The 71,607-nt window shown below is 45.2% G+C and overlaps 1 protein-coding gene across 7 annotated transcripts; it reads left to right on the forward strand.

The window, feature by feature from the left end:
* Positions 1-1,180: 1,180 nt before the first annotated feature.
* Positions 1,181-52,876, forward strand: MKX (mohawk homeobox). 7 transcript variants are annotated; one of them, XM_064505876.1, is made up of 7 exons: positions 1,181-1,406; positions 2,837-3,094; positions 5,199-5,358; positions 12,021-12,174; positions 13,414-13,749; positions 47,803-47,836; positions 47,956-50,590. In XM_064505876.1, the coding sequence occupies exons 2-7, from the start codon at positions 2,913-2,915 to the stop codon at positions 48,140-48,142; spliced, it is 1,053 nt and encodes a 350-aa protein (XP_064361946.1). In that variant the 5' UTR covers positions 1,181-1,406; positions 2,837-2,912; the 3' UTR covers positions 48,143-50,590. The 7 variants fall into 7 exon arrangements, with proteins under 7 accessions (XP_064361946.1, XP_064361941.1, XP_064361943.1 ...); XM_064505871.1 differs by having other exon boundaries at positions 1,285-1,406; positions 2,832-3,094; XM_064505873.1 differs by lacking the exon at positions 1,181-1,406 and adding an exon at positions 1,768-1,948 and having other exon boundaries at positions 2,832-3,094.
* Positions 52,877-71,607: the final 18,731 nt, after the last annotated feature.

The raw sequence follows: 71,607 nt of genomic DNA on the forward strand, positions 1-71,607 counted from the left end.
GCTAGTGACTTACTTTTCCGTGTATGGCTGGGTAAGTAACCTTAATTAAAAACACGAAGCCCGCAGTTTGTATCACATTTGCGATGTTAAACAAGCTCTGGAAATAGAAGCCCTGTTTTCATTTAAGCTTTTCAACTGTGATCTAAGTAATAAAATATGGAGGGGGCGGGCGTGTGTGAGATTTACATGTGATGATTTGGGAGATCGCGCTGCTTTAAAGGCTCGTAAGGCGCCACGATGCCAACTGCTGCTGCCACCGCCTCGCCGCGCTTGGCAGCGCCCGCCCCGCACAGCCTTTCGTTTTTTTCCAGAGCCGCTTTCCAAATGCTGATTTCTGCCTGGGGCTATTGTTGCGGTGATTTATTCTGGGTGCGGGTGTCGGATCGGCCAGGCCCTCGGCAACCTGCTGCCCTGGCTCCTTGCGCCCTGCCTGCCACGGAGGTGGCCCGGAGCGTTTTTCACAGGACAGCCGTCCATCTCCCCGCCGAGGGTCCCCCCTTCCCGGCCACTCGCCAGCCACCATGCTCCAAACAAGCCTCAGGGCCCCGCCGGGGCGCAGCCGGGCCCTCGGGGCTGCGGTGGCCGCAGCCTGCGCCTGCCCCGCCGCCGGCTCATCCCTGCCGTGCGCGAGGGGCTGGGAAGCAGCACCGGGAAGACAACGGGGATGACTAGCGGTGTGGAAAGGGTTGCGATGCCTCCCCATTTGAGCGGCCTGAGCGGGAGCGTGGCTTTTAGCGAGCAAGCCTCCCACTTTCTCAGCGCCCTTTTGCTGTAATATAATTATAACGATATTTCCCAGGTCATAAACAGTTCAGCCGGGCACAGCAATAAGCGGAGCCGCGTGTTTTGCAGCAAGCCTCTAATAAGCACATTAGCATGGCCCGGGACGCACTCACCCCGCGGTGTCCCCGTCTGTCCCGCTGCCCCTGCCGTCCGCCGCCGTTTCTGAGCACCCGGGCCAGGGCAGGCGCCAGGGAGCCCAAACGGGGGCACCCCGAGGGGCCGGGCCGTGCGCTGAAGCGCTGCCCCCGTCGCTGACGCCCCCGCGTGTCCTTCGCTTTCTGGGACGGGGATGGAGGCGAGTCGGGGGCTGGGGGTCTCCCCACTGCGCTTGCAGCAGTGACTCTTCCCTGGCGGGCAGCCGGCTTCCCTGCCCCGAGTGCCTGTGTGACGTCACGGAGCACCGCCGTGACGTCACGGGCCCGTCGCAAGCCGGGCAGGGCGCAGAAAGCACCCCACGGAGGGGCAGGCGCGGCGCGGGGGGCGGCCGGGCCGCGGGAGCGCGGCGCGGAGCCGCGCAGCCCCCGCCGGGGCCGGAGAGCGGAGCGGCCGCGGCTGGCGCGGGGGGGCGGGAGCCCGCGCAGCCCGTCCCCCCTCGGCGGACGGAGCGGACGCGCCCGCAGCAGGTACCTGCCTCCCGCCGCCTGCCCGTCCCCCCTGCGGCCGCGGGGAGCCGCGGGGAGCCGCGTCCCCCGGCCGGACGGGACGGACGAGGCCAGGGGGACAGAGAGCAGAGAGCAAGGGAGGGAGCGGGCCGCGTCTCGGCTGTCCCGGGGGCACGTTTGCAGGGCGGGGGGCGCCCCCGGGGGGAGCGTGGCCGTGCGCGCACGGGCGGCCGGCGCCGCGCACGTCCCGCCGGGCCGGCGGGTGCAGCCGGCTGCTCCCCTTTCCCCCGCGGCGGTCAAACAACGTCTGGGCCACATCCCTGTAAATATTGACTGTGGCCATCTTCTTCGTTTCTGCGCGCAGCAGCCGACACGTGCAGGCCGCTGGGGCCGGGCCGGGTCGCAGGGCGGCGGGGCAGCGGCCGAGGCCGCGGGCGGACCTGGCCGCCGGGCTCGCAGCGCAGCGAGCATCGCCTCTCCGCGGGGGCGCCGCGGCCGCGCCGGGGATGCTGACCGGAGCGGGCTGCCTGCTGGCTGGGACTGCGGTCTAATTTATCAGCCCTGTAAGACAGGGGGGCAAAAGGAGGGGGAAGGAAAAGGGCGGGGGGGTGTTGAAGTGTCAAGAAATGTCCCGTCCCTGCGCCGGCTTCATTAAACGCCGGCGTTAATGAGCGGCGGAGGGCTGCGACTGCTCGCCCCGCCGCCGCCGCGCCGGCTGCGCTCCGCGTGCCCCGACGGGGGCCCCCCCTCCGCGTGCCCCTCCGCCGCCCCCCGCGGGAGACCCCCCTGCGGGCAGGCCGGGGCTGCGCAGCCGCGCAGTGCCGGCCCGCCGCTGCCCCTCGCCGCGCTCCCGCCGCGCCTCCGCGCGTCGCCCCCGACGCGGCGCTGCGCGGGCGGGGCCGGTGCCCTGGCGGGGTGCCGGGTCCCCGCGCCCGCGGTGGCCCCGGGGGGGCGGCGCCCCCGGCGCGGGCGGCTGCGGGGCGGCTGTGCCCGCGGGCGCCGGCGCTGCGCATTCGGTGGTCGTTAAAAACAATTTGTTTCCCTCCCCGTTTGGGGAGGGGGAAGGGGAAAATCATTCCGGGGGAGGGGAGGGGAAGGGAAAAAGAAGGGAAAAAAAAAAAAAAAAAGAAACACCAAACCCAACAGAAAACCCGCGCTCCGAACTATTGCGACACGGAGCGAGAAGCGCGGCGGAGACTGGCGGCGAGGTGCGGGCGGCCGCGGGCCGGGGCAGCGCAGGGCCGGGGGGCGGGAGAGCGGGCCGGGCCGGGGCAGCGGGCCGGGGGCCGGGGCAGCGGGCCGGGCCGGGGGCGGGCCGCGGCCGTGGGAGCGGGCAGCCCCGCGGCGGGCAGGCGGCGCCCGGTGCCCCCCGCGCTGCCGCCCCCGCCGGGCCGCTCCCCGCCTCCCGGCGCGGCTCCGCGGTGACCGGCTGCCGCTTCTCCGCAGCGCAGAGCGAGGCACCCGCACCTCGGAGCCGGCGGCCCCCGCGAGCGCGGCCAGCCCGACGGCGGCCCCCAGCCCCCCACCATGAACACCATCGTCTTCAGCAAGCTCAGCGGCCAGGTGCTTTTCGAGGAGGACGCCAAGGAGCGGGAGCGGAGCAGCCGGCCCTACGTGGGGGTGGTGGACAGCCCGCACCACGCCGAGGTGCTGCTCCCCGACAGCCCGTCCATCAAGGAGAGCCTCAGCCTGCGCCACCGGCGGACGGGGTATGCCGCGGGCTCCGCGCCGCCTCGCCGCGGCTGCACTCCCGCGCCCGGGGCCGCGTAGCCGGAGCACAGGCTTGGGGGCGAGACGGGTTTCTGCGCGGTGCCCCGGCCGTGCCCCCGGGGCTGCCGCTGCACAGCCCCGCAGGGCGCGGATCGCTGCGGCGGGCTGCGCGGAGCCCCCCGGCGCGGCCGCAGCGGGCGGAACAGAGCGCTGCTGCCTGGCGGGGCTGCACCTCGCTCTGCCTTGCCCGAGGCAAACAAACCGGGGCAACCGGAGCGCTTTATTAGTATTTTTTTAAATAAAGCGCCCCAAACAGACAGGCAGGGTGGAAATGCGCCTTGTTCAGCGGTGCTTTCGCTTCGGGCGCGCAACGCGCGGGCAGGGCGCGTGTGAACGGGCCGGTCCCGCGCGCGGGGCCGGCGGCGGCCGCACCGGCGGAGCCGCCGCGGCTGAGCGAGGCAGGCGGCGAGCGCTCGGCCAGCACTTGTGCCGTGACACCGGCGGATCCGGGGTTTACTGAGCGAGCGGAGGGAAAGGAGCTTGGCTGTCGCTGCTTCCCTTGTGGGGCATTTAAAACTAATGCCGCGATGAGCAGCGTCGCTGTCAGTCAGAGGCTGGGAACGGTAACACTAGGAACGGTTTTGCTAAAAACCCATCTGAGGATGAACCGTCCGCGGGTACTTTTTTGTGCTGGAACAGGTGAAATTGGAGGTGACGGAGGACTTGTCATCTCCAGGGTGCTGTCAGCCGTAGCGTGCTGGGTTAAACCGGCTAGCGTGAGCCTGACACTTCGGGTCAGATTTACAAATTAAAACACTAAGGAACACAGCGAGCAGGCACCGAAAGCGAAAAATTCCGCTGAGCTATTTTTACTGCTGAATTTCCACCTTAACGATTGCATCAGCTCATACTTTTAACGGCGTTGCTGGTTGGTAGGACACAGATTATGTTTCCTCAAGATGTTATTACCAGCCGATTCAGGCAGAATTGGGTTTCAGAGGAAGCCCCGGCGGAGGCAGCGCCCGGCGCGGCCCCGCGGCGCGGCCCCGCGGCGCCCCCTGCCGGCGCCGCGCCCCCTCCGCGCCGCTGCGCGCAGCCCCGGCCGCCCCTGGGCGGCTGCCCGCTTTCCGTCCGGCTCCGCTGGGCGCGTTTACCGGCTTTTTGTTTTCGAGCGTTTTAAAAAGCACCTTTCTCTCATGTCTTGCGGGAGCCCTGTTTTCCCCGTCCGCACCTTTCCCCGGGCGCGCGTGGGGCTCCGTGGGCTCCGCCGCGGCCCCGCGGGGCTGGGGAAGGCGCGGGCAGTCCCGTCGCGGCCGGCACCGTGCGCGGCCGGCCCGGGGTGGCCGCGTGCCGCGCACCGATGCGCTGAGCGCAGCGGCCGCCGGGCTGAGGCAGGGCCGGGGCGAGGGGCTAAACCCCCCGGCCGGCGCCGCAGCCCCTCTGCCGCCGCAGGAGGGGCTCGGCCGGGCGGCGCGAGGCGGGCGCGGGTGCCGCGGTCCTTCTGGAAAGCCCCTCGGTAAAGAGGCCGAAAATACGCTTTGCAGATGCCGAGCACTGTAAACATCTTGACACTCCAGCCCCGCACCCGCGTAACCCCTGCGCCGAGCCGAAACCCCCGCGCTCCCGCCGCTCGGGGCGGCGCGCAGCCGGCCCCGGCCTTGCCGCCGCGGCCGCGTTTCTCCGGCTGCTCCGGCTGCCCCCCAGCCCCCCCCCCCCCCGCGACCCCCAACCCCTCGATGGGGAGGCCAGGGCAGCTGCAACCCTCACCTTCAGCTGGACCCTGCCCGGGCCGAGGGCCGCAGGCTCCGGGGGGAGCACCCCGCGGGGACGGAGCTCGGCACCCCCATCGGGCAGGGCGCACCCCGGGCAGGGGCACCCCCGTCGGGCAGGGCTCACCCCGGGATGGGTATACCCCCGAGGAGGGCACTCTCCGCCGGGCAAGGCACCCCCGTCGGGCAGCGCTCACCGCGGGCACGGCACCCCGGTCGGGCAGGGCGCCCCGTCGCGGGGCGGCGCAGGGAGCGCGGCGCTGCCCGGGCCCGCGGGGCTCCGCGGAGGCCCGGCGGGCCCCGGGCGGCTCTCACGGCGCCTTCTCCGCGGCAGGGCCCGGCAGAGCGGCGGCAAGGTGCGGCACAAGCGGCAGGCGCTGCAGGACATGGCGCGGCCGCTCAAGCAGTGGCTCTACAAGCACCGCGACAACCCCTACCCCACCAAGACCGAGAAGATCCTGCTGGCCCTCGGCTCCCAGATGACCCTGGTGCAGGTAAGGCCACCCGTGCCCGTCCCCCGCGGGGCTGGGCAGCTGCCCCGGGGCTTCTCGTGGACGGGAGGGACGGGGACAGCAGCACCCAAAGCCCCCTGCGAGCTGCGAATTTCCCGTATGGAAGTGAGATAGAATAGAAGAAGTTAACATTGTTTTGATAATAATCTATTACTAACACTAGTCATGCAGGTATTAGCGTTGCCATACACATGATGTGCAGTGGCGCTCAGCATATAGCGATTCTGCACTTTAGAGTCTTGCATCAGCTATTGCACAGAGTAGTTAGACGTGGGGATTACTCTGTTTTGCTCTCTCAGGTGAAACTGCACTTAAGAGATATGGAGTTGGCTGCCAGTGTTTATAAATCTTACTCCTTTGTTTTCTTTGCCATCTGACACTGCTGAATTATGTGGCTAAATGATACCAGTTGCTGAGTGATGCTATCTCAGGTCTGGGTGCTGCAAAGATTTGCACGTTGTGAATAATCTTATTTTCCTCACCGGGAGTTACTCCTAGGTGCATAAAATTACGTATGTTTGCAGGATTGGGACTGCAGGATTCCTCTGCATAATACATTATGTGCCACTTTACAGAGGACATTAAGGTATCAAAATAACATGAAGCGTTAGAAAAACAAAGTGTCAATCCACCATTATTATTTTGAGTAGTCCTTCAAAAAAGGCTGTGCTATGAACTTCTATTCTAGTAGTGCTGGCAAAATGTGAAACTTTTACACTTTAGTACCTCATTGTGAAACTATTGCACTAGCGAAAACACTATAGCTTTGACAAAAATAATACTAATGTCTCAGAAAATGCCAGTTATAACTGGAAGATACAGTTAAAACAACTTTGCTTGCTTTTTAAAAATATACATGAAAAGTTTGCTCAGACTTTTAAAAATATGATTATGTAAACACTGTCCATTCAATGCCACAATTCAATATGAGTAGCTTTTTGGGCTATGGCTTTTAGAATATTCCTGTATTTTTACATGAGATTTAAAATACATATCCAGAATACATGTTTGGAGACTTTAACATTAATGGCATATTGAGGAGTTCCTCCCTTCTTCTTTTACAAATGCCACAAAATGAACATATGAGGGAAACTGTCTCATGATTTTTTTCCAGTGTGTCTCTCATGGCAGCTTTGATAAATGCTGATTAGGATATGCTGTGCTAAACTTCTATAAAAACGTCAAGGGAGTCATGGCCACTGCTCCACAGAGTTTTATGATTTGAGTAAGGTGCGGAATAAAATTAGGAAGAATCATAAATGGCTGCATTTGTCCCTCATTAGGCTCCCTTGACTCTAGTGGATTTATGCTGAAGATGAATCTGGCCAGCCATATTTCTATGAAATGTAATATTTGAAAGCATTGTGCAAAGCAGCACATCTATCTTCGTTTACAGAAGCACACCATCAAAAAGAAACCCCAGATGTTTCTTCCATCATTTGGGCGCAATGCTCTTTTAATCCAAGAATACTATAGCATCTGTGCAAGAGGTAAATACATGTGTCTGGCAACAACGGTAATTCCTGAGCCTGGAAGGACGAAACAACACACACCCCACATCTATTTTTCAAGTGCCGAGAAGGAGCAAGACTGTAATCCAGATCAAAATTCTTGTTCTCTGCGGAGGAGAACGGTGGAGCCAGGCTGTGATCTCAGCCGCGCCGGGTACATCTGAAAAAACTTCCCTGAGGTCTCGGGTGTTTCTTTCAGCTGAGGCTGGTATAACCCTGAGCAGATTCAGGACTGGGCTTTCGTATCTGTTTGAATGCTTTGCTTCTCATTCCAGGAGGGGCACATTGCAAAAGCATCAAACAGTGTCTCTTACAATTGGTTTTCTAATCTACTAACACCAAAAGCCAGCAGACTTTGTTGAAAAAACAGGAACCAGTATGTGATGTTTTCCCTGGGTTACAAGCCTTCACATTTGAGGACCTGTCTCATATTTCCTAGTCTTCTGCCATCGCTCAGTGCTGTCCCGTGGCGTTTGCCCTTGGTAGGGACGTGAGCGTGCTCCCACAGCTTGCTGCTCTAGCCGAGGCTGTTGTCTGCTGAAAGCTGTTACCTCTGCACTTGCATCCCTGGTGAGCTGACGCCTTGTCACCGACAGCCCGACGAAGCCGAAAGATGCTGTTGAAAAATCCCTTTGAGTTTCTGCCACCAAAATCCCATGTAGGAAAGGAAAGGCTGGGGGGTTGTTTTTTCTCCTGACTGCCAACCTTGGTGCAATCATCTGAGTAGCCTCAAATGACAAGTAGCTCCCCCATCTCTCAAGGTTTTGGTAGCGAGGTCCGGACCTACTGTGTGATGTCTCTGGCTGCAGCTACACTCTCCGGCCTGCACCCACCTCCCTTCCCCACCAGGGAAATGCACAGCTTGGCATTTGTTTGCCTTCACATCTTCAGCAGCTGCCTGGAATATGGCACTGGTCACGGCAATATTGATAAAAAGGCTATAACCCTTCTCCATGCGCTTTTCTTCCTCCTAGTGAGCCTTGTTCCAGTATGTACTACCCATCCAAAGGAGATTTTGCAGGACCATGACATAGATATAATTGATCCTTCTATGAGAGGAGGGGTTGAACATCCAGCCCTGCTTTCTATTATTATTATTAGGACAGTATCTGCACATCAAATTTTCCACTATTTCATTTTCATTAGTTTTACTATCACTCAGTTTTCTGCTTCTTAAACTTTTCATTTACTCCACTTCACTGACACTTCTGTGCAATATTCTGCTCCTGGGCACAGTGGAACAGCAAGGGGGTTGTTTCATCTGCTTGTCTGTCAGGGCTTCGGAAGGGAACTCTAACTCTTTCAGAGAGGTAGGATTTCTCAGGAATCATAAATCATTTTGTTTCTTAATAACTAGTAGTAAAAACTGGGCAAATTCTGAGCTGACTTCTTCCTGAGCAGTCCAGCAATGTCTTTGGGAGTCCTCGAGGCAAATGTTATTGCAGCTTTCAATCCCACAGGCCAAAGTATTCTACTCCCCAAACTGCCAAAGCAGGAAACCAAAAAAGCAATATAGTTTGAAAAGCCATTTTATGTTTTACTCCAATTAGATTCCAATTGAGAATCCAATAATTTGTCCCATTAATATGCTATTAATATGCTACATTTTCATTTGCATTATTACCACAGCATTTGATTTATTTTATTTTAAATTTTGGTTTAGTCGTTCTTTTGAAATAAAAAAGAAAAATGGCCATATATTCCTTCCAGAAAGAAATATGAATGGCTGTATTGTTGAATAGAAGTTATTTGCCATACTAGGATTAATATACTGGTCATGTGCTGCTATGGATTTAATAGTATTCAGATTCATACAGGCATATCTGGTTTATTGGAGGAGGAGAACTGCTTGATTTCTGTTCCCCTTCTGAAACCTTGGCTGCTCTTAAGTAGTGAAGCAGAACAAATTAGAACAAATTTGAAGAATCTCTTCAGAAGCAAAGCCAGAGGGTCAGTATTTCTTGATGCCGATATAAATCCTTGTTGCTCTTTAGGGGAATGCCTGAGCTGCTGTAAAGTAAAGCTGGGAAGCCTACTTATTATTGCTCCTCTTGGTTTTTCTTTACAATTCCTGAAGAACTTTATTATTGTTGCTTTGCAAGAACAGTAAGTTTCATCACGCATTTGCTAAAGACACTTAGTTGTTGACGGTCTTTGAGACAAAGGTTTTCCCACTGTCTTGTGTGTAAATCATTGATTTTATGTTTTTCAAGATGTTTGGAGGTCACAGTAGTGTAACTTAGAACCATTTTAGTGAATGGCTGATTTTTGGCAGCTTAGGTTGTTTCTGTCTGTAATAGCCTGAGTAAGTGTGGTGAAAATGGGGCCCTGTACAGATTCAGACTTGGAACAGTAGACACAGAGCTTTTCAAAGACCCCCCATATGGATACAGGGGGTAACATTTGGGGCTGGTTGAAATTAGTGACAAAAACTCTCCTTGGCTTTAAAGGAGTCGGGAACCACCTGTGATGCAGTAGCCCATGTCTGGAGTTCAGGGTGCATGTGCTGTCTGGTGCAATTTGGGGGCTGGTAGCCTTTTCATAGTCCACACATCAGGATTTTACCCCAGGAGTCAAGGCTGGGAGAGGTGATGAACCTTGTGATCTCAGAGATCCGGATCTGGCAGGAACATGCTCCAGTGTCCCGGAGCGGCAAAGCACCCCCAGATGCTGCACCATAGATTTATGCTAAAAATCTGTTGTGTGAATCGGCCTAGCTTTCATTCTGCTTTAATGGGCCTTGTTTTAACTGCACTGAGGATAGGAGTTTCTGGAGTGAGAGTCTGCTGCTTTGTGCTTTAGAAGGAAATCTCGCTTGTAAATGCTGACTAAGGTTACTTCATAATGATCAAATACTACTATTTCCTCCTCTCTTCTCATAAGACTTAAAATATGGCTCATCTTTTCATATTAATATGCAGAAAGCTGAGAGCTGGCATGGGAAGAATGAGTCCAAAATAAACCAAGAGTACCATGCAAAAATCACTCTTGCTAAATTTAATTGCTTTTATGTATGAGTCACATTAATACTACCCTATCTTTCTTTTCTGTACATGGCATTTTAATGATGAAATATTTCAGTATGTAATGAAATACAGCACAATGAAATATTTCTCATGAGATGTTGGAAAGCTGTCAGTTTTGTTAGATGCTGCAGTAACCACTGTAACATTCAGTGGGACCCTGGATTGATACATCTTTATTGTTACGCATATGACTTGAGAGCTATACTAAATCATGCAGGAGTCAGGAGACCACTGTTTCAGCTGAAGAGTCTGGAGTGAGTTTGTTAAACTGCATTGGAAAGCGGATGGGTTCCAGTCCATCCTTTCTGGTTTACTATAATGATTGCTGTGTCAATACGATGAATATAAACAAGTAGCCTTGGAGGAGAATGAGAATTACTTAGTCTTCTCTGCCAGCTACAGTTCTGGTCTCCTAACCTGTCATAGTAAACTACATGTCATGTGTTTGGCATTTGAGTGCTGATCCAGGGCTCACTGTACTTTTGTGGAGCCCTGTTTCATGTACGCTGGATTTTAAGTAAAACCAAAGTGACAGGCTTAAAGCACCACTGCTAAGTTCTGGGTAGGAGTCTGAGCTGAAGTCTTGGTTTTCCTGAAGCAGATAGTGTTTATTTTTCTCGTAACCACCCTAAAAGAGATTATCCATCCAAAATAATTAGCCAAATGCTTCTGCGCTATTCATGCAGCCTTTGCTGCAACAGATGGATGACAAAACTAGGGCCAAAATCCAACTTTGAGGTCTACAGCTTGGCTTTCTAGTAGGTACGGTAGTATTGTATTGATAAAACATATGTTAACTGGCTTTGCAGGTTAAGATAAATTAAACCGTCTCATCATTCGCAGAGCAGGATGTGACTGCCCTGGCCTCCAGCCTCCGGTGCATGTCCGTGCTCAGCCCAGGAAGGCGAGTGGGGCTGCCCAGTACCCTGGCGTTGCCGCGTGCTGCCTTTCAAGGAATGCTACTCCACGTCCTTTTTGCAGAGGTCGTGTCACAGTACAGTTATTCCTCGAAGGAGTACATAGCATTTTGAAGCCTTGATTTATCGTAAAATAAATATTGTTAGAGTGTAGGTAGTTTGCCTCTGCTTTTACTCATAGGAGAGTTACAGTTAGGTCATTCTGTCAGTATCAGTAATTCCTATTTTATGTATTTTTAAGTGACAGTGAAATCAAGGCCAGCACTTTCTCTGGTACACTTTCCTACAAAGTCACTACAAATACTTGGCATCCTGTTTGACAGTTTGAGTAGCGTTGCTGACACACAAGACTATACTGTGCCATTTCGCTTCTTTGTTGCATAAAGATCTGTGAAATCTTGGTGCTAGAACCTGCCTTTGCAGGGACCATTAATGTCAGAAGGAGACTAACGTGGCTCCGTTTTGCAGTGTCAAACTCTAGGCAATGCTCTGCGCCTGAAAAGCACAACTAATGAAAGCCAGGCCCTTGTTTAGCAGTCACAGCGTGAGGAATCTGCATCTTCACTATTTTTAGGGGTTTCCATAACAAAAAAAGTTCATAAAAGCTGCTGCTCCGTAGAGCAAATGGCTGGTTTCTGCAGTGACTCAAAGTATGTTGTGTTCTGTGTAAGACTTTTCTGATACCCACTAGCTGTCAATCTTAGCGTACTGATAAAGCACGAGGAGGAATTTGGACTTTTATATAACCAAATTCAAAAGGGCTTTTTCTGTTCAACATGTTATCGTAGCCTACATAAATGTCAAAGGCAAATTATCTAACATTACTTATTAATTTTAATTTGCTGCTAATATATTGAAAAATCTTATTGAAAGTTCAGGACATCTTTAAGAGAAAAAAAAGAAGGGTGACTATAAAATGAGTATTTTGGGAGATCTGAATTAAAACTCGCTATTATTAATAACGAGGGTTCGCTAACATTTGTGAAGGACCAGAAGGCCTGAATCCCTAGTCCCGGCTGGTTCCTGTGCTGATTAATGATAGCCCACCAGGCTCCTGGTGCCCCACACAGGAGGGACACATTTCCCTCATTTGCTGTTTTTTTAGGGTGTACACAAACTCATGAACATTATATGGGTTAGATTTGCTTGCTTGGTTTTCGAGGGAACCTAATACATTCATTTTTATGCAGGTATCAAACTGGTTTGCCAATGCAAGACGTCGCCTCAAGAATACGGTCCGGCAGCCAGATCTTAGCTGGGCTTTACGAATAAAACTGTACAACAAATATGTTCAAGGAAATGCGGAAAGACTTAGCGTAAGCAGTGATGATTCATGCTCTGAAGGTTTGTTGACATTCTTTTTTATCAATTTTCAATTGATTAAAATAAGTTTAGAAAGAGCCAGATTCCCAAAGAGAGCTCTGATTTCTCACCCGATGCTCTCGGTGGAGCTGCCTTTCCTTTTTGTGAATTAAATGCCACTTTCGTTTCCCAGCTACTTTGCAGCCTTGCAAAATAGGACTCTGTAAATTAATCAAGGCTGACAGGCTGGTTGTGTGTTATTTGCCTGTTCTGTATAGTGTTGTTATTAGAAAGATATTTCTTAGTTCATTAGATACTACAAGCTTATTCCTTTAATCTGCAGTAAAGGAAAAAATTAATCATATTTGTCAGTTGAGGGAAATGAGAAGTCTCTTAACCCAGCTTCCCTGGGTTACTTGATGGAAGGGCTAAATCAATATCATTTCATTAACAAGAGAATCAGATTGACTGCAGTGGGACTTTTTATATGGTAAACTGAATGTGATTGGGTTCATGGTGATTTTATGTTTTACCAGCAACAGTTTTCCGTAAAAGATGCAATGAAATTCTCTGTCTTATCAAAACTAACAAATATAGGAAATTTGTAAGTAGCACCCTATTTTTTTAATAGAACGCAGGTATTAATATGTCTGTGAGTGCTTTTTTCAGTCAGTTGTGACAGGGAGGTCTGTTGAGAGGTGAACAAATGCTACAAAACATTGCCAGAAATACGTATGAGATTTTTTTAAAGAATCCAATGTTCTAATTTGTACTCAGCTTCAATTTTATTTGTTCCAATTTCAGTTTGTACATTTCTTTTGTATTCACTTTCCTTTAAAATATTGGCTACAGGACAGTTAAAAGAGTACAGTTTAAGAAAATATGCTTAAATATACCTTAGTATTCAGAAGAAGCAAATTTTGAGTTCATATTTTCTGAGAAAATATGATAGTAAGAATTAAGCTTATTCTCCCAGATTTTGAAATGTTTATCGTTGGGGTATGGCACTGCTCAGTTTTCTTTTATCAACTTGTGTTGCTCATGAACAAGTTAGACCCAAAGACTGCTTTATATAGTGATTTAATTTGGAATAGCTGAGAACCCTGGGAAGTGCTGTGAGCAAGGTGTAAACAGAAAAAAGTGAAAATCATGGTTTAAGGCTGAATTCTCAAATGATTTGTCAAGTTTCAGTTATGTTTATAGCAATTTAAGACAAGTAGAGAAAGACTCTCATTAAGTATTAGGCATTCGATGTATTCCTGTATCTTCTTTTATTTTCAGATGGAGAAAATCCTCCAAGAAACCATATGAATGAAGGGGGATATAACAAACCAGTTCATCACACTGTGATTAAAACTGAAAGCTCAGTGATAAAAACAGGAGTGAGACCAGAAACAAGTGCCAATGAGGATTACGTGTCACCCCCCAAATACAAAAGCAGTTTGTTGAATCGTTACCTAAATGACTCCTTGAGACATGTCATGGCTACTAATGCAGCTATGATGGAAAAAACAAGGCAAAGGAATCACTCTGGTTCATTTAGTTCTAATGAATTCGAGGAGGAGTTGGTGTCTCCATCGTCATCAGAGACAGAGGGCAATTTTGTCTACCGGACAGGTAAGGGATTCCTCCTGCGTCGTGGTTAACGCCGCTGGCTGTGTCGGTGGCTGTCACCTGAAATGAGGATCACCTGCCCCTATCTTTTATGAGAGCGGATAACTCCTGTCGCTCGTCGCAGCCTCTGAGTAAGTTCTGTTTGCAGTATGGAAGCTGGAGGCTGTTGCTGACTGCTACATTAAGCTGCTTTGCTTTTTAGAACAGAGCTGGGGGCAGATTTTTAAAATGACATTTACAGGCTCATTTGCTAGTGCTAAGGCAAATGGAAAGCGGGAGAAAACTCTTGGGCATTCTGGTACAGTACGGGAGAAGGTGGATAAAGGGCATCCATGCAGCCGACTGGCTCTGGAAGCTCTGCGTGAAGCACCTGCAGGGCTGGAAGTGCTTAGCGTCTCCCGCTCCTCCGCCTGGAGTGCTGTCGGAGCACCGCAGTACTCCCTGGCCCCAGCAGGAAAGAGGGGGAGGGTGTGGCTTTTCTGAGTGGCTGTTGGTGACACTTAGAGGAGCCATGTGCCCCTCGTCAGGCGGTGGAGCCCACCTGAGGGCCTGTCCTCCGCTGCGTGCAGGTCGTGTTTGCTCTCCTCAGGGCAGCCGCCTCCGGTGCGCAGAGCCTGTGAGTCTCTTGCCAACACTCGAATGGGTTTAGACCAGTTTCTGCATCACGGTCCAGGCACAAGGCACTGAGCTAAGGGCGCTGTGGCCCTTAAATATCTTGGCTTAATGTTTTTTTGAGGGGTTACGTATAATTTATTATTTTAATCTTATCGATAAAAGCCAAAAAGCGTGATTTGTATTACCCACTGCGTTGTCAGTCGGGGGAAGGCACACAGGGCTACCTGGTTCATGCCAGCGAACTGCTGAAAGTCAGGGCAAGATGCAGGTGCGCTTGGGCTCAGCTGTGGCTCTTGCAAGCAAAGGAAGGTCCCTGGGGGCCAGGGAGCGCTGGAAGGCTCCTCTGATAAAACTTGCTCCACATTTCTTTGGGCACAAGAGGCAAAGCCTCCTCTTTGGAAAAGCTGAAGTTTTGCATTGCAAATTCTGTAGGTCTCCACCGGCCGTCTCAGGCTTCCCACCGCCAGCAGCAGCCGTTCGCGTCGTCCCTGGGCCTTTCCCTGGGGTAACTCTTCCGAGGACCCCACGGACAGCATCACCCTCGGGGTGGACAGGCATTTCTCCAAAGCGCGGCAGGGCTTTGCGCTGGAGTCCGTGCAGGTGGAGGCACTGCATTCGGCCCCCCGCGGCTCCCCGGTGCCCCTAGCAGCCTCTCGTGTTTGCAGCTTTTGCTGTCTCTTCCCTGCCACGTTTTGTGCGACTTTTGTCCTTTCGGAAAGGCCACCAGGGCTGGAGAAGGCCAGGCGCAGGGTGGTGGTGGGAGGATGCTGGGCCGTGCGGGTCGTCGGGGGACGACTGCGGCTGGAGTGGAGGCTCCGCGGACGAATGGGGTCTCGTGGGGAACAAAAATAGCAGACATGTGATGAAAACGTTTCAAAATTAACTCTCTCTGTTCATTTAACATTATTTTTCAACATACCAAATGCATTTGGTCCGCATTATGGGCATTTTGTCTGCCAAGTTTTACTTTTAAATGAAAAGTTACTCAAGAACAGATGCAGCAGCTCAGATATGTAAACTTCTGTTTTTCTATACTTTTATACCATAACTTAAAAATGGACACAATGACTTTTTAAAAATTGTAATAAATTTGCTACTGGATTAAGCTTTTCTTGCCAAGTTTCAAGCTACACTGAAAAATATGGTCTTTAATGAGAAGGCTGATAGAGGCAGGCTGTAGCTGCAGTGAGTTCCCAAGCTGGGCTGGAATGACGGAGTAACACTATACTTGTCCTTAAAGCTCCTAACTCACCTTCCTGGGACTCCTCTTGAGATTGTCTTTAAGTCACTTTTTAAATACCTTTGTTAACTTTTTGAAGTGCTACAGCCTTTGAAGAGAACACACCAGCAGCTCTTGGGATGTAGTTTTATTCTTCTTACACTCCCAAAGCAGGCAAGCAGTAACTTACCAATAGAAAGAAAAGGGTCATGCATGCACTATATTATTTGATATATCCTTTCCATATGTGTATGTACATTCAGGAAATAATAGGTACAAATAGGCTTTTTTCAGCTACAAGATTACAGTCCCATTAACGATGCTATAACATGCAAGAATTGACACCTTCATGAAAAAACAGGTATTTTCAAGTTACCATCATTCATATCAAGTTATCATCATTCATGAAACTGATTTAGAAATAATGGTATTTATCCAGATGATTGTTAGATAGGAAGAGATAAAATAAGGACATTTTATTTTTGAAGTCTTTTCTCTGTAATTTTAATAACTGGAATGATATTTCTCAGTGCAATAATGTAGCAGACTTGTAGCTGTCTTCTCAAAAATAGCTACAGTCCATTTTGGTTAAGCAAAATAACAAAGTGTGTTTGACTGTGCCACTTACACCTTGCTGGAAGCAGCAAGTGTAATTTTTTAGGTGAGACATCGCCACTTACAAGCAGGACCCCGCTGCAGTTTTTGCTAGCAAATGAAACAGATAAGTTTTAACACAAAGGGGTTGAAGCAGAATTTTGGAGTCCTTACTAGATATGTTAGTTTATGAAGACACTTTGCATAGTGTTTTTAAAAAAACACAGGATGAAAGCTGATTGACATCTTATTTTTGAGAAACATTTGGCAAAATCGTTCTGCTCCTGAGGGCAGGAAGTCATTTGTTTTGAAGCAAATTCTTTATTGTGCTTCTTTGGAAAAGCAGCTTGGCGTAGCAGACGACGAACAGCGAGTTTACTCCCCGGGTCTGGTTCACGTTACGGGCCGGCCGCTGATTCCAGCTGCAGCCGTGTGTCCTGGCGGCTCCGCTGCTGCCGCCCGCGCTGCCCCGGCGCCGGGCGCGGCCATCTGCGTCTCGGCCGAATTAGCAGGATGTGAGCACAGTGTCCAGTGACAAAAACAAGAAATTGCCATTTAAAGTTTATAAGGAGAATGGGTTGTACTGTTTCCCATTTCAGTCATTAACAAGATTATAAACACTGGACCATGTGCTACGCTAGGAAATCCTATGTAAAGATCAAGGACAGGCTATGCAACCTCCTGTCAGGAGAGTGGCCTTGTCTCCTGCCTTTGCAGGGTTGCTGCGAGTAGCTGTGTTTCACACCTCTGCGCAGCGAGTGGTGCGCGCTGCCGCCAGGCTGCAACTGCTGCCGCGTCCTGGCTCCGCGCCGGCGTCTCCCGCGGCCCCTCCGGCCGCCGAGGGCAGGCGAAGACGGAGAGCGGGCCGAGGCGATGCGCGGCACTGCCCCTGCAGAAACAGAGCAGAGATTAAAAAAGGGAAGAGCGAGAACATACTCACATATACCACATATGTAAGCATTTCTGTTGTAAGCTGATATGCTTTTATATGTAATGTGACATACATAAATGTGGTCACTTAAGGCAGAGAATTTTCAGTTCACATTAATCCTAGCGCAGGTATAATATATAAGTATGTGTAATTGGTCAAATGTGTGTCTTAAACTGGCCACTGAGAGGTTTGTTCAGTATTTTTATTTAGTTAAAAATACATGTCAGAGAGCAAGTTTTCATTAACCCCTGGGCATGCTGTCGTTCGGGACAGGTTCGCTGCATGATGAGTAACGACAACCAGGCTCTTGCTATTGCCTAGACGTGTGTAGAAGCAGCAGCCTGATTGTGCCCAGCACTGCAGAAGTATGTAAAGAAGAGATCTAGCAATGTTTGCAGTGAGGCCGAGTGTAAATCTAAAACACCAGGGTCTGTCTCTGGCTCATGATTACTGAAACGTTACCGTGTTTTGTGATTACGCTGCAGTGCCCTGCAAGTGCTCTCACCTGCAGAAGCAGAAAGTCGTGTGTTGCTGCAGTGCAGGGAGACGAACCCCGACTGGCCGGGCTGTGGCTGTCTGGCGAGCTGCACTTGGTGCACGCAAGCGAGAATTAAAATGCGAGCGAGAGGGAGAGGGATGAAATGGCACAACCGGGAGCTTTCTACCTTTCTTATATAGGCAGATTTTTATTGATTTCACTTTCGATGTTGCTTAGCCCAGGAGAAAAGCCAGAACAAAGCAAAACAGTGAGGAAACTGGGGACTTGCAGACCGGGAAAGGAGGGTGGCTTTAAAAAAATCTTGAATGACTGGTTGATTTCTGAAGGTGTTTGATCTCTATTTTTAGACATTTATACTAAGAGTGTGTTTGGTTTCTGATGTTTTCATTATTGCTGCCTTTTTCTTTCCTCCTTCCTTTTTCTCTTTCATTTGGATCCTGCAAAGTTTGTGATTTATAAAGCATGATCCTGGGCAGTTTACTGCAGCAAACTGAGGACCTCAGGGGAGGCACTCAGCACGCTACAGGATCAGGCCCATATTTGTACAGAGCACTTAAATGTAAGGCTATACTCACGCGCATATGTACCAGGCACACACACATGCATGCAAACCAAGAGCAGTGCTGGGATTTTGTGTGGTCCTTGCCAAGTTTTCCTCTCAATTCAACATTTTTAGAAATTAACATGTAATTTTAAAATGAGCTATAAAATTTAAAAGCCTAATACGAACACAATGGAACCTGTTTTCAGAAATAGCTCAAGGGACCAGCAAAACCTACTAGTATTAGTGACTTTTGCGAGTTTGATCTACATGGTGCTGGAAACCTTGGGGATACTTTAAAATAAATGGGAGCCTGGGGCAGCTGAAGGAGGCCGCTTGTTGCCGATCCTAATGTCATCCAGAAGGGAAATTGAAACGTGGACTGGCAAGGGCAGGAGGAAATGCACAAAGCAGCCTAACTGCAGTTTGAAGGTTACACAGTTAAGATCATATTTCTACAGGAATTCTATTATTATACGACCTGATTCATCACCATTGAAATAATAAAGAGCTGAGACTTGAGGAGAGGGCTGTATTTAATTTGCTGTTTTGCTGTTTGTTTGTTTTTTTAAGAAAGATTAAAAGGAAACTGCTTTACTGCAGGTGGAGTGTCACATTTAATATACCATTTATCATAGCCAAAGCTGGGAATTTTTAAATCCTGCTTGCTCTCCTCTAGTTAAGCTGGTTGTTCTCTTTTCACCGTTCTTTCAGTTTGGACTCTGAAAATCAAATAAGCTGTTTTTCTTGCTAGTTTCCTTCAGTTCCTTGGTTTGTCAGTGGCTGAGTTGCAAGCGTGGTGGGTCGGGATTATCTCCACATGGCTTTGGAAAGTGGTGCTTCATCAGAACCAAATCCTCTTGTGGAAACATAGCGATTTCAGCAGAAGAGTCTCTGGTGGGGGAAATGAGAGTGCAGCGGGCACAGGTGGGCCGGCAGCAGCGCGGGCCGGGCCGCTCTCCCAAAGTCCCTGCTTTACGTTCTTTTTTCAGATGCAAACAGTCAAGAGTGTTTTGGGCTTTGTTTTTTTCTTTTTTAAAATATATTAAAGTTTCTGGAGACTGGGCCACGTGTGGGTCAACTGTACTTCTAGTATCGCAGGTGCACAGATCCCGTTAGGGTGTAAGGGCTTTGGAGACCCCAAGGAGTAGAAGAGGGTAGGGGCGTGTGGACCTCTGCTGCTGGCTTTGCTTCTGTTCTGTCATGGCAGATTTTCTGTGCACTTCAGTAAAGACTAGCTCAAGGCAGTTATTTGGCTGCAGGGAATTTTCTTCGCGACGGCTTGCCTCAGGGCAGCCAGACACACGTTTCAGGACTTCTGACGGCTTTATCATAGTGGAGAATGAGATGTTTTTGCATGAATGATTTGAAATGGAAAAGGTGACAACATAGGACAAAAAAATCAGTGAGACCTAAAAATCAGGGATTCAGCCGTGTTTCCATGGCCACAGGTTTCTCCTGCCCTTGCTGTTATAGCAGTTTGTGGGTACTTCCCTGAGACCATTAAAATTTCCCCAATGCAAATATTCACAGCACCAGCCAAAAAAGCAGCAGACCCCTGTGCTTGCCCAAAGACCTCTCTCAGACGCAGCAGGAAAAATGTACGGTTCTGTCACCAGCTGCTAACGACCATATATTTTAACACTCCTCTTAGAGTTAGCAAATGCTCCAGCCGTAGCAAGGGCTGTTCCCTGGCAAGCGTCAGACCCCGCTCATTTACCTAAGGTGCATGTTCAAGAAGAAAGAAATATTTATCCCCATTTTCCCATTGTTTCAAAAATCTTCATAATCATGCCCGGTCTTAAAACCTGGGGCCAGCCCAAGTGCGAACGTTTCAGGAAATTGTGTGTGTGGAAAAACACATGATTATCAGTCAGACTGTTTTGAAGTTTTAGCTGTAGACTACATGACTAATAATGAATAGAGTAAGGAAATCGGTAAGAAAATTAGCAGTTAACTTAAGGAATATTTAAAGAATGTGGGAAACTGCGGCTTGGGAAAACCGGTTTAGTGAAATGCCTGTGATTCCTTCTCCCCTTGCGCTGCCCTGGGCGGGCTTTTCCCAGGTAGGCAGCTTCTGTGCTGGTCTGGTACAGCAGAAACACCCAGCCCCTTTGCAACACCTCTGCCAGGGTAGGTTTTGGACCTCGTTCAGGGGATCCTCGTCCTTGCGGGCAGAGGGAATTTCCAGGCTGAGACAGACAGGGGAAAGGGAGAAATCCGTGGGCTCGGGTTGACGGCAGAAAGGGGCCTTGGCGCGGGAGCTGGGGAAGGGCCGGCGTGGCGGCAGGCAGGAGCACGGCTCTGCAGCCCCGCGGGGAACCCCGCAGCGAGATGGGGCTCGGGCTCTTCATGCCAAAGAGGGCGGTGAGGCTGACGAACGTGAAGGATACGACATGATCTAAAACAACAAAGAGAGAGAAAAGGTCGCGAGGCAGGATGAAGGCTGTAGTTTTCACATTCTGTGGCAGTATATTTAAAGGAATGGTGAGCCCATAAAATTTTCATTTCTTTCTGGAAAAATGTCTGAATTGAGACTTCATACCTGTGCATCTGTCCGCTGCTCAGGATGGATGAAACCGCGCTGGTAGGTTCTGCTTGTAGCGTGGACGGTCCCGCGTGTGGGTTGTAGCACTGCTGTTCGTGTTGCTGTCATTTGGGTTGTATCTGTGTTTCCATTAAAACCCTTTTAATCCGCAAATTTATGACCCAGCTGTAAAAATTCAGTCCAGACTGAAGCTTGGCATGGGCAGCCTTCGCTCTCCCATTTGTGGAAGGGATTTAAGCAGGTATATCCTGGCAATGACCATCTGAGTTAGGCTTGTAAATTTGGAGCATGATGACTGGTAAACAAAGCGGCAAGCTCCTTAGTAGTCCAGGAGCTTGAAATGCTATATGCCCGTGGTGAGACTGGTGCAAAACAGCTTGTTTGGTCTCAGCCAGTAAATAAAAAAAGTGTTTTGAGTTTTCTTGCATTTGCTTACATGTATGAGCCCTTGCATTTTCCTTATGTGACAATATTTTGATGTGGGTGGCAAACGTGTGAACTTCTTCAGGCTGTGCCTCCAAAGCATTCTTTGACCTTTGCCAGGCAGTGGAAGAATTTGTCTTTGCACAGGTGCAAATGGTAGAATTTACTATTCCTTGTAATAGAAAAACAATCATGAGAAATAAAAAAAATAAGACTGTTTTGATTGGGATTTTTGATTGGACTTTTCTTAAAATGTCTTCAAAATTGATTCAGTATTGAACTGTAAAATTAGTTTTATTCACCACCACTTCCACCTCTTTTCATTTGTTTCTAAAATGCTACATACTGAGTGTTGCCTGACCAGATAGAGTAGTAATCTTATCTGATCCAGCAAATCCTATTTCCCTTTATAGGTTTGTGGTTTTTGAAAGTCATTCTGTAACTTAAAAAACTCCTTTATGTGTTTAACTGAAATTTTTTAGGTCATTTGTCCATAATGTGAATACCAGAAACATAATGATGAAAGCAGTTTAGCGAGACCAGACTTCTGATCTTCCATGCGTGTTCGCACAGAAGCTTTCAGGAGGGTTTTGGCACACTCTGACAAGCGGATTGAAGGCAGAGCCTGGAATCTATACGTGGACTAATATTAGGCTGCAGATGAGTTTATGGGCTGCTGCTCAGAAAACTCCTGGGTTATATTTTGAAAAAAAAGTGAGAAATCTCTGGGGATTGTTTATAGATGAGATTTTTGCCATCTCTGTGGAGGACAAGGAGCTGTCATTAACCCCTTGTTCCAGAGAAATGCCCTCCACCTTTGGCAGTGAAGTTCAGTATCTAGTTTACAATTATTCAAAACCAGAAAAGCAGTGCAGTATTCTGTTTTATCAAAGCCACCTTGCTCCAAATTTAAAAATATTGGTATGAGATACAAGGAGTAGACTTGGAAATTATCAGTGAGTACTAATGACTAGCTGAGGTTTTTAATGCTTTATGACATTAAAATGGCATCAGATAGCCATTTTAGATCTGTTAAAGGAGAAATACATAATAATACTCAAAGGACACAAAAAGCTTATATAATATAAGTGAGTTTTATGTGAGTTTAAAAAAGAAAAGGAGCAGGAGTTTAAAGCAGGAAAGTAAGTTTGGAGAAGTAAACTGCATTGTAGAAAATCTGGAAAAAGTAAAAACAATTCAAACAGAAAGAGATCAGATAAACAGCTAGAGTTGGAACAGCTGAAAAGAAACACACACGAATAGGTAAAGCAAAATTCCAATGAGCCATGAAATGTGTTTTCCTTAATTTTTACAGTGGCCTTGAAAGTTAATGTTGGAGACCTCTACCTCTGTTCTTTCACTGATGGCCAGGAGCTGAGGTTATGATGACCAGAGCGTTTGGTATGGCACTGACATTTCAAGTTAGAAGGGATTGCCAAGACTCTCAGTTATGACACTAAAATATACTGTTATTTCTAAGGCCAATTTTGAGCCCCTCCCTCATGCCTCTGCATTGATTTAGGCAACAGATGCATGAAAAGCAAAGCAGCATTCAAAATAATCCCTTAGCTGAAGCTGGGGGAAGGCTGGGTAGTGGGCTGTAGCCAAAATTCCTTAAATGTTACAATGTTTTACATTTCTAAATGTAAAAACTTTCTTTCCAATGCGAGGTACCAGCCAAGTGTCTCAGTTGTGGTATCTCAGAGTAAAAACTGGCATACGGCCCTTGTGGTCATTTGTGGGTATTGACAGATTTACACCATTAAGATCAAGTTAAATGTTGTTGGTTTCTCCTTCTCCCCTTTACTTTGTTAGGCTTTTTTCTCTCAGTTACTATTTGTCGACTTAAATCCCATTCGCTGGAAAAATGAAGGCTCTTCACGACCTGGCTCTTCAGGAGTGAATTGCCTCAAATTCTTCTTGCTAGCCAAGGTATTCTGTAATGCATTACAAAACAGCAGCAGCATTGCTCTCCTTGCACTAGCTGTACTTTGTGGGCTAGACGCTGCGGGCAGATAGAAAAAGACCTTGGTCTGCTGGAGAGTTTGTCTCCGCCACTGCCTTGAGGGGAGCTTTCATCCCAAATCCCTGCCCTTCTCGTTGATGTTCAGGTCCCAGGGCGCAGGGCCAGCTGCCTGGGGAAGCTCCCGAGGCCGCCGCCGCAGGCTGAGGCCGCCGCCGCCGAAGGCAGGGCTCCCCCGCGGCCGCTCTGGGAGCGGGTCCTGGGCTGGCCGGGCAGCAGGGCAGCGGGACCCCCCAGCTGTTTTCCGTCGCTCCCAGTAGCTCCCCTTCGGCAGCAGCCCCACGCTGACACTGCCATTCCCGCTCCGCCAAACCGAGTTTCCCACTCTTCTGGTATGAAAATTATACGGTCTGCTCCAGAGCATTTACAACAGCTTCGCACAGGCGGATCGGCCCAAAGGCAGGGCTGGGAGATTGCACATGACACAGATACACGAAATTCATTGTTCTGTTTTTCTCCCTTTTATGTTGGTTAGCTGGTGTAACTATTGGTTACTGCATAGCTAATTAATTTCCCCCAGATTGTCTTCAAATAGGCTCTTCCTTTCCCTCAGCGGCTGTACTAACATTTGTGACTGTGGTGGAAGTAGAGTAAGTAAGAACTTGGTTCAGCTTTGGGGCACGATGCGAGTCAGGGGGCATGGGTGCTGGGTGACGCTTGCAGCCTTGCCCTCCAGCAGTGCCAGGGCGCACAGCGGCCCGGCATGCCATCTTGGTGATTCCCAGGCGTCCTGGCTGTTCAGAGATGCTCCTTGAAGTGGGGAGGATACAGAACAGCTATCACGCTCTGGCCAGCTCCAGAGACTGTAGTGATGTGTGTATAACCCTCTACTTTACATATACATATATATGCATATGTATGCACATGTGTGTACATCTATATACACATATAGATATCCTTAGCTCTCTATTAGGATGATATCATCTGTGGAATTAAAGTCTGCTGCTTTGTTGTCTGGCTGTGCTGTGGACTCCTTCAGCTCTGAGCTCTGAGACTGTTCAGCGTGGCTATGAAGTTTCTAAAGACAGACGAAATGAGGCTCCCAATCGCATCCCCCACAAATTGTGAGATCTCTCCTGTTCAAATTCAGTCCCTCACTGGACTGCTTATTTCTGGCCTGGCAAAGCCCCGAATCCTATTCATGAAGGTCAGCAAAGAGCAGGAGACTGACCTGTAGATAGTGATCCCAGTGAAGCCGTTTTATGCAAAGGCCTGTTTTGCTGATCCAAACTTTGGCTAAACCAAAGTAAAGAAAAACTTGTTTCAACATTTTACATGAATAAAAATGGCAGGTGCCTTCATCAGCCTCTTTTGCTTTTACTACTGCCTCCCAGCATTTCTGCTGCTGTTTTTAGTCCTCGCCCTGATGAGACTATGAATGATAATGTTCTTCTGGCTATAACTGCACCTAATCATTCATTTGTGCTTTCGGCATTTATTGTGGATCTCTACAGAGAGGAGATAGATAGTAATATTTCTCAGTCTTCTATACCTCATTCAACTCACCTATTAATTCCTATCCTTGATTCTCTGCTCTGTAACTTCAAAAGGAGCTGATAATGACTTCAGGTGTCCAATTCAAAATGACTTTATCAGTGGACAGGCACTCAGCTGGTTTAAAGCAAAGCCTTAGGAAGTGCTTTATGTTGGGCAAAGCAAAAACTGTAAAGTGCCAAGATCTGGTCTGCCTTTGAGTGTTTTGGCCCCAAAGCACTCTACATGGTTTGACACACAATGTTCATGTGTTCATAAAGCTTTCCAAACTTCATTTGGTGAACTCCAGCTGCTTTCAGTGGGATCTTTGTTTGCAGATCAAAGACCGTGACCCTCAGAGAATGCATGCACTCATATTTGGGTACTGCTCTTCCTTCATTCCTTGCACAAAATAGGAAAAAAACCCTTTATTCAGCACCACAATTCTGCTGCACTTGATGAGGTTTGGGGGCCACTGTCATCTCGCTGCAGTGTTGCAGCTTCTCAGAGTCCCCCTTCCTCCCTACAGACACTGCAAGTCCCAGCCTGGTGAGAGCCCATAAACCATCGCATTCCTCCTGAAGTCTCCGCACGCAGCCCAGTGCCACCCCGGGCCGAGCAAGGGCCTCCATCCATCCCTGCTGGGCAGTCGCAGCAGAGGAGCCATGTGGCACTAGGCTTTATCGGCCAGCTAAGAGTTTTGAGACAACTGGAGCCAGGAAAGATGCAGGAAGCTCCTACGACCCCAAGATTTCTCATGGTCCATTGGCATTTGGGTGGGGGGAAGACAGACGGTTCCTCCTCCAGGAGATTTCCCATGTAAACCCTGCACAATTGCCCTCCTTGGCCCAGCTGGCAAGCCGAGGTGGAAGAGGGCAGTGCTCTGCCGGGAGGCTACTGTTAAGGCAAAGAAGAAATATATGGAGATATATGGAGTGACGAAGGATAATATTAATGGGTGTATGGGGCACGGTCCCACTGGGGAGGGCCAAGCAAGACCCACCTCACCCTTGCTGTCCTCAGCCAGGTCACCATCACCCAGTGCCACCGAGGAACGTTCCTGCCTGTGAAAAGCCAGCTCTCAGCCCTGGGTGGGATCTGGAGGTTGTGAAACATAGTGAGGTCTCTGCTGGGCTGAGCTCAGGGACGCAGGTGGGTTATAACAAGGTGTCTGAAACAGGGAGTAGAGCGGAGAGCTCACTTTACATTGCCCATTGGGGTGCGAGGCTCATCTGTGCCACAGGTTATTCTGTAATAGCGTTCACCTTTGTCCTTGGCTAGCTCTGCTCCATTCGAGGATTTTGCTCCCCTGGCCCCTGCATATCTTTACAGCTGGATTATGGGTTTATGAAAGCGAAATGCCCCACGATCACAGATATAGAGTAACTGTTTATAGAGCAGGGGAGGAGGGTGAAAATCAACAGATTCTTGTGATATATTGGATGTCATCTGTACGTGACACTCCAATACCTTCAAACCTTCAAATGCTTAAACTAAAGACCTAAATATAATTTAGTTAGTAAAAATATACCTTAGTTATAATAAAATGATAATAGTGGAACTTGGCAACAGAGCAGCTAATAAATACTACACTTTTGAAATGTGCCTGGGATCCAAGTACATACTCTTTTACTGTGTAGTTAAAGCATGTGGCAGGACATGCTAGACCAAGATTTTCTTTTTGTCTTTCCAGTGGAAAACTAAAGTTCTTTGTTTAAGTGAAACCCATTGGGAATTTTTCTTAAATAAAACAAGGAGCTAAAGAATTCCATTCCTTTTTGCCAACTTTTTTTCTCCTTCAAGCCAAATTATCGATTAATGGCACATTAAATATACTGCCTAGTTATATTCTTATCCTTTTTTATTTAGGTTACTTCAATACTTTCTCATTGGTACTTCAAATACAGCTGAATTAAAAGATGAGATACTCTATCAGGAAAAGAATATCCCTTCCAAAACCTTCTGGCCTTATAAAAAGGAAGGTCAGTAACATGAAAGTCATTAAATTTACATCCCTAATGGCATTTCCAATTTTTTAAAGAAAAAAATCCATACTCCTCTAAGATCTTCTTCCTGAGCCTCATTTTTTGCCTTCTTCACTGTCTCCGTTTCGGTACCCTATAGTTTTGCCAGCAGTGCAGCCAAGTGAATGCTTGACCATATTTTTGTCTGGCTCTAGCTAAGCCGTGATCTGACAATAGAATACTTTTCTCTGGGTTTTCCGTCTTCCCCCAGGGAACCATACTTCAAGGGCAACCTGCTTGTCCAGCATATGAACATGTGGAAAATCCACTGCTATGCACTAATGATTTTCAGATGGGCCATTGTTGCTGAAAATCATCCCAAGAGCAGCAGCTTCTCCACTGTAGCACCTAACTGCTTTGGGATTGCATTGCTCTTAGCGGATCTGGAATAAACCCTTTGCATTTATGTATAGAGTGGTGACACATACTGCATCACACATAAGTAGTACCAAAATTTAGGAAAAAAGGAGGTAAAAGTTACTGTTGTGGCTCCTTTTATGTCCTTTCTAACATGCATCAAAATTGGACATTTATTTTAGCATGAAAACATAAATGTAGGAAAAACTCAAGCTATGCCAAAGATCCACGACAGCAAGGCAGCAGCACCCTAAGTATTGTTCATAAATGAATCACTTTCAAACTTTTGTTTTAAATATTTACAAGGAGACTTGTCACATGCTGGGGGAGAGAAGAATGAGTTTTAAATTTTAAATAGTTTCTGTTGCTGTTCTGCTCAGAATATGCATTCTTTTTCAACAACTTTCACTTTTAATCTGTAATTAAAGCCAAAGTTTTCTTTTAATTTTAAAAGCTTGTCCTTGGACTAAAATAACATGGAACATTTTTAAACATTGATCCAAGCTGCTGTAGATACATTTTATTTCAACCACAGAGCCTGCAGTAAGATTCCTCGCTTTGCCAGATAGACTACAAACTGTAAGTGTGGCAGTAATGACTGTGGATTTCTGGATGCCGTACTACCAGCAAGGAGGGTTGTTTTTCTGGAGTCGTTCCTCCCTTTGGGCCCTATTCATGAATGACTTAATCTCTGCGTATGATCAGATGTCGTGCAAGTTACTGCACACAGAAAAATCAAGGAATGCGCCTCTTCCCCGTGTGCCTTACACGGAATCGCTGCGCCTGCCCTGCAAGCAGCTGGAGCGTGGTGAGGGTGGGAAGCGAGTGGCAGCAAAAACACACACACAAAACCACCAGAAGTAATATAAAAAGAGTGAGACGAAGCAAACAGAGGAGACTTTGAAAGATCGGGTGTGCAAGTTGGATTGTGCCCTGCGTAGATGGCTCCAGCTTGCCCAGGCTGCACCAGCTGGAGAGGGAGCAGCTCTCTACACCGGGGAGGGCCACGGGGCAGTTTTCTCACCACAAAAAGCAGAAGTGTTCCTGAGTATTTTCTCTGGAGTGCTGGCCATAAAGATGATTTCTAGGGCATGTTTCTATTAGCTTGTTTCATCTTGGAAAGCAAACATTTACTGTTTTGATGGGCAAATCGCAAGAAGTTCAGGGAATCAATGCCTCTCACAGTCTTTCTATCCTCTTGAGCCAGTTGCTGCATGGTGTAATTCTGTCACGTCAGGGGATGTTACACTGGGAGTGACTTTCGTCCTCTTCCCCTGAAGCCAAAACAGACTGAAGTCTCACAGGATTTCCAGTAGCTGTGATGCTAATGACACTGTGCAGGCCGTCTGAGGAGCTTCTCTTACAATGCTTTAGTATTTGTTTAGAGATCCAGCAGAATTCGGAGAGCAAAGAGCTGCAGAATTGTACCCCTGTTTATCCACACCTCTTCCTAATTCTTTTAAGTTTCAGTAAAGGCCTAAGTCATGTTGGGTGCTGTTCTCAGTTAAGAGTGAAGAAAGGACTTACATTAGCGGAGTTGTTTTTCTCATCACCGACACTCTCTGGCTGCTGCAAAAAGTCGTGTGTGTCTCCCCATGCTTTGGTGCGGGGACAGCTTGTTACGCTGCTCGGCACAGCCGGGACTCCCCCACAAAGCAGGGACTGGTAGCGAAAGTGCAATAACTTGACTCAGGTGCTGAACTCCTCCAGCTTTCAATGGGCACCACATGTGTGTGAATGTGATAGTCATTTAGGTCTTTCTAGGACACTTTCCTTCCTTTTGGTGCCGACAATGGACTTAAAAGATTCACCTCGCTTTTCAGGTGGGTTATTGCTGGAGCATCAGTTTATCTCTAGGACATCAAAAGGAGGCAAAAGACACAAGAAAGGGTGGAAATGGGAGGGGAAAAGGAAAACTTACAGCCAGGAAGTAAATTCAGTTAGGAAAATAAAAAACAGAAAGTTTTAAAAGATGGTAGAGAGAGGAGAGAGTGTTCAGAGAAGGCAAGGAAAGAGGAAAACAGAGTTGAGGAAAAGGCCAGAAGGGAAGAGTGGTGGAAGGAAGGGAAGAGGCAGAAAAGGGGGAAGGGATGAAGGCAGGAAGAGAAAATATTGTGGAGAGCAGATATGAAGGAAATGCTAGTAGGAGGCTCAAGTGTAACTGGGAAGGGCTGTAGAATAAATTAGAGAAGCATGGGAGATACTAGCACTTTTACAGTTCAAAATGAGAAGTTTGACATTTTTCCCTTTCAAAGTATTTAACAAATGAGGATGGATATGCTTACAAGAGATGTATTTGGCCATTTTGCTTGGAATGCACCTTTGAATCTAATTGCTGTGTCTTACCATTTTTTTTTCCATGTCACACAGGCTAAGAGTAAATCCACTTCTAGAAAAGGCTATGACCTTGGTTAAAATACAGTGCAAGTTGCTCACAACTCAGTGAAAAACCTGAACTTAGTCAGAGGCTAGGAAATACTAAAGTTCCGTTGCTGGTGGTGGGTTTTTTATCTTTGTGTGGAGTGTGTGTTTATTAATTTCCCAGTTTCTTGGCAGATCTGCACTCCCTGACTAAGCTGGAAAACAGAAATACAGAAGAGCTTTCACACTTGGTCTTTATCATACCTAATCCTGGAGACTTTGGAGAAATCCCACCAAGACCAATTTTGAAAACCATAGCTGGGTTTTTGGGCTACTGTAAGATGGTTTGGCCAAATGTGGAGGCTTCTCTGACCCAGCATTCCCAAAAGTCTGAACTTCTCCCAGGTCTACTTCTTTTCTCCCTAAACCTTGTAGATCGGATCTCTAGTTTGAAGATATTGCAGTTCATCATCTGTAAGTCACAGGCAGAAAATTTGCTTAACTTACTGCACAGTTGGCTGAGAGCAGTATGTCTTTGCGCTCCTCTGAGACAAGCAATGGTCAGTAGCATAGAAAGGCCATCACCTGGGATGGACTCGTAATCTGATGTGGCATGGCAAATCATGCATTCCTATGTAGTTCATGATATAGATGAACCTGCAAATATGGGCCATGCCAGATCAGATTATACATATAAATTTCAAGTTCAACAAAAGGCTTTGTTTCTTTTTTCCCCATCATTTTTTAAAGAAACAGAATTTGTCCGAATTTGAAACACAATTGATGATGACGAGTGGGTGGTTCTGTTTACCCTGCCACATTATATAGTACCACTTTTACTCCTTGTTTGGAGAGCAGTCACAAGACCAAGATATCAAGCTGTGAAAGTTATTTTTCTTGCAGCAGCCTTTCTTTTTTTGGCAGGCAGCGGCTTTGGAGATGCCTTGCGTTTTGTCATGTGATTGGGCTGCCGATCTGTGCTGATTCTTGCTGCCTCGTTTTTCTGGCTTCCATCAGACCTTAACTCTCCTTTGGGTCGCGATAGTTAGCACACTGCTGAAAGAGTGCAGTTTTGCATCACGGTGTAATGAGCTCTTAATACACGGTCTCTGTAAGAAAACAGCCCTTAAAGAAAGAATTCACTGTTTGTTCCACGTGATTGATAGAAATCTGTTTGCAGTACCTCCAGCTGTCTGCATCCAGAACACATTCCATTTTTACAGTAATTTTCTTTTTGAATCAAGGCGTAATGAGAGGAAATAACTAGTGTATAATCATTCCATCTAGAAACATTCAGCTTAGTCTTGTAAACACATAAACTAGATCTTTGTAAACAAATGTCTTAATTTTCTTTAAACTGAATGTGTAGATGTCACAGATAGAGAAGCTGGATATATCAGACCCATATGGTTCCTATTGCATCAGATGCTTTCTTAATTTTAGTATTCTAATTGAAAAGATATTTTTGAAAGCTTGCTAGTTTTACAGAGACTAATCTAGCTATCTCTCTATCTGTTTGGTCTAGGTTTTACACTTCCGTCTATCAGCATACTCTAGAGACATCTTCCATTTTAAATGTACAGCAGTAACAATATCCCTAATGGACTTGGAATTGCCCTTGGTGCTTCCCAGTTCATGATATAGATGCTCTTTAGGGGGGTAATTGAAGTTGGGGAGCTGGCAGGGACTTAGAGGAGAAAGAGCTAGGAGGAGCTGTCAGTGAAGGATTGGGATATAATTTATTCATAACTGCTTGCCTTATTCCTGGATAATTCATAACACAAAGTGCCTGGGCTAAGTAATATCTTTAACCAGACAAAATTTCTATCCACTCTGAGGAAGAGGCAGGCCTGCTTTAAAATACAAACTATTTTATAAATGCTTTATAAGTATTTTATCAATTCATTAGACTACTGTCTGTCTCATACAAGGCAAAATTTTAGTTTGGCATCCAGGAGCATAAGCAATACATACTAATTTTTCCTTCTAAAAATAATAGGCAGAAAACAATGACGTTTACATTTGAAGTAGGTGCATTTAAAATAGAAAAAACATTTGTATCTTGGGCACTACCATTGGGCTTTCTGCTAGTATGAGCTTTCACAGCAGGTGTATGCTCTGCAGCTAGCTGAGCACTTACACATTTGCTTGCATGTTGTTATGTGGTGGGACGTCTTTTGGAGCTGTGCTGCTCTCTCCAGGAGCATGCTGTTCTCCTTGCATTGCACACTGTGGGCTCTGGCTTGACCAAGCAAGTGGGAGATGTGCCACTGAGTTGGGTTAGGCACAATCCTTAATTCTATGTAAATCCACCTTTCCCAACCATACAGACTGTGCAACAAAGAATTACCTTTTCTTTCACTGACGCATACCATGTCAAGTCCATAAAGGTCATAGAGGTCAATTTGTTTATTAAATGGAAATATTTGGGCCCAGAAAATGTTATGAATCATTTTGGTGTTTTACGTTCAGGATGCAGAGTAAATTATTCCAAAAATAATGGTAGCCAAATGTCACTGGTAGCCAAATGTCATTCCCTCCAAATGTTTGTGTAATATCTATTTATCTGTGGGCAGATGACTGATCTATATAATCAGAGGCAGACTTTTGTCAAGTTGAGACTAAGTAAACACAGCTGAACACAAGCAAGTTGGACTACAAGATTTTTGAGTTTTGCCAGCACTGTTATGACCTTGAAGATGATCCCTTCTTCAGAGCAATCTGCTTTCAATACAGGAAAATTCTTTGTGTTTCAAATTAACAAGTGTTGATTGAAAATCTGTTCTGTTTTTGTTGTTTTTTTTTTTTTTTTTTTTTTTTTTTTGTAAAACAAATGAACAAAATGTATTTGCCCAAAGGAGAGCATCTTTTCTGCTGCTTAGAAATCAAGGCTGTTTCGTAAAAGAATGCATCTTTCACATATCTATGAGAACAAGAACAATAGTTAAAGAAAGAACTATAGCACTATAGAAAGATCAAAAGCTTCATTGTATAATGAGAGAAAACTTTCTACTGTTTCCTTAAAACATAAATGCTTATATTTTTGTAAAACGTGATGTGAAAATAAATGTAGCTTTTAGGGAACAGATTTTATACCAGTACATACCTAGATACTATTTTCAACACTCTTGAAAAAGTAGTACTTCCATTTATAAATTCTGTCCATTTTTCTCAAATTTGCTTTCTGAGTAAACATTTTCCACAGATCCTATTTTTTCTGAGACACAAAAAGAAACCAGTCTGATTTTATTGACAAGACAGTAATACATTTAAAGCTCAGCTTTAATACGCTTTTTTGCCAGTTCTACATTACCTAGTCATTGGAGTAGAAAACATTTTACTCTCTTGATTTTAAAGGCCACATTATTTGGAGTCTCAGAGAGACTTGGGACAGGAGTAAAATATGAGAAGTCTTACTCAAAAATTTGTCTTTCGGTAATCTCAGCAAAGGATTCTCATCCATTGCCGGTATGTCTGCTTTGAGGTACTTCTTTGGAAGGGATTTTTTTTGTCGTTGCAAGTGCTCTGGACAAGCCAGCTTACACAACCAGACAACTTTGGGCTTCAAGAGGAGACCCTGCTCCACAGCAGCAAGCAAGTGCCCAGCACCGTGGCTGGGGTGATCCATGCCTTACTGCTGAGCCCCGAGTGCCGCGGGCCGGTCCTCCGCAGTGAGCTGCAAAACTTGCCAGAAATCCTTGCATTCCTTATCCACAGATCATAGTTCCCAATCTGCCTCTTTCTGGGCAGCCATTACTATTTTCAGGTTTCTGACAAACCGCTAGAGAGACAATAGTTCAATGTCGGTAGTGAAGCAGACGCAGTACCTCCTATTGCACGCCTTGCTACCGTGTCTTCACCTTTGCAAGCCAAGCACCACCCTATCAAGTAGTCTTGGATGTTTTTTGAAAAAAAACAGCAGCAAATGTCTCTTCTTGCTTCAGTTTTTACTTTCTCTATCAACCAAAAGAAAGATGAGAATGCAGGTGAAAAGGAAGAGGAGAACGAGGAGGATAGAAAAGAAGACGACATGACCAAGAAGCAGTTTCAGTTGAGAATTGCCAGCAGTGGATATTCCTCTGCATTCCTATACTTTGTACCAAAAGGCAGAATTCAGAATATAAGGCAGGAAACACTGCTTCCAGCTGAGCACTGCTGCTTTTCAATATTAACCTAGATGTTCTGGAAAAGGTCTTGAAGCCAAAATTTTTAGAAACTTTGCTGTTTGCTGGGGGAGCTCCTTCTTGGGGGCTAAAGGTACAGACACTTGCAGTGTCAGCATACTACCTCCTATTCTGGGATTTCTGGTTCACCCACTGCCACAAAGGCTAGTGAGACCTGTAAAAAAAATGGCATTATGGCAGGTGTCCTCCAGGCACTTGGTGGCGTGGAGTGGCCTCTGGGAGTTTGAAGGATGTAGGGCAAGTACTTGGAAAGCTTAAACACCCCAAGCAGGCCCTGCCTTGAATTTTAACTGTTGCACTCGTGTTAGGGCTGCGAGGGGAAGGGGAGAGCCTTGCTGAGGATGGAGGGGCTCTGGGTGGTCTGCAGCTTTCAGGATACCTTTGAGCAGCCCTCGGGATGCTCCAGCTAAAGTGATAACTGCTTAGGATGTGTTAGCAGGGAATCATTACGGACTTCCCAGGGAACAGGACAGAGGATCTGACAGTGTTTTAGACGTGTGTCTCACACTGAGTTGTGGTTCGTGGTATATGCCAGTGCTAGCAGAGTCACGCCTACAGGTGAGGTGAGGTGAGCCATCCTCAGAGGTGCTCTGAGGTGAGGGTTTTGCTGACACTACCTTACTTCGTTAATCTGAAGTAGAACAATTGTGTGGGCACTTTGTGTGCCCTCGGGTAGCATTTGCTTTTGGTGCCTAGTCTATTTGCCTGCTGTTACGGAGGGAGGGTGGGAAAGAAAGCAGGCATTGCCTACACACGGCATTTGCTGCATCTGCTTTACAGACCCTTTGCAGGTCTCCATAAACTTTGCAAATGATGGTGAATAGGTTATTGTGCTATTGGAAAGCTTTGGCTCACAGGCAAAAGTGAAAAAATAAAAAGCTTTTCAAAAATGGAAGAAAAAACTTATGCTGTTTTAAATGTGGAAACAGAAGTACTACTAATAATAGCAATGAGTTAGAGAACATGGGGCATAACATTCACAGAGCTTAAAGCCTTGGCGTTGCAGCTGAGCGGCTTGTGGCTGTGCCGGGTTCTCTCATTGCAGGTCCAAAGGCTCAGAGCCTGGAGTTGGACTGTGTTGGCAAGGTCAAAGCATCTCAATTTTTTTTACTATAGTTATTCTTTAAAAGATATGGATGCTAATTATGCCCGGGACCATGGCTTCCTGTCCCATTGCATTTCTCTGCAGAAGAGGAAATTCCTGATCTTAACTCTTAAAAAGGAGGTGAGCATGCAGGCCTATCTAGACAACTATGTACCTGCTATGTATGCTGCTTACTGTTAGGAAGGCATCTGAGCAGCTCAGGAAACACATCAGCAAACTAAAGAAGTGTGAGCTACTCTGAAATGACGTTCATTTGGCTGCTATTTGAGCAAAAACTCCATGGTGATTTCCATTTCATCCACAAAAGGAGTAATATTCTATGAATGTATAAATTTTACATATTTTTATGCATATATATCGCCCAGTTTTCCCAGATGCAAACCATGCTGGGTGACTTTTTTTGATTTATGGTGACAGGAGGAAAGGCTGATTATTTATCCGTGCTGATAAAGCTTCTGAGTTGTTTTGATCTATAGATTTTTTAAATTATTCGTATTTTGCCCAAAGTCATATTTTTAGAAGAATGTCAGTTGATTTAACCATAAATATCATGTAACTTTAAAATAAATATGTGTGTGTGATTTAAATCTCCGATCTGGCAAATTATTGTTGAAGGAGAGAGTTCCCTGATGGAAATTTCCTGACTTCCAGGAAAACTTGAATGAACAAAACTTTACAAAACTTCTTGTAAAACAAACATGTAGTAAATATAATATTATTGCCCTCTGTACCTGTCTTACATATTTTTGAGGCACCCTATCTCTGTGACAACAACTTGATAACTTTCTAAAAAAGTCTCTACACTCTATTCGGGGAAAAATAATGTTATGAGGTGCTGCTTTTCATAATGCTGTCTTTGATCTTGGAAGTGGATAGCCAGCAGTTCAATTAGCCTTTAGAGGAGATTATTGGCTTTCACTGTTCTTCAGACCAAGTCAGCTGTTGTGACTTGGGCTACACTGGTCAAGGTAATTAGCACCTTTCTGGGAGAAATACATTTAATAGCTCTGGATAATACATTTTTTCCCTATGGTGATAATATATCATGCTCCTATAATCTGTTGTATTATTAATACAAAGGCAGGGATTTCTTTTTATCACTTGCTATTTAAAAGATAAGTGTTATTACTCTCATAATTATTATTACTACCATTATTGCTAATTAGGTGTAGTTTTTCCAGATGAGAATTGTTTGGAATAATCCCAGAGAACTGGCACCATCACTCCGAGCAGAGTGACAGCCTCGGCATATTCCCTATTCCCCTCCGTTCAGACGCGCTGCCTGAACACAATTCTCTGCCTTGTTTGAAATCTTGTGGCTCACAGTCCTCTGTAGCTCAGCAATTGTATCTGTGGAAACTGTTCTTCCGGGGCCTAACGGGTTATTATATTTTGCATTTTAACGATGGTTTTCCAGCTTTGGTTCCAATCTCCTGGCACTGCTCTTCTGAGAGAGCAAGGATGATAGGGAGGATGGTGCAGGGGCCAGTGCTGTCTGTGGATCAGGAAAGCGTATTCGGGAAAGGGACAGAACAGGAGTGGAAGGGCTCAAATGCAGTCAGGACCCTTATGTAGCTGCTCTGCATTAGAATAGCCAGGCGGTAGTCAGTGAACTCAGAAATTCAGGAAACTTTTAGTACTTTACAGCAAAATCATTTTATTATATGAAAAGCTCTAGGTAAGGAGTCCAAGCGTGAACTCACAAAGTCTGTAGGGTTTGAATATGCCTAGCTGTTATGCTCTATGTCCTACAGGTAGATGACCAGAATGGAACAGTAATAAAACCCACATCTGTGCGGTGTGATGGGGTGAGTTTTACAGAGGCCCCAAAATAATGCAATTGTGCTATACCAAGAGCTGGAAGCAGTATAGAAAGGTCAGCATGAGCTAGTAAGTCCTGTCTCCCCGCAGCTCTCTTTGCTCTAGGATAGGCTGGTTAATGTGGCCTAACACAGCTTTCTGAGGTCAGGCAGCGTCTCCGTAGGGCGCTGTGCTATGCCACGTGGCTATGGGATGCCCCATTACACAGTGCACAGCTACTGAAACGTGCCTCACGTCTGAGGCCCTGAATGCTACAAGTCTTGAATTCAATCCCATGTTCTTATCAGTCGACGATGCTTCCCTGCTGTTGAAAGTTGGTTTCTTCAAAATCACTGTCTCCAAAAGCAGCAGTGTGTGTTGAATAACAAACCCCTTCACATTCAGGCTTTTCAGGTTTGGGAATGGTGCCAACATTCTTGAAGAATGATTTAGTAGCCAATAAACATCTGCAAAGTCTGTAAGACTGTCAGAAACAGTAACACTGAAAGTAAAGATCATATCAGTAGCAATTCCCCAGTTCTGACAAGGCATTCAGTGCAAATATTTGTTCAGTCATCCTTACTCTCATTCCCGTTATCACAGACAGTTTCACATGTTTTGCCAAAAGAGCAATTCAGTCTCCCTCCACAAAGCCGTCCACATCCAAGGCCTTTGCAATGTTAAATATTGGCCTACTACTGTTTCAGGACCTCCCACACATACTCTTTCGGAGCGCAGGAGCCTCATCTGTCTTGTGCAAAGCCTCTGCTGTGAAGTGTTCTTACAACTTTCAATTAGCAGGCATCTGCAATGTTAAGGTTTTGCTGCTCCTTGAGGATTCAAGCTCAGCCTGGTTGATTTATTACGCTGCAACAATCTTCATGATATCCAAGATAGTCCATGAACTCTTCTAAATATGATTTACCTGCTGAGTCACTGAAATTGCACTGCAATATGACTCAAATCATTTATAAATGCAAGATAATGCTTGCAGAGAAGGAGGTGTTTCCACTTCCACAAAATCTCTTGGCAAATGGGTACAACTTCCCGAATAATTCTGGGCACACGATTCTTCTGCTGCAAGAGCCTGCCCCATTTGCCTTTTTGGCTCCGCTGTCTCTCACTCACTCAGTGAATAGGAAAACAGAGCTGATCCAAAAACACTGCCCTTCTCAAGATACCTCCTAGTTTGCTAGAATCTCTGAGGGCCTGTTTGGAAGGTGTCTGGGAACATTTCATTTTGGGAAGAAATACTATAATGGAAATAATAACAATGTGAATTGTGGTGAGTGAGAGGATGAAGACTGCAGTAGCTTCACAAGAGAAAGCGAGGGGAGCAGAACCAAAAAGCTGACTCAACAAACTCAGTCAAACACTAACCAAACAGTTTTTGTGCAATTGGAGGTGAGACTAATCCACAGGCAACTATTCCCCCTGTGGTCACTCCGCAGTGTTATTTTCTACCGTTTCTTCTTCAGGCTGTCAGAAAGTTGTGTGACTACAGCTTTCTCTGTAGGCTCCTGGAATTTCTTAAGATGCTGGAAAAAGGGGTTCACATAATGTTTCCGGTTAGTTGAGAAAAGAGATGCTTTTTGACATATGCGTACTAAAACAGTTTGAAAGAACCCTTAAAAGCCAGCTACTGTCTGCACTAGGAGCTCATTGCCCCTTCTCTATTCTGCTGGCAAAGCAGTAACATGAAAACAGCCAAGCACCTCTGAGGACAGAATGATTAATTTCATGATGTGCTCTTCAGTGCTGTTTGATACACTCTGTCTGGTCCTTCCAAAACTTAATAAATTTATTTTCATGAGGCGTCTATAGGATTTCACAGATGGGGAGCTGAGGCACCAAACAATTAAGATTTAAAGTCATTTTGGCTGAAATTTTAGATAGCTAAGACCTCACGGCTTCTCATAATTTCATGGCTCTTCATACATTCGAAGCACAGCTCTTGCTGACTTCAGTTGCATGCGTGAGGGCTCAGCACTGCTGAAGATCAGACCTTGGGGTTTCGGGTCAGAGTCGAGAGACTGAGGATCATACAGTCACCATCCACAAAAAGGTTGGTTAAAACAATTTGTCTAGCCCCACACTTAAACTTGTAGCACAAGCAGAGATCCCATTAATCATTAATATGAGTTACTGGGCAATGTTAAACCAATTGACTATCTTTTATCTTTTTGTATTTCCCTCTTGCAATCACCTTCCAGCTGCTGTGACGGTAACCTGAGGTTTGGCAGGGAATACTCTCACCAAACAGCCTGGGTTCATCGCTAGAGCAGGTCAGGGCACATTCAGGGCAGCTAGTGACCCACAGAAAATCTCAGGTGTGATTGTGTTGCTGTATTTCACAGTATGTTTAGTGAGAGGATAAACTTAGACTGCTTAGGCATTCTTATTTTTATGCACATGTAATATATATGCAGATACAGATGAATATATCTGTATTTCTTTATAGAAATATGTAGAAAAAAATTCAAATGTAGATCCCTTGATTTGTAGGATCCTTTGTGCAACAGTTGTCTGGGGTTACCATAAAGCTCTTTTGTATCCCACAACTGGTTTCGCAGCCCTTTGGCTGATGGACCCTCATATGTGCTTATGCACTTCTTTAAGTGCTGCTTTAATTTTTTTTGCCTGTGATCGCATAGATAGCAGTAACTTTGGGACAAACTTAGGTACTTGTTTTCTAGTATTTGGATGTGTGTATTACGCACATCTCCATATCCCATGCAGTGGACGTTTTTGAAGCAGCTATGCTTAAAAAGATCTTATTCCATTTGTCAGTCTCTGCTTTATCTCAAAGGCAAGGGAAAGAAACAGTGAATTTCCTCTCCCTTTCGGACTTACCCATACTTTACTCTGCGCTGCTGGATGAACACGCCCTGGAAATCAGTTCTGGCATTAATGTGGAAGTTCCTCCACTGGCCTGAAAATACAGCACTCCGTCGTTTAAATTGCCTTTGTACTGCGTACGCCGTGTCTGAGCCTGCTTTGACTGCACTGGGGCAGGAGAGGGGCCGGGTCCTGGCGTGCGATGGCCACCAGGGCCACAGGAACGGCATGGTGCCTTTTGGTCAGTTCAGCAGGATATTCTGAAAATATCCCGTGTGCGTGCATTTATATCATAATGTTATACCGCATATGTAGGGTCTGCTCCCAAATCCGCAGCCAACTAGCATAACAAAATCAGATTTTACTGCTATAGTGTCAGCCTGGGGTTGAAATATGGCTTTGAAACCCTCCCTTTCACCCCACATTTTTAATGAAAAACAATCCGGCTGGAGTGTAGTAGTGCTTACCCTGGCTGTGTTTGACTTTAGCTTTTTACTTTTAAAGCCTTATTTTAGGCTTTAAGGGCTCCCAGTTAAACTTTTCAGATCCAGAATGAAAGTCTGAACGTGCCTGCTTGCACAACAGCGAGATTCCTGGGTGGGAAAGGGATATTTTTTAATTAAAAATAAAGAAAATGGATGTATCAATATATTTTCTGCTTTTTCTTCTTTTTCCTCATGCATTTTCATTTGCGGTTTGCTCATTTCCTTTTTTTAACATCTCCCTTACCTTTCCTTTAGTTCTTTTTTTTTCTTCCTCTTCTGCTCTTTTACTTCTTTTTTCAGCCTTCCCCTTCCCTGCTGCCTTACTTAGTTTACATTGTAATCCATAATGGTTCGCAATAGGAAGGCTAACTAGTTCATCCTTCCAGTCAGTATAGGATGTGCTGTAAATTGCTTTCCAGATAATACCAAAAATGAAGCCTAGGTCAGATATTTGTTTATCCATTATGAAATCCATATGGGAGACTATCACCAAGGCATCTGACAGCCTTACACAACTGATTACATACCAACTCAATGAGGAAAGATTTGATTTCAGTTAGCTTTGCAGAAAACTTAAAAGAACATAATACCATATAACCGTCAGTTCGTTAACAACTTGCCTCCAACACTACACAGCCCCAACTCCCATTATAAGCTCTGCTAAAGCCTGGCTAGAAAAACAAGTCTCACACCATGCGCTGAATCTCACCAGAGAGAACACACTGTCACTGATCATGGAAAATTTAAAGCCAGCTATGACAGCCAGAACAATGAAGTGATTTATGCAAGGTTTGTATCTAGTTTGCTAATTAATAAATTCTACACACAGGTGCACAGCCCGAGGTGGTGACACCGTTTGCACCATGCCTTCTATTATGGAGTGCTTTCAGTGCACTTCTTAATGCCAATGTGAATATAGACCTGCATACTCAATTCTGTTTTATAGTTTATAAAATACACCTATCCCAGTCTCTGTGGGCATGTACACTCATTTTATAAAAATCACATGTATTAAAATGTAACTAGATGCCTGCTCGCACTTCAGCAGGCTCCAGACTGCACAGGAAAGAAAGGTCTTCTAGTTCCCAAGTGTTCAGGAAAAAAACTTGAGTTCCACCAGTCCCTCCCAGTACAGCTCATATCTGTTGCTTTGGTGCAGGAAGCAAATTTCAAAGCGAAGATTTCCCTGAGAAGGCTTGGTCTGAGGTGTGACGGCTAGGGGAGATTTGTGAGGCAGGCAGGACAACCTGTGGGTCTTAATGGAAGAGGTTGGCCAGAGCTAGAGTTGCTCCTGGAAAAGACCTGCTGAGAGAGAAGGGAAAAATATTCCCTGTAACTCTCACTGTGAACACGTGTTGTTTTTGTGCAGTTTGCCTATCCGAAAGGACAAAGCAGCTGATGACAGAAAGAGGTTGTCACCCAGAAAGACCAGATCAGTTTTTATACTCAGTCAGTGCGAAGCTGGGTAAGTGAAGTAATGGGGTTGTGAAGGTGACTTCATCACGAGCTGCTCCATAATCTCCTCCTGGAGGAAAGAGAGAACAGTAGTAAATGAAAACATTGATGAAAAGGAGTTTTCTTTAGAGCCTGGGCCTAGACCTTATTCCTGCAAGAGTGTCTGACAGCTTTCCTCCCTCCACCCAATAAAAGGACATTGTAATAAATCTTTGTTGGTAGAAATCAAGTACCCCCGTGAGATTAGACCAGCTGTGGTGGGCGTCGTGCTCACTCACAGATCATGGCCAGATACTGCCTCACTGTTTCAGTACCTGCAGATTGCCTGTAACTCAGATGGACCTTTCTTCCCTCAACCCAAGGGGCTCTGCTGCGTAGGCGCTGCCAGCTCAGACCGGGCAGCTGAAAGCGTGTCTGCCTGCAGAGCGGGTGGGGAGGGCAGGACAGGCAGCACTTCTACTCCTCAGCTGCTGACGCTTGCGGTTCAGCATCCAAAAGGCATCTGCCGGCAGCCTGAGCCTGCATTAACGCCAGGCTGTGCCCCGGCAGGACCGAGGTCTCACCGCCATGGCTGGTGAGGTTGCTGGGCCTGGCGGAGGTAGCCAGGCTGCGCAAAGACCCTGTGCAGGCTGGGGCAGCTTCATGGGGAGAAACATTGAACCGAACCCACACGGAGGTAGACCAGGGTCTCCTGGATGTTGCATTTAGGAAGTGCTGTTTCTGTGCAAGACTGTAGTTGGGAGTCTAGTCTGGAGGGAGCTTTCCTGTCTGTGCTTTTCCGTAATTCATCCTCAAGAGTCTGTTCCATTCATCTCTAAGAGTCTCTGTGCCAGCTGCTGGATCAGAAGAGTCCTGTATATGTCTGGAAAGCTTTTGCTAGCGTAGTTCATTGACTGAGTGGTATCAGTGTTCGGAAACTCGTTTGTCTATTCACATCAAGCTCAAAATGGGAGCACCCTCAGTGTAAGCACAGGAAGGCCAGCTCCTGCCTCCTCCAATTCAAACTAGAGGAACCGAGGTTTACTGTGTTTGGGTTTTTCAGAAGGTCCTATGGTCTTTGCACCAAGATTAAATGACATTTCTTGCAAGAGGAAGAGGCCTGGCCTAGCATTCTGGGTTACAATTTCCCATCCCTTGTGCTGCTGCGTAGATTGTACTAAGCCACTTTCTCACTCCAGATGTGGGTGAAAGTTAGTGATGTTGTATGATGTTTATTTTGGGATCCTTCAGGAGGAAAGGAGCTGTATCAGTATAAAAGAGTACAGTAATATTAACTCCAGTTAACCCAGTTCTGTTCTTGGAGAAACAGAATCTGAAAGTCATATGTGTCCTGAATTTGTGGTTTGGAAAATACTTGACAGTCAAGATGTGTGTGTGTGTGTGTGACCTACAGAAATACTTCATCTCACCACCAATTTACTCACACATGTAAACTTCATTTTTCATTCAGCTGCCTCTGATTATTTCCTGTTCCTCCCTCTTTTTCCTCCTTTTGCTTGTTTTGAAAATGCTGGTCAACACATGTTAAGCCAGAGTCTCCAAAACCAACAAAAGAAAGTTCAGGAGAGGCAAAAAGAGAAGCAGCTGAATAACACTGCCAATTTTAAAATGAAGATAAGTTATACAGGACCTTTTATTGAACCAACAAATATTTTATAGTATTCACCTTTTGGGGCCAGCAGCTCTTTTTGCCCTCCCTTTTCAGCAAGAACAGAAGGTGTGTAATTCATAAGGAAGCTGTACATGTTTAAGTAGCTTCAAGAACTCTTACAGTCACGTGGGACTGACCTAGTGGGTCTTGATTTCCATATCCTTTTTCCCTACTACATAATATTCTGTACCCTTTTCTCTCTGTCTTATTCTCTCATGCACATGTTCTTTCCTTTGTTGGTTTCAAACCATATTTGCTTTGTCTACATTAACTGATAGCACAAAGCAGGGTTTTAAGCCAGCTACTGTGGTTCTGTTTAGACTGTATTAACACTGAGTGGGGGAGAAATGTGGATGAGAAATTGGTCCTACGTGAGGGGTCAGTCATTCCTTTGCTGTTCCCTGCAGGGACTCCAGGTGAAGTCAGTCCATCATCACACGTTTGGTGTTCTTAGATCAAAATTCTTAGATCAAAAGGCTAAAATGTAGCTCTAATCAGCATTATTTAAAACATTCATGGATTCCTTCAGGTACATAAAAGTTACGGGTCTGGATTGTTCTGAAATATGTGAATGTGCTGCAAGAACTGTGCAGCCAGAGGGCCTTTGTATGTTGTGAGCTGGAGCAGATATATGCGCTACTACTGTGTATTTAGGAGATGTATATTTCCCTGTAAACTATTTATATATTATTTTGACAAAAAAAATCAAGTGTAATGGCAATGTACTAGAGGAAAGTGATATTACTGTCCAGCGTGCAGATAGTTTGCCTGCTTCTCTTCCATAGCCTAGGATTTATTTTCTTTGGGTGGGCATTTTACCTGATAGCAAAAGAACAAAAGAAAAAATTTTAAATGTAGGAGAAACCCTGTAAAAGTCTGCTCATAAATGCGTTTTAAATGGATGGAATATTGCCTTCACATGTTGTCTTTGGATTTCTGTGACTCATTTCCATCTCCGCTAAAATGGGACTACTGGTTACCTTGCAAGAGAGCTGTCAGGATCAACCAGTGAATATTTATGAAGAAATTTCATGGTGAAAAAAAAAATATGTGCTACATATATTATTAATAATTATGTGAGTCCTGAAAAATACCATACTGTATCACAAAGCTGGTATTGTCCAGTGACTACACGCTTGGCACTGCATGCTACAGTAAGCTGTATACTGAAAACTCATACTAATGGAAAGGTATACAGGATTCCATCAGTACGTGATTTATAGTTCCTTCCTATTATAAACAAGAGGGAACAAATATCCAACCTAGCTGGTTTCTTTGGGCGGGTGGTGAGAGCAGAATGAGACATTCCTGGCCAGGCAAAAGCTGATTCGCTGGGTGTTTACAATTGGGTGCAGAATTCAGCACGAGAAGGGGAGGCATAAATGACAATGTTTAATTATAAATAATTGTGTTTGCATTTTCAGAGTGCTTAAAACTTTCCAGTTGTAGAGCAAGTGACCACCTTCTTAAGGGACTTCTGAACTTGTAACAAAAAGATGTTCCTGGTATTTAATATTAAATAGACTTAAATAAGATCTCAATATATTTTGAAAACCTACCAACATCCTTCTCCCAGTAAGTGCACTGCTTTCGGAGACATAACAGATCACCTTCATCACTAGCTAATAGATTTGGTTCTGAATAATAAATATGCTATCGAATGCTACTGTGATTTGTTTAGGAAAATTATTTGTGCTGGACAATGTTATGCAGTTGATAAACTTGAGTATACGCCCTAGTATATAAAAGTCTTGGGGACAATGTGGAATATAATAATGCACAATCACTGTCTTTCTCTGGAGACACATTACACACTGGTATTGAACTAAGCGTAACGTGCATGCCGGAGGAGAGCCAGGGACTTCTACACTGAAGTCTATAGAGGCTGAAAATTGTGTGACAGCCTGTCTCGATCTGAGTAGAGAGAGTACCACACTTCTTCAGGAGAGACCAAAGGTGGCTGCCCCCTGATGTTTATGTAGATTAAAGATAACCTCCAACACAAAGCTTGAAGAGGATGGCTATGGCACATCCTTGGTACCTTGCACAAAGTGGTGCCTCTTGTGTAGACAGAGAGGGGCCATGAGTAAAGTGGTGGGTCTGTTTGTCTGCACTTGTTCTGGGGTGAATCCCTAGCTGAGGCTCGTCAGTGGGATTCAGTATGATGCACCCTTTTTCCATGCCTTTATTTGCCATTTCCCGTGATGTTACGCAGGCCTGATGCCGTTTCCCTCATTGCCCAAGAGCAGAAATTTAGGAACACATTGTGCAATGGTCAAGAAACCTATCCCTTTCCATACTGGGAATGCTGTTCTTGGGTTATGTTCATGCAACAAGCTTACCAGCATGCTGCTTTTACAGTAAAATATACTGTGCAATTGTTGTGCAGCTACGTCAAATTTCGAAAGCTATAATTACCAAAAGCTTTAATTAGTGTTCAGGGCAAAGCAGATAGATTATGAAAGGTGAAGAATAAGCAAAATGTTGTGCAAGCTTCGGCTGTTCTTTTTTTAACTGCTTAAAATACTTTCATCTAGATTCCCATTCTTGTCAGTAAAGACACAGCCTGCAGTTCATCCCAAGCTGAGATAGGCAGCTAAGGCCAAATTACACCACCAGTTTAATCTCCAAAGAAGAGGGAGGCCTAGTTCTCCCCACATCCTGCTCACAGCATTTCCACATGGATGATGTTGCTGCCAAAAGGGAAAGAGTGGGAGGAGGTGGCCGTGGAAGAGGGCTACCCTGTCTGTTTTTGCAGCAGCACACAGGGCAGTTGGGCTGTGTTAGGTAGGTGGGCTGGAACTACTTCTCGCAGGACCTTTTTGTTGTTTGTGAATGAATGGACAACTAGTCTAGATAAATGCATGACTTTTAGATGGCAGGTTAATGGCAAGTGAGATGAACCCTGCCTCTAGTTCTCCTTTTGGAGTTGGATCAAGCTAACTTGACCTGCAAGATGTCAAAGAAGGCCAGGGAGGGTGGGGCATGCTCCTGTCCCCTTGAAGGCAAAAGGTCTGGAGAGCCACATTCCCTGCAAAACTGGGTTGTTTGTTTGTATCCTTTGTTGAGGTTATCCCCGTCCAAAAATGGTGAAAATACTGATTTCCTTCACTAGGGTCTGTGAAACATTGAGTTCAAACAGCTGTGAGCTGCTTAGGTGCTAGCTATGCCAGTGCGAACTAAGATAGGCTGTCACAGATTCGGTGTAGCAGAAAAGGATTTTTGGCAAGAAAAAGGGCGCCTGTGGATTGAAATGATGGATTTTCAGACTTCGTTGTGCTAGCATGCTTTAACATCAGTTATTAGCAAGAGCTTTGCAAATTATCAATAATGGTTTTATTGTAGCCCACTTTCAAGTTTCTTCGAAATAAATTACTTGTTTAAAAAACATAAAATTTGAATGAAATAAAAAATGTGTTTTCTTTTTAAATAAGGAAGAACCTCCAGCAAAATTAAAATTGTGTGACTCTCTGCTCCTAAATTTTATTTTTTAGCTCTGCAACTGCTCTTATATGCCCTGGGCAAGCCACTTTCCTTTAGAGCTGGCTAAACACCACTAAAAAATATTTGCAAATACTCCTTCAAATAAACGCTTGAATTGGAATGTGTGTCACCATTCACACCTACTTTCCTCAGAAGTTTATACAAGCAATTTTTTTGTTCGTAGGAAATATTTTCCAGCAGCAGAAGAAACTGACAGATGCATGAGAGATGTGTATTTATATCCAGGTTTGCTCTGGCAGTGACATGCTCTATTACTTGCCCTTTCCATTTCTATACCTACTGACCTATTAAATCCTAAACCTCCTCTTTGAAATTGTCAGTGGTAAAAAATAAATGAAGCAAGGCTAAATAACAATGTGTAGCCAAACACAGCATGAAGTATCTCTCTCCTGATCAAATGTTGGTAAGGCCGATTTCCAGTGGGGACTCCAGTCTCATGAAGAGGTGCATGGCTTTACTGGATTTATGCTGCATGTAGGGGCTTTTTACATCTTTGTTGCCCATAGCTGTTTGTTTTGTTTGACTCATTCTTCATAGGTGTTGCCATTAGGCATCATCATCTAGTCCCTCTATCATGCATGTCTCTGTCAGGATAGTAGGCGCCCTGAATAAAGCTTATACGTTTCTGCCTGGTAAATATTTCTGGCTTCTCGGCGATGTGAGGGCTTACATGAATGAAAAAATGTGGCTCTTGATGGGAAAGTGTAGATTATGCCCGTGATGCAGTTTAATCTTGGAAGGCTGTTAACCACGTGTGCTCGCTGCTTTAGAAATATGTATCCTTCTCGGCTTGTGCTTGTGTTTGAGTTGCAGCCTGGGCAGGGGACACATTAAAAACCACACGCATGATGGCTGCGTATGGGCAAACGGGCTATTTTTAGTGCATACAAGAGTGCATTCACTGAAGGGCGATAAATCTGATTTTAATTTTTAGTTTTTATAATTCCTTATGTCCTTGGGATTTATGTATTGAACAAGCAGCTCCATTGCCCTGCAAAATGTAGATAAACCTCCAAGACTGGCTTTATTCTCACGATTACCAAGATAACCAAAATGCTTTTTTCCAGACCGGCCTGGTACAGGATGCTCCGGACAGGACCGAGCACTGACGGTGGCACCTTCTGCCTCACCAGTGCCTATTTCTGTAACACCCTATCGTAGGAACCTCCCCACAATTGAAATTTCCCCACGGTGATTTTTTGGACACGTGCCTTGCTCGAAGCTCAGTGTTGATTTCTCCACACAGAGACCATTGAGTGAATCTGACTCTTTATAGGTGTCTAAAGAAGGATTTTATTTAGAAATCTAGTCTCAATTTTGGAATTAGTCTTGGGTTATTTTTCCATATGCTGATTCCATGAATTTATTTGTTTTAAAAACTATTAAAAGAAAATAGACGCTTAAAATGTTTTCTTTCTATTTTCAGAAACTCTTGAGAATGGACCAAATAAGTGTGAAAGGTGAGTAAGGGACTTTACAGCTTTTCAAAATTTTTATTATTACGGTTTGTCCTGACACCCCACAGCTGCTGTAGCTATGTAAGATGTACATGTAAATGTTTGTTATTGCTTCAATCTAGTGTAGCTAACAGAAAAGGAACCAGCAAAGATGAAACGTACTGGAAGGAGATCAACGCAGCTATGGCCCTAACGAACCTTGCCCAAGGAAAGGATAAACTGCAGGGAACTACCAGCTGCATCATTCAAAAATCATCACATATATCAGAAGTAAAGACTGTTAAAGTGCCATTAGTTCAGCAGTTTTAAGAGATGGGTCCTTTTTCTTCTTCCTGTCAAACGGACATTTTCCTCACAGCATTGGTTTTCTGTAAAATCAGATTCACAGATATGAGGCAAATGTGGAAACTAGGCCCCTTTTTACAGTACAGTCAGTTAAAAAAAAAACATTCCTTCAGACTCAGATGTTTTCCTTGTGTTAAATGAAATGTTCAATTGCTTCTATAAAAGGCATGTAAATTATAAAAAAACCTGTTTTTATCAAAACATTAACTTATTTTATGTTAATCAAAGTGCGCATAAGATGTTTGCATTGCTATTACAGTAAGTGCCTTGCTTTCAAGAAATAAGCTATAACGTGGGCATAGTACAACACTATTATGCCTCAAAATGATAATGCCATAATGCTTAACCTTTGTATATTATTCCAAGTGGGCTTAAGCAGCCTAGGGCTAAACACATTACTGCTGGAGGCCCTGGAGAATTGTGCTTGACTTGTACAAATTGAGTCTTAATGGAATTGTTACATCATTCGCTCTCTCTTTTTTAACCAGTGTTATAAAAATTGTACAGTATGTTTTGTCAAAGTGACAATGAGGTTGTTATGCATGTTTCTCACCTGTATATGCAGTATATTAAAATACCAAAATCATTCCTTTGAAAAGTGCAATACTCTAGAACACACGAATTTAGGAAATACGGTGACTGTTCAGATTATTTTGAACTTATACATATGCTCTCAGACATGTTGCCCATTATAGATTTCTAGTTGAGAAGGTTCAAGCCAGACTACCTGTCAATTCGAGCTGAATTTTTATCCTTTTAAGGCTTTGCTAGTGACTTATTGAAGTTTTGATGTAAGTAAACAAAACTGATTTCTTCTTGTACAAAACTAAATCTATAGTGTAGTTCATTATTTGCAATGGAACTCGGAAAGTTTCTATGATACAAATTATTGCTTTAATGTGGTTTAGATGGTTTTATTTTTTATCTACTGCATAATTGAGGACAGTGGATTGACAATTCACATTTCAATGAAAAAAAGCTGTAATAAAATATCAAAGCCCAAACTAGAAATGTATGGGATATGAAACATTAAAAAATCTCAGCATCCAATTTAGGAGAGTTTTAAGCAGACACTAAGCCATGTATTGAATGTCATGTCTCTAAACTTGATGGCTATTGAGTAGTAGTAACTAACACAAAACGAGGTTTGTTTTTTAAGGAGATCTTTTTGGTGTACAAGTTATTCTTAAGTCATATAACAATATTCTAATGAGGTTTACAGTGCTTGAATAAACAGTGGCAAAGCCAAATATGATTTATACTGAATCAGTTACAGAAAACTGGAAAAGAGCTGATTGTTGCTAGGATTTGGATTTTTTTCCTGTGGGTATCCTGTCAGGTTTTTTTCGTACTTACTTACCCCTCTCCTCTTTTCTCTCTTTGGTGAGCCATCAATGAACAAGATACGACTTTAGTCCTGCCCCCATTGAATTTTATGGCAAAACTACCACTTCAGTGGAAGCAGGATTGTGCTAATGATGCAACTAACTTGCAAGTATAGGCTGTTCCAGTTGCACTAAAATAGTCAAGATACATTGCAAATATCAGCCTTGGTGTGACTTCTTAGGAAACTTCTTGATGTAACATAACATGTTTTGGGGTTTATTTAGTGTACGATGAAAATGATTTGATATGAAAATATTTTGTACATATATATTTTTACTTTGTTTTCTAAATTGCTGATTTGCATTGACTTAAAGTGCCAAGCAAGAAATGTATGTCATGACTGTATGAACAGTTGAAGTATATGTTTTACTGACTTGCATCATTATATGTCTAGGATTCCATGACAATAATTTTTGATACTTTACTGGATTTTGACATAATAATGTGAGTTTATAACTAATAGCAGAGAGTTAATACTTCACTTTTGTTCATACTATTATAAGTTATTCTGGTATTAAATATTTTGTGACAATAAATTGATGATTTTGTCAAACTTTTCTGTTAGATATATTCACAGGTTTTTTGTCTGTGTAAGTGACAACAATATTTGTCATGTAAAAAAGATACTTTTGATGACTTCTCTGGAGTAAAATTGGAGAAGACAAGCCATTGTATAAACTACTTGTTCATGGTTCTTTTTTTTTAAATGATCAAAGCACAAAGAATAATCTGTAAAACACATCAAGTAGGTTTAAAATTTAAGAAATACGTGGCATAATTCCTTGTTACATTTCCTTTAATTTATTATTTTTTCTACTGCTGCTTTAGAGTTTTCCAAAACACAAATTCTAATGAATTATGTGTGTGTCTTTTTTAAATAACAAAAATCATGATCAGTGCTGAGCCAACAGCTAATGAAGACTCAATAATTATTTATGATATAGGAAAAACAAACATTATTACTATTGCTCTTCTTTGTTTCGACATATGTAACCATTTTAGTAAAATAAATAACTGCAAACAACATTGTTCTGGTTTGAATTAAATATTCATTTATCTGTCATTTGCATTTCTGGTTTCCAGTAATATTGTGGGTTTTTCTGCAATTGGGTACAAGCACATGATAAGCAAAGAGAAAACAGGATTGGTAGTCTTTTGATTAATATACTTCTTGGTGCAAAGTTATGTGAAGTAATTTAGCACATTCCTGATAAAAGTGGCTGTTTAGCAAGTTTAGGCTAATGACTGCTAGTTATAATGATAGGGTATGATGGTTATAAATCCTCCACATTTGAGGAATGCATAAGGAACCATAGGTAGTTGCTGTCCTGAGTCATTGGAGAAGGTGCATGTGCTTGGAAAGACGTCAGTCATTTAGGGCTCTCTTCTGTTTACAGGCTGCGTTTGTCTACAGTACCATGTATGGATGTACTGGGAGGTCCAGGCTTTCGAGCCTTGATGGAGACGGGGCTACAATCAGCCCATCTAGAATTTGAATATTCGCAGTAGTAAGAGCCCAATGCAACTGGTCCCTTAACTTCTGTGCATCGACAAAGTGCCTCCAGTTGCATGGGAAGGATGATGACTAAGGTTTTGGTGGGCAATTAGCACTTAGAGGTTTTATGTTCTGCTTATCTGTGACATATGTGTAGTGCTGTAATGTCTGTCCAATGTGATATTCAATTGCTGTGTGAGTTACTGAAAGAAAATTCACAGCCTGACTTCTGCTGTTCGGACTGTGTAGAAACACCTACATCTTCATGATGTTGGGCTTCGTGGTGCCTACATTGTGCCTGAATCTGATGCGAAGGAACCAACTCATTCTTCTGCCACCCGTTCTGTCTCGTACAGTTTGCAAGAGCTGAGCACTCCCAACCTCCTAAAAAGCACTGAGAGAAAGGGGATGTCCAATTTTGGTCACATTGCTTAGAAGTTAGAGTATTCAGGACAACAGTTTCATCTTCCAGCATCTGGGGAACCCTTCTACCTCCCCACTTTGCCCTAATGAGGGAATATTTGCAGGAGGAATCACTCTGAGCCTCGGGCATGGCTTCCCAGGTGGCCTGCCGGTTGTGTACACCGTACCCTACCTGCCATGGGAGCACTGCCAAGCAGCGGGAGCTGCAGGCAGCCTTAGTTCAAGGCCTTCTTCGGGAATCCTTCCAGAGGCTTTCCAGTTCATATTGACAGCCTCTGTTTCTTACGCTTTTGAGGAGCCCTGGGCCATATTTCCCTGCACCACCTCCAAGCGCCAGGTGAGGCAGCTGTGTGTGGATAGAGTCCTCTGTGTGGGATGGAAGATAAAAGTCTGCCTGGCTGTCCAGCCCCTCAAAGCTGCAACAGGAATGTGCAGTGCTGACACCTTCATTTGATCACACAGACCTCTCTCTTCCTCCTCCTGTAAGTCAGGCCCTATCAGGGCTGTGCACAGATGGCAAGCTTTGCAAGTCTTATTCTCAAGTGCTACGTTCAAGAGAGCAATGAGAACTCAGAGCAGGATCCCTGTACAGCCAGGAGAGCAAAGCAGTTACAACAGCAAAACTTGCCACTGCTGCTTGGGATGATGAGTACTGCTCTAGATGCCCATTTGGTATGTGGCATACATAAGGTTGCAGCTGTCTTTCAGCACGGCAAACTTTCACACATACAAACGTTCTTTTGCTGTAAAATCTCAGGTTCTGAAATGAAGCCTTCAGCTTATACTGCCCTTCCATTCAATCTTTATGATACATGAGCACACTGTCTTAAACCATGGCCTATTTCTTGCAGGAAAATGGAGCCTGGGCTCTGCATGAACTGAGGACATCAGACCCTCCATGCAAATGATACTATTCAGTACTCCAGAAGCAGCTCTGAAGTCTGGTGGGAACCAATTCAGTGGTCACGGTAACAACTTTAAGCATGGCAGACCCCAGTTTTAGTCCCATTTTACCGTGAACAACCTGTGAGACTCTTGGAGAATGATGAAGAACCTCAAAGGGAACTAAGCTCCTAACCTAACAAATTCAAGCATTTCTGAATGTCTGAGGACTTAGGCATGTTTCCATGGCCAAGTGCAGACAGTTGCATGCCTGGTGTGAGCCAGCTGGAGAGAAATCTGTTCCAGTTCGGAAACTGAGTAACCACCTTTGTATGGCACCAAGCCTGATCTGCTACACCAAGGTCCTCAGCAGAACATGGATTGGACTCAGCATGGTGCAAATATGTCTGTGAAGTTTTTGGAACATTGCTTGTTCCATGCCTGCACTTACCCACAGCAATGTCCTCATAATTTCTCCATGCTTTGGTTCATCATTGCTAAGAGGACAATAATATTGCCTTGTATCACTGAGCTGCTGTGTGTAGAAGAGCACTGGAGGTTGGAAGGTGCTCTAGGGAAATACATACCTAGAATAGTTAGCTAGGGAAGGAAAAATGAGATAAAGCACATCCCAAAGGGCTGAATTACCTCAGAGTGCTATTTTGACAAACTGCAAGAGAGGCAATAGGAATCCAGCCTGGATACGATCTTAGGTTGCAAAAGTTGGTTTGCCAGCATTTGGGTGTGCGTGATCTGCATTAGCACCAGTGGCAGAACTGAGACCCAGACCTGTGGCTTTCACAGTGCTGGATTGCTGAACCAGTGTTTAGGTTTGGGCCCCATCTTGAATCTCCCCTTGTTTAACAAGGAGGGAGGAGGTTGGCTAAAATACAAGTACGCTGTGAAAAAAAAGAAGTGGAAAAGAGACATGAATGCCTAATGCAACAGAAAAAAAAATCCCAAACCTCATTAATGTTGCTGTTATGTCAGCTTGGGTTATTGGCAGTGGAAGTGGTTATTGGCAGCGGAAGTTAGACCTGGCTCAAGGCTAATATAACTCGCGCACCTGACTTTTTAAAAGGAGCTGAGATCTGGTTTCTTTATGGATGGGCTTTTTTTCATTTGTGCTGTTGGTCCCTTCTTCAGATTTTCTTACTTTCCTTTCAGCCTGTTTTGGACGTGCTTCTCCTTCTATCTTTCTTCCTGCCTGAAAAGTCTCCTATTACATGCAGATAGCAATGAGCTCCTTCATGCCAAAGCTCATTCTTCTGTCTAGCTTTGCAGTTTCTAGGGCCACATAAGTGAAGGATATATGATCTAGCAAGCTAGTGCTCCGTGACAAAGTCTGATATCTCCCTTCTGCCAGCCCATGGCCAGTCAACATACAAAGTCTCAGGAACATACAATAGAGGCTCTTCAACCAACAAGCTCCACCATCTATCACTTCGCTCCCAACTACTACTGCTTTTGGCTATCTTAACTCCCAAAAGGACTGTCAATTTAACCATAACTACCTAAGAACTGCCAAGACTCATTTTATGAGCTGCAGTTGAGAGTTTAGCTATTTAAGGCTGATTTTAAACAATTTTTATTGGTACTTCGTGGCATGTGCCTGATTTACAGTGCTGTAAATAACCACAAATTAGGGACATTTCTTTCTTTTACAGTAAAGGCACATTATCTTGAGGGTAAGAAAGATAGTTTCCTGGTGAAAAACTGGAGTCCTGGCCCCATTGTGCTCTGACAAGTCCCATCCAGGGTCCAGTCCATGGGCAGGGGCTGGTGCTCTCCCTGGAGATGCTCTAAGCACCGGGGAGTGCTGGGGGGCGGTAGCATTGTCCCTCACTGTTCTCCCTGCTGATATGAGGCTCTGAAAGTAGGAGAGAGCAGTGCTATTTGGTAAGTGAGGTAACTGGGGGAGAGGAGTGGGAGTTTGCTCTCAGTTGAACAGGGCTGAGTGCCCTCGGTTTGGTGCACTTGAAGAAATGCTGGTAGTTGATGTTACCATAATTGGCAATGGAATGTGTAGCATGGGATCCACCTTCTCCAAGAGAGCTGTGTCTGAACCGAAGAACCTCAAGCATTGGTATCGCACAAATTACTCATCTTGTGCATAGGTGCATTCACTTCTCACTTGAGCTGGGCACAGCTTTCATAGCTAAAATCCTAGTCAGGGAGACAGAGGAAGAGAGACATCTCCAGATGCCTTAATCCCATGCATCATCTCAAGCACATGTCCCTGAACAGGCATTACCGTCTGCAGCATTTCCGGCTGTCCACTGACAACAGCAGGAGAATAAACTACTAACTGAGACCAGATGCCCCACTTTGACATGGCTAGAGTCAGGGGAGACAAACCACACTCTTAGAAAACAAGAGAGTTAAAAGTCCCACATGATGCTGAGACCTGGTGGACTCAGTCCAGAATTGCCTACCTGCCTTTGCAACATCAGCTGAGGAGCACACTGAAGCACCTGAAAAACTTCATCCTAGAAAGGGGGAATCTCTCCTTCCAGTTGACATATATAATTAAAATAGGCCTCTTGTAGGCCTCCAAGACTTCATGGATGTTGTGGAGATGTAGAAGTCTAGGTATGAGAAAAGATGTTTCATGTAGGAGCACCCTTGTGAGTTGGGTGTGTTCAGTGGAGCTGTTTCATCGTCCTCCTATTAACTGGCATGAGGACGAGAATGTTCATTGTAAGGGATTTCATGCTTGTTTTTAAGGAGTTGTCAGCCAGACCGGAAAACTGTGAGACTGTGCTTCTCAAATTCAGAAGAAATTTAGAAGTCAGGCAGCACAAGACAGCCCTGCGCTGTGCAGGCATGGCAGGAGAGGACAGCAGACCCATGGACACCATGTCATGGGATTCAGTGCCTACCTTGCACAGCACCGTTCGGGGTCGCCTTCAACATTACATTTCCCATTCATGTTTGCTGAGTTCACATACACGGGAAAACTGAGCCAGCCTTTTGTTCATGGGAAGGAATGAAGAGGAGAGGCCTAACTGAAATGCATGCCTAAATGCTCTGGGCAACAGTTAAAATCTTTAGAGATCTTGTGAAATGGCCACAAAAAATGCAATTATCCAGCAGCACCCAATGTAGTCATGAAAAGTGGTCAGCAACTTTTCAGCTAAACCTTTGCAAATTAAATGCTAGGTCGGCAAAATGGAAACGTTTTGCAGAACTAGACAATTACTTTATTTTCTTTGGGTTTCTCTTTAGAAAGTTTGGAAATGATCAAACTGCCAAATTTTGCTTTTTTAATGAAAAGTCCAGTTTTCTGGATGAAGTCTTTTTCTTTTGAAATGTAAGGTAGCTGCAGTAAAAAAGGTTGAAAAGCTGAAATAGCAATCATTGAAACTTATCAAGATTATTGAAATTACCAAATTATTTTTACTGACTTTTTTAAAATGTTCTTTTGGCTTTTTGTATTTGTTTGTTTATAGATTTATACTTTCCATCTCATTTGGAAATCAGAAAACTCTGACATCTCAAAAATTTTCATGGAATGGATTTCTCCATGGATGGAAGAATATATTCCCCAGAATAACTTTTAATGCTCAGTGTTTTGAAAATTAGAACAGTTTTACATGCTAATCTGTAGATATAAGAGTCTAAATGTAGGTAACTAGTTTTGAAAGTACTAATTTTTGTGCTTAACTGTTTCATCAAGGAGAATGTTGCTTTTGCTGTAAGTCAGCTTCGTGGCAGTGTCCTTTTGCCTTCAAAGAAAAATAGGGTTCATAGACAACGATGAGACTTTTCCTGCTTTCTGGGATGATGAAGAGAGCTTGCATTAGGCCAGAAAATGAAGGTGACAGGCACAGCATCTCCTCCTTGGAGAGGAGACATGGACAGCTGTCCTGTGCTGTAGTGGAAGAACCTGTGTGATGCTATTTCATGCCTGCTGATTACAAATGACAGAGAAAGCAGGGGTGTCAGACTGAAGATGGCATCATCTTCAGTTAAAAAGAGAGTGTAACAACAATAACAAGTGCATTTCTCAGCTGGCATTGGGTAGTGTAATGGCAACCAGAAAACTGAAGGTGGTCCAAGATTTGCTGCAATACTTCATTGGCAGTAAAAAAAAAAGAGAAAAAAACAAATACAGACGACAGTGACTCTCCACATTTCAAGACGTATAGCAAAGAAAATCTGAGCCATCTCCAGTCATTTAAATCCCTGACTACACCCCTGAAGCTGACGCCTGCTGAGCAGGGTGCCTGTAGGTGGGCAGGAGAAAGGCCTCATTGAGAGCAGCCTGCCCAGGCTGGTGTAACACCGTCAGTCAGTGCCCATGGCCAAATCTGAGGAGGCTCCTGCTGGAAAGTTCAGTGCTTTTGTCACTTTGAAGTGTGTAAAGTGTTATACAGTTACAAGTTATATTTACCCGTGCTCTCTCACCTTTTAAATAAAAGCTTTCCTTTATGGTCTTAGTTCCTAGAAAAACACATTTCTGTAACTGCTGTCTCAAACAAGACAACGTGCAATAAAAGCATTTACTATGCAAACAGCTATAAATACATCTCTACATAATGCAGTCTATATTAAACATGTTCTAAGAATCATCAATCAGATCCCCTTTCAGGAACAAAAATACAAGAAGATTGCAATCTTTTTGCAATTTCCTAATGGGCAGCTGAGGTGGGAACTCTATACTCAATTTATAACATGAAATATTCACTGTATCTGTTTCACAAAGACATGTACCAGCATGAGAGTGGGATTTGGTGGAACCTGGATTTACAACTGGAAATTAAATACAGGCATGTGGAAACATTATTATGTAAACTAATACTTAGCTACTTTTTGCTGTGTTCCCTCAACAGCAACAAAATGGTAGCATGGAAACCAAATGCCAAGTGTAATTTCTTAAACCTGTTCTAAGAGAATGAAAAGAAAAACACTTTTACGTACAAGGAGGAGGACTTCTTACTTTCTTGTCTGTGAAGTTTTAAATGTCACAGCCCCAGGCTGAATTCTCCTTTCATCAAAACCGGTGGAAGCTTTGACACCAGTTACTGCTTAAGCATGAAAGATCCCAGGGACTTGTGTTTTTACCCCTTACTGAGAAGCCTGGCAACATAGTTCAATCTCTTGCTTTCAGTAGTTTGCTTTGGTGGCTCCCATTGCTCAGGTAGAAAATACACTTCAAACAGGCTGTAGCTTAGAGATGCAGACAACAGTGAGGCCTTTGGTGCTGGCGATGCAGCATTGCACTAGCCTGGAGCAGTGCTGTGCTGACCCAGACAGGAGGGGAGGTCACAGGCAAAGCGATCTAAAATACGGCTAAACCTCTTTGCTGTGTGTGACCTACTTCTCCAGGCCCTGCGGATCAACCAGGAAACCGCCAGAACAAATGCATGAGGCTGACCTGCACCCAGGTCCTGCCTGCACCTTCTTTTGCTGCATATATTCAGGCAGTTATAGACACAGCTACTCTTGATCCCCTGGGGCAGGCAGGCAGGACGCATTTCTAGTCACGGTTGTGCTGTACACGGGGTGCCCCCGGCTTTCTGAAACACATGCCATCCACCCACATAAGGGACAACCTGGGGAAGCCCGGACGGCTGGCCTGCTGGCTCAGGGAACATCGGGAAGAGTTAGCCAAAGTGTGTGTGAGCAGCAAATGGACAGCAAAGTGATAAAAAACATTCAGCCTGAGCTTCTGAAAACCAAATCACATTAAACCAATTTAATTGCCTCCTGTGACAGTTTAGCAAACCATGTGGATGGAAAAGTAGCAGTAGATCAGCCAGCTACCTGGACTCCAGTCTTTTGGCAATATCTCACATGACATTCTCATAAATAAGCAGAGGAAATATCATGTAGCTGAAATTACCATCAAGAGTTTGCAAAACAAGTTGAAACCCCATACTCAGACAGTAGTTACTAGGGGCCCACAGTCAAAATGGAAGGATGCATCAAGGACTTCCACAGAGGTCTGTCCTTAGCTGTTTCTGTTCAGTATTTTCATTAATAGCTTGGATGATGCAAAAAATCAGGGGTCCCCAGCTGTGGGACGTCTGCTAGTAGTGTTATACAACCAGTTTCTAGGGGCAGGTAGCCCTGAGCAGGCCTATGGCTGCTGCCACCAGGGAATGTTCCTCCTGCCCCTGCTCTTCCTGGTGGTGGTCTTGGGCAGAAAGAAACAGAGCAATACAGAATGTTCTTGTTCTCAACTTGGGCTCCTTGGAAGTGCATCAGAGGCCAGCATTAGAATTCAAAATCACCTTGACACATTGGAGAAATGGCCTTAAAAATAACAGAATTAATCAACCGTATTGCAGAGGCTTATGGGTGAACAGAAGTGGTGAGTTGCACAAATAGAGAGTGGGGAGTTATCTAGGTATTCTGCAGAAGATTACAGCAGATCACAGGCTGAACACACACCAAAAACATCCTACTATTATGAAACGGAAGTGCCACACTGGGTTGTATGTTTAGGTCTGGGACTGCAAGATATATAAATCAATTCTTCTGCTCTGCTGAGCTCTAGCAAGACCACACTGAAATGTGTCCAGTTTTGGGTATTGCACTTCAAGGAGACAAGGACCAACTGGTGGGGTCCACTGTGATAAGAGCAGGAGAAAATGTGATCTGTGAGGAAAGGCTGATTGGTCTGGGGTTATTAAGCCTAAAGAGGGTATCAGTCTTGAGGCATATGTGGAATAATCTGTTCTTTGTGCCACACTACAGTCAAGTAATAATGGGTTTCAATTGCTGCAAAGGATACAGTGGGTTAGTTATTGGGTAGAACATGCTAACAGGAGGAGAGAGATCTGGTAGGGAAGCACCAGAATACATGGGTGGTAGACTCATCATTACTGAAGATTTTTTCAAGAGCAAGTTAGAAATGTATCAATCAATCAGGAGTAGGTGTAATTGATCCTACTCTGGGGCAGGATGGCCTCCTGAGGTCACCTCTCCACCCTCATTTTCCATTTCAGCTGTCTTATAAACATGGCATGGAAGTCTTATTGCTCAATAGATGGTTAAAAGAGTGTCTAGCAGCTGCTTTATGCCTCTGTTTTTGGGAGGTGTGTTTACATTCCAGGCGCTAGCGTGGAGGGGAAGGACAGTGAGTTTTGGTCCCACCAGCCAGCCTGTGGAGGAGACCGGGCAGCCATCCATCAGAGGCTATTTAACTTTCCCAGCCTTTCAGAGCTGAACATAAAGGACAAAGGTAGCTGCTTCGGAAGACAAGAGAACTGAAAAACGCAGAAGTTGACAAAGGGATGTATGTTTAAAATGAAAGCTAAAATTGCCAGCAGAAGAAAGCAAGGAAATTTCCAGCTAGGTGCAATGGGATGGCTCCTGAAGGATCTCTGTACTCTATAAGTGCTTTTGGCCTCCATTGAAAATACTTGGGCAGAAACGCTCCAGAAGGTATGTTTGTTTTGAGCAGAGTCTGGAGTTCCTGCTTTGAGCTCTCTGAAGGCCACACTGCAGGGTCAGCCTATATTCACTCTCTTCAATGTCATGGGAGACTGAACACTTTCACTGTGTTCTGGAGTCTGATACAGGCAGACAGACCACAAAGAAAAACACAGGAATAGATCCTATAAGCTGCTTCAAATAACACTTGCTCCAGAGCCTCTGGTGATTGCTGAGAAATTCTAGTTTCACAGAAGATGCCAACAGGGGAAGAAATTATTTCACAGTTTGCCTCAGGCTTCAAAATGGGTTGCTGAACATGTTAACTGACACCATTTTTGACAGGCTGGTTTGTGGTCAATGCCACTAACTAACAGGAAAACAAATGCCTGTAGTCTGAGTCAGGAATCACAGCACACACAACAAAGCCAAGGAAATTGCTGCAAGAGAATCCCCAGAGCTGCTCCACGAGAGCACACAGGGCGGCAGGATATTTAAAAAACATCAGGAATGTTCCTTATGTGACAAGATGGATCATTCAGAAGTAAAACGCCGCTGGGTCTAAAAAAGGCTCGGTGTATTAACTCAAAGGGAAATGCTGAATATGTTTCTAGGTATGAACAACTTCAGAAAGAAACTAGTGGATAGGGAAATGGGGAGGCGGGAGTAGGAGGCAAAGTGAAGTCAAAGTGTATAAGAAAAAGGAATTGAACCAGAAATAGGAAGAGGGAAAGTAAACCAGAATTTAAAAGTCTTGCATATCTTCATTGCAATGAGCTGCTTTTCTTTCTCTTTTTTTTTTCTTTGGCAAGCACTGGCAATTTCATTATCCAAAGAGAAACACAATCAGTTTTGATGCCAGCATACAAAAATTTTATTGCCACTGTATCAGATCCAGACCCTATAGCAAATTCAACCACCTTTCTCTGTCAGCAGCCTGCTTCATAAGGTGTTCACTACAAAGAGCGACAATCCGACTGTTTGTGTGCTGAAGGTCAAGCTATTCTTCTTGATGGAAAGGAATCACGTAAGTGGTCAGAAACGGGCAGGAGGATGATGAAACATGAAACAGATCCAAATATAAATAGAAATAGGCTTTTGCTCTCAAGGTAGGAATGGGAAATACGACGTTTTAATGCTGACATAGAACTGAAAGATCTGACCAACATGGGACATCACCTGTTAGTAGCAGAATGTGGATGTCTCCTTCTACCTCCACTTTATGCCAGGGGTTAAAGAGACGATGTCTGTAATTCATCAATACTTCAATGAGACTGTAAATCCAGTTCTTTATATAGGCCAACACCCCTTTTCTCCTATTAAGATTCTGCCCTTTTAGCAATAGTTGCAAAAAGTTAACTTGTGGCAACATTCTTACATATGGAAAGGCAGAAAGATGTAATGAGATATTCACAGGAGCAGCACAAAGTACTGATACGGTTGTCTATCTTTCGGTAGCAGATTTTAATCAAATGGCTTTTGAGAGAACTGTCAGAGAGTGTAGTATTAACTGCATAGTCAGAATGAGAGTGAAACATCCAGAATCTATAATCGGTCTTTTAAGAAGTTACCTTCTGGGATTTTGTAGTTAACAAAGTTTCTGCCCTATTTCTTAGAATCTCTGCACCACCACTTTTTTGACATACCAGCAAAAGCTATAAGGGATATTCCAGCTCCTGTCAATCATTATTATTATTTATTTAACTACTTTCTTGGGACTACTGAATTAAAATGCAGATTTCATTCCTGAATTAACTATCAGCCTGAATCAACTCTGACTTTCAGACCAAGGAAAAATGTAAAGCCCTAAATGATCACAACGTATTTGTTTGTAATTTTTCTCCCCCTGTCCCTACCCCCCCAATATATGTTTTCCACTTTGCAGAGGAAGCTCTTTCAGAGGTACATTGACTTTTACAGAACCTGGCTAAAGAAACCACAGACTCAAATTATGACTTCTTTGTCACAATACTTACTCCTTAACGTTTACTACACACTTTGATCTTGATTCACCAAGGCACTGACTGTGTCACAATAAAATAAATGTATTTTATGATGATAGTAAAGAAAAGAACTTTGAAGGAAAAAGCTATGAGCATGTGCATAAGAGGAACTGCATTTTGAATGATGCTGAGAGTTTGTACAGACAAAAAGATGGTGTTTCTGAGAGACCACCGGAGCTGCACAGAGGGCCTGAAAACATACAACCAGCATTGAACGGAGTCTTGAAACACAAATCCAAATCCACAACCAGCATTTATGATCCAGCCAAAAAAGGCTTTTTATTTACTTTTCCATGTCATTGAGTATAACAATTCATTTACTCCCAATATATAAATACATACACACACAATGCTAAGTAATATCCTGCTGATCCAAAATGCTCTGCAGGCCCTCAAACCCTCCAAACGCGCAGTACCCCCTTCCAGCCGGCTCCCTTCTGGTCTGGAACTGTGCAGCCCTGGGGTATGTAACTGAGAAATATCTACTTCAGACAGGGGGAAAAGCTTCATGAATCATCAAACAACACTTCTCAGGTGGGAAAAGCACATTTTTTTGTTCCTCTATGTGGAATTAGAAAAATATGTGTAGAAGTAAAGCCTTGAAAACCCCAGGGGAGCAATTGCTCTCTTTCTCTTTCTTTTTCAGTTCTGTTGAGCTTGTGAGTTTTGGGGTGGTTTAATTAAAGGTCTTAAAATTCTTTAACACTAACATTCAAATGCTTCATATTTTTTCCCCCGGACTCGCAGAGTTTCCATCCTTCTCTCCCTCTCTCTCTTATGTCACTTTCACTCTGCAATAAAACAATTGAATCACACACTGGTACATAAATATTGGCAGATTTCTAGGTTTGCTGTTTTTTTCACTCAGCCTATTGGGCAAACAGCCTAGAAAGGCTAAGTTATTTGCCAGAGTTTGAATTTCTGGCAAACGGTGCAGATCCAGTACAAATCTCAAATCATATTTCAGGAATGCCGTGCTTCTGCTGCACCTTTCCAACTCTTTTCTCTGTGCACTAATGACCATTATGGGGAAATGCATTCCAGAAATGTGAAAATCAATGTAGTGGGAAATGTACCAAAACCACCTTTCCACTTATACAATCTCAGTTCTCCAAGAAACACAATTAATTAGTGTTATTGAGCTGTTTAGCTCCCCAATAAAAGCTTTTTGAGTGATTATATGAAGAGCCATTGGTACTGTAGACTTCATACTGAAGTAATTAATGGAAGTTGATTATATTCTGACAAGTTAAACACAGGTTTGTTTGATATTACACACACATGGAAAACACATGCGCTATTGAGCTCAGTACATAGGAGTTTAGATTAATGGTGTTGATGAATTATGTGGGGATTATATACTTTGCAGACACATAATGGACCTGATTTTGAAAAGCAGGGTCTCATTTTGCTCCTGCAATTTTGAGAGTGTAAATAATTGCAGGTGATTTTCTAGCAGCTAGACATCTCCCTGTCTGGTTTCATTCCTTAGGGCAGAGGTCAAGCCTGGATTTGTTGCAAGGCACCAGCAGGCACTAGGAGAGCACACGCAGAAAGAAGAAGAGCAAACCCTACTCCAGGGCTATGCACTGTGACTACAATGGCCAGCAAGGACAACGAGTTTCATGCACAGCTGTGATGGCTGAGTTGGAAATTTAAGCAATACTTTCTCTTTCTAAATTCAGGGGCCTGCTCTGAACTTGAGGTCCAACCTGATTTCAAAAGGGGAAGGAGGACCCTGTCACCAGGCATTGTCCCACCACCAGGGGAAGGCTGCCAGCAAATCCAGCACTTAGCTCTGAGACCAGCTGCTGAATCCACGCTTGCGGGATTCACTCAGGCTCAGCCTACTATCCAAACCTACCACTCTGCATCTTCTCTTGAGGCTTTGTCTCAAGGTAACTGAGTATCACCGGGAAAGTGGTGACAACAGAAGCAGTAACCAGTATCAAGATTCAATGGCTGCAGAATACAGCTGGGAGGTAGAAGGCCCAGGTGCAAATGAGCGGCCTGAATCAGCAGGGAAAGGACTGAAACTTTGGTCTTAAGACTGCACCCTGTCATGTAGAGCAGCCTGCACAGAATGATCAAGGCCAGATTTGGTGCCTTCCCATACTATTTATCTGCGGGGACATGGCTCTGGGATGCCACAGCTGGTATTATAAGGGATTTACTGAGGGCTTAGAGCACCATCTGGGCACACTCCCTTGGGCTCTTCCAGGAGCCTGCCCCGGAGGGAGCTGTGCCTGCAGACACCCTGAAAGCAAGCTACAAAGGTGGGATGAATGCAGGTTTCAGGGAGTAGCCTTGGTTTCAAAGCACTCCCAGGGGCTTTCTCTCAAAGCTGTGAGCCAGCCCAGAACTGAATGAGCATCTCCTCCTGACAGCAGATCATGCTGAGCTCCCACAGGCGTGATTCAGTTTGAGACACCAAATCTATGAGTCTTAGTGTAGGTTTCCATGTGAGCCAGGCATCTGAACTCCCACTGGCATGATGGAGCTCTCATCAAAACAGCCAGTGGAGTGTGGCAAGGGATTCTGCACACCCTAAAGCACAATTTACTTGCTGAGCAGCTAAGCAGGCTGTACCTCCCCTGACAGTAGCTTAGACACCTGTGGACACCTGCCTTCAGAAAGCCACATTTAGGTGTTAATCACCAAATGAAATCCTGCCCTTAGAGATGCATAACAGTCACAGTGTAGTGGCAGCAAGGTCTCTGTTGCCGCAATCATGGTGCAAGTCTGTAAGGCCAGAAGATGGCTGGTCTGCCCAGCCCTCTCCTTTCCCTTAGAAAGGATATGCCCAGAAACCTGTGGCAGGGAACCACCAGTGCTGCCTGGCCTTGCACCAACCAGGAGAAGCCCAGAAACCCAACGGTGCTGACCAGCCAGCTGAGGACCACTGGCTGTGGAAGGAATAGGTAATACCAACTCCTGGGCAGACCTTCTCGCTCAGGTCAGTGAGCAAAAGACAGTCTTCCTCCTGGGACTATCACATCTTCCTCAAAGTCTTGGTGTGTTCAGAGCTGGAAAGTATTTTTGGCTCAGTCATTTCAGGTCTCCAGGGCCCTGACTGAGAAGTGAGTTAAGGAGATGCATTAGACAGGGTTGAGTGAATTTACTCACAGACCTCTTTAAGACTATAGCTTGAAGTACATTACACAGAGAGAGAGAGAGAGAGAGATTGAGGAAAGACGTACAAACCTGCTCTGGCCTGGTTCTTAACAGCATTTGAGAGCATTTGCGAGAGAACTGAGAGGACCAGCATGTGCCTATAAAATTACAGTAAATGAGAAGTTGAAGAGGGCCTCTCTTTTCTGCAGTTGCAGTCCATGAATCCAGTGTGCGTCTCTCTACCTGGGCATTATTAAAAGATGACATATTCATATCTATAACCAAATATAGACCATGCATGCTTCATTACAAAAATAAGAACACAGACAAGAACAGCTCCCTTACCCCCAAAAGAGGCCTGTGCCCCCCAGATAGTCAAGCCCAGGTCTATCTGAGATGACTTACGTTGGTATGTACCCAGGGCAATGAGACAATCTACAGAGCTGGCACTGCAGCCGCTGCTTGTCTGGCCCTCAATGGATATTTCAGCATCCTTTCTGCCTTGTCTGCCCCTGGGTGCTGGTGAGGGTCAGGCAGGGCACTGAAGGGGAGCAACAGGCAGAGCACCCATATGGATTTACCTGCTAGGTCATCAGCAGAGAGAGGGGAGTCAGTGGGAGGTGAGCATTGGTGGTGCCTAGAGATGCTGAAAGGTCTTATGGTACATGGTAGCCCTAAGGATGCCAGGCAGTACTGCAGATGTGGTGGAGGAACTCAACTCAGCAGGGCCCTTCTCACTGTGTGGCCAAAGAGAAGCTGCTCCAGCTTGGTGCCTCCACATCAAGGTAGGAGACCTAACGTAACAGCACTTGTGCAGGCACTGAACCAGTTTATTTGACTGTATAAATACCTAACCCCTTTCTAAGACTGTTGCTGCTTTGATCTCTCACCTAACTGCAACCCCAGAGGAAAGACAGGATTAGGGCCTAATTCTGCAATTATTTGCTGCCTCCAGGAAACAGAAATCATGGTTGGGAAAGGGGTTTTAACTACCACTCTCCCCTAGTGCTCGCTGTCTGCTGGAGGCAGGGGATAATCCCGGAAGCAGGCCCCAAATCTTGCCCTGCCTGTGGACAGGAAGCCGTCCTTTCCTAGGAAAGAGCAAGATCTGGCTTCAGACTCCATTTCTTAATTAGCTGCTGCAGGTGGAGAGCTGTGCAAGTCCCACACATTGCTTTTATAACTATCACATCTTTATGTGGCTTAACTGTTTTTTTCCACTGTAACTTGGCCATTTTTGGAAGAGAAATATTTTGGGTCACATTATCAATTTTTCCCCCCATGGAAAGCTTATAAAAATTAATCTATAAGCAAATTGATGAGGGAAAAAAGTTCACAGAAATGTTTTCAAATGGATAACCTTCAAAGGATTTGAGCTCATTCCATTCGAATTACAAAGTCAGAGCTTTGGTCCAACCACTCTTTGGTTCCCTACCTCTCTTCCCCACCCAGGCTGCTTTGCATCACACTTGAACAGGTCCCCAGTAAGTATTTTTTTCCTAATGATTGAATTTAGCATTGGCAGAAGTACGTTGATAGACTATTCTTGAGGCTGAAGACTCCATTTGCTGTCCACAGCATGCACAAAAAGCTGCAAAGCCACCTTTCTGACTATGATGCGCCAATTCATCTCCAGTTCCTCTCAGACAGGCAGAAGAGGGTACTTCGTCCCCAAACCTATTCGTTATTTTGACCTTCTGTTAATGAGCCCAACACAGTTCTCAGCCATGGCAGCTGTTTATGTCTGCAGATATTAATCTAGCTGGACTAGACTAAGGCCACCACGAAGATCCCTGACCTCATAGTAATCTCATACCCTCTCAGTTTATATGATTAAGTAGCACTCATATCAGATGCTAAAAGGCTGATAGTAACCTATAAAAGCATAACCCTGCCTTTTCTTTAAAATGAGATGCCCACCGCACTGCTGGGCAAGCACCGTGATTGTGGTCAGAGGGGTCAAGGAGCAGTGTGTTTATAACAGCCCCCATCCCTTTGGGAAAATACAAGAACAAGATCATTTAAGATGCTTTGTGGAACCAGAAAACCAAAGCAGGCACCATCCGGAGACGTGTATTCCTGCATAAAGAAATTGCCTCTACTTCCAGGTTTCTCATGTCTCACTAGTTATTGTTTTGGTGTGTTTATGGAAAGGACACAGAGCAGATCAGAGAAGCCAAGGACACAGCCTAAACAAACATTTGGGTTATGGCTCTGAGATCAGAGAGAGAGAGAAAGAGAGAGAGAGAGATTTTGGCTGAGCTAATTAAAAGACAATTGTGACAAGAAAAAACAGCTCCCAGTTCCTCCTGTGTCTGGGGACAAAGCACATTTTGCACATCCCTTGTAAACAGGATCATAATAAAGATTCCTGGCTCTATCATCACCCTCCTCTCCCAGTCAGCACAGCCCACAGCATACTGAATTTTGGCAAGCGAGCCAGATTGCGAAGCAGTACTGTGCCTGTCAGGAGCAAGAATCCGGCCCTGGGAGGAGACACAATGGAGCTGTACATGTGCAGGATCAAGAGAGACGTGGTAGTGGAGATGCCGCCAAATCAACCATGGTGGAAGCAAACCTTAAAGCTGAGTGGGAAGTGAGAGGGTGTCAGGCTACATCTGATCTGTAGCCGCCTCCTGCAGAGCCTGCAGGCAGCCAAAGCCCTTGCTGTCCTTCCATTCCTCTTCCTTCCTTCTCTCCTCAACATCTTTCTTCTGCCCAAACTCAACTCCTCTCCATACCGTGCCACTCAGCAACAGTGCGCTCTTCCGGCTGTGCAGGAAGGGGCTGGCACGCAGCAGCACTGGGGTTGGGAGCAGGGGCAGCATCGTGTAGTGGGGAAAGCTGCCTTCTCGTGGCAGGGCCATGCAGCACGTGGGAAAGCAGCCTGCCTCAGCAGTGAGGTGGACTGTGCGTGCCATGCCATGGTGATCGGCCCCCCCGGGTGCTGCACACTGTGAGGCCACTGCCCATGAGGAGTCACAGGCAGCGTGCAGAGCTGCCCATGGACCCGCACGAGATGGTGAGGAGACGCAGAGAGCTCTGAAACACGGAAGAGGTTTCATGGGAAGTTGTGACTGAGGCGGAGAGCTGTGGAGATGGTGTTCAGCTGTCAGCATTGCGTGGGTTGCAGGTGTGGTTCTGGGACATCCCTCAGCATATTTGAGCTCATTCAAGCCTCCCCAGCAAAAAGGTCTCCCTCAAACTACAGCCAGCAGTGGGAACCATCACTAAAGGAGGAGACATCAAATAAAGAAGGAAGAAGCATCCAGAAGTCTCTTGATAATGGTGGAGAGGTAACTTGTAGGTGGAGACAAAATGGCTTTTTAGAGCAACAGCTACAAAATGTCTAGCCCGATCATGAAGCCCAATAGCTGTGAGCGGAGACCTGTCTAGTCTGAACTAGGAGGCTTTCCATGAAGCTAGGCAGTCTCAAAAGACATCTTGACAACTTGAAACCTGCTAATCGACATAAGCAGCAGCAAGGAATGACAAATCTCAGAGACTGTGCTGAGAAAACAAGGAAAGGGGCAGAGGGCAGAGCAGATCTCACTCAGCCACCTGGCTGCACAACTGGGTTAGCCAAATGACCTCAGTAAAACTATTTTCTATCCATTTGTAACCCTCAGAGGCCCATCAGGGAGAGGAGAGATTGTCCAGTTCAAATAATACAAAACCTGATTTCTTTGAGGGAAAACTCCCTGACAGGCTTCTTGGCTCTGCTCAGTGTCTCTCCCAAGCAAATGGCTAGGATGAGGAGTAGAAGAGGTTTCCAGCAGCCAGCCTGCATAGGTCAGCTCCGTCGGTGCTACAGAGCAGGCCCACTACAGACAGACAGAGCTCTCCAAGTCTGCAGGAGCTGCTGAGATGTGGCGTGCAGGCAGCCATCAGGCAGCAAGAGCCAGGTCAGAGAATTAGCAGCAGGGGGAAAGCTGAATCCTCAGGCCTGGCCAAGGACCAGACGAGACCTGTTCTTGGCATAATCAGGTGCAAACAAGGACTCTCAGGATAAATGGGCAGTGGAACAACTTATACACATTTAGCTGAACTTGGACGTGCAGGGCCAGATCAGCGAGGGGAAATCAGACACTCCAAGGGCCTGGGGAATTTGCCCCACAGATTGAGTCTTTCTCTGCAGCAGCCAAGCAGAAAAGGAAGCAGCTGCTAGAAAGAAAGATGGACACTAATTGCCATGAGCCCCGTAAGCACAGATATGTCAAACGGAAAAGGTGAGTCTGGTCTGGTCTGTGGCATTTTTGAATAATTAGAAAAAGTGATAGATTTGGTTTGTAAAACAAGAGAAGTTGGCAATAATGCAAAAACTAAAGAAAGCAGTTCAATTAAGTGCTGGTAAGTTTGCTATAAAATGTCAACTTGCTATAACAGAAGGCTGGGCCAGGACAAAACATCACAGGAGACTAGTAAAAAGTCCCTTTCCCAATCTGAGAGTTGCAAGGACACCACAGTACATCAGTGAAGCCCAGAGGTATACAAATGAGGCCCCAGGTTTTTGTTTAGATCCTTTCAGTCAAACAACAGAAAGAGGAGGCTGGCTATAAACCATCTGCCAGTGTCTGGGAAATGCATGGAAAAAGTGGACACTGCCTCAAGGATAACCATTAACAGAGCAGACATGCTAAAAACAGTAAGGAATAGACTATCCAAAGCTGAACCAACTAAGTGGTCTCAAATAAAGACAGTGACAGCAAAAGGTGCATTCATCCAACAGTTGGGAAAGGTGGGTTTGCAAATTGGACATCTGGAATTTGAGCTAGATTTCTGGATAGCCGAGATAGTGGATGAGCTAATAAACAGTTTGGATTTCATTATACCTAATAGCTGAGTAAGCGCCAGGAAACCAAGTCTTTTTAAATATGTGGCACAGGTGAACAAAATGATTTGTAGACAACTGGTTTGCAGAGAATGAGGAAAGGCACCATTATAAGTGACACACCATGGGAGCTTTCCAGGCAAAGAAACCACTTCTCAGAGGTTGAAACCTGTTTTGAGCCCTAGGCTCTCAAAGGGATTTTAACTGCTCAGGTGTTGGTATAATGGAAGCAGGAATCTGCCCCTCCTTGTGTGCTAAACATTTCTGACTAGCAACAAATAAAGTGGGCGGGGGGGGGGGGGGGAGGAAGGCCATAAAGCACAATGGAGTAAACAGATGGAGTGAATACTGGTACAGGAGAAAACTGGGAGGGAGGAAAGAGTGGAGGGAAGTGCAGAGAGCTTCTGTCGGCATTTGGTGCCGAGCTTTTTTTTTGCAGAGGACAGCTTACAACCCTTTCCTGCTGAGCTCTCCTGACTTGTCCTCCATCTTGTCACCAGAGCGAGTGGCACAGGGCTGAAACATGGGAAACGTGGCTAGTGAGCAGCCACTTTGCAGCTCAGCTAAAGCCAAGCGTAGGAGATATTATGGGCAGCAGAGAACTACAGGAGCTTTCATGTTGCCTTGGGCCTCTCTGTGTGCTTGGAGGAAGGAGGGCAGCCGCACTCAACCTCACCACAGCAGGGCTGGGCTGCCTTTCCACTCCGGACCTGGCAAACCAGTGTTGACCCTGGTAGGAAGAGCAGCTTCTCAGCAGTGGATCGAAGCCCTTGGTGATGTACAGCAAGGGCTGATGGCTTCTGAGCACACCGGAGGGGCAGAGAAGCTCTCACTGGGTGGGCACCCCTGGTGCACCCCACCCCTGTGGGCACAGCTGGGCAGATGGCGAGGCCTGGTTACAGCTGCATACCCTGCCATGGGGTGCACAGCCTGCAGAAATGCAGCCGAACTGCTTCCAGGGCTCCATCAGCATCTCTGTGCAACACCAGGATGTCTGTCCTGCAGATGCCCCCATCTGCCCAGGGCCACCACACAGTGGAGAGCCTCTGATAAGGCTTTTTAGTACAGTAAAGTGAGCTGGCTTTAAACAAGAAAGCTATCTAGTCATTGCAGCACAAGGCTCAACAGAGGCTAATTTACCTGCTTCTCAGCACTTGCCTGGAATTTAAGTGAGGTGTGTTCAGAATTTAGCCATGCTGGACTGAGCAGGGAGATTTTACCACCATGTTACAGCTGAGCATGCTGAAATCACCATGTGGCTGGTGACTCTGAGCTGTCTTTTACTTCTCCTGTTCAAGGACCTTCAAGTAAATCATAGGAGAATCAGGTCCAAGCTGACTCCACTGTCCAGTGATGCAGGCTTGCAGATGAGATGTAAAAAACTTGACCTTGAATCCTTTCAACTTGTCTCCTGTATCTCAGAAGTCCCAGTTCTTGAAAAGGCTTAGCACTGACTTAGCACCTCTCTCCTGTTCCACAGCACTTTTATGGATTGCACCTACCTTAGAAATCTCTAAGATGGAGAAAAGCCTTGTCTGAGAATCTTCCTTCAAAACCCCCATGTTCCGAATTACAGCTCCAAACAGCTCAAGCGACAGTTATGTGGCAGCATCACTGTTTGGACAGTTTTGTATGTATCTTCTTGGAGAAACTTAGACCTCCGGCTCACCACACAGTGGCCTCTTAGGCCACCACACAGTGGTGATTCCCAAGGGAATTGTCTCCCTGGGCTCCAGGGTGTGGCGGCTCCACTCTGAAAACTGAAAGCTGTGACCCCTACCTGGTGGTTTTACGCATGGTCTGAGATGGACCTAAGTCTGCCAGGCTGCAGTAAAATTCAAAATAAAGAGAGTACTTCCAAATAGAAAAGCAGTTTACTCTGGGCAGATTAGGAGCAACTAAGCAATTTCCA

Source organism: Dromaius novaehollandiae, chromosome 2 (assembly GCF_036370855.1).
Source record: "Dromaius novaehollandiae isolate bDroNov1 chromosome 2, bDroNov1.hap1, whole genome shotgun sequence".
NCBI classification, from domain to species: Eukaryota; Metazoa; Chordata; class Aves; order Casuariiformes; family Dromaiidae; genus Dromaius; species Dromaius novaehollandiae.

Coding starts and splice junctions, on each gene's coding strand:
- MKX (XM_064505876.1), top strand. CDS start 2,913: ATGAACACCATCGTCTTCAGCAAGCTCAGCGGCCAGGTGCTTTTCGAG. Junction 12,175..13,413: donor TGATGATTCATGCTCTGAAG/GTTTGTTGACAT, acceptor TTTTATTTTCAG/ATGGAGAAAATCCTCCAAGA. Junction 47,837..47,955: donor GGACCAAATAAGTGTGAAAG/GTGAGTAAGGGA, acceptor GCTTCAATCTAG/TGTAGCTAACAGAAAAGGAA.